Source organism: Urocitellus parryii, chromosome 5 (assembly GCF_045843805.1).
Source record: "Urocitellus parryii isolate mUroPar1 chromosome 5, mUroPar1.hap1, whole genome shotgun sequence".
NCBI lineage: Eukaryota > Metazoa > Chordata > Mammalia > Rodentia > Sciuridae > Urocitellus > Urocitellus parryii.
Window position 1 is genome coordinate 101,079,154 of NC_135535.1, and position 72,089 is coordinate 101,151,242.

At 35.7% G+C, this 72,089-nt stretch overlaps 1 protein-coding gene across 1 annotated transcript; it reads right to left on the reverse strand.

Annotated features, from left to right (window-relative positions):
• Nucleotides 1-11,695: 11,695 nt before the first annotated feature.
• Nucleotides 11,696-52,063, reverse strand: Rimklb (ribosomal modification protein rimK like family member B). Its single transcript, XM_026379316.2, has 6 exons — nt 51,886-52,063; nt 24,477-24,707; nt 22,782-22,868; nt 21,372-21,575; nt 15,621-16,092; nt 11,696-11,751 (listed from the first exon to the last, which is right to left on the reverse strand). The coding sequence occupies exons 1-5, from the start codon at nt 52,058-52,060 to the stop codon at nt 15,629-15,631; spliced, it is 1,161 nt and encodes a 386-aa protein (XP_026235101.1). The 5' UTR covers nt 52,061-52,063; the 3' UTR covers nt 11,696-11,751; nt 15,621-15,628.
• Between the last annotated feature and the right edge of the window lie 20,026 nt (nt 52,064-72,089).

Below are 72,089 nucleotides of genomic sequence, written 5' to 3' on the forward strand. Positions count from 1 at the left end.
CTTTGTTTTACACACTCAAAAGAGAGAATCTGAAATAGTTTTTATCCATGTGAATTAGATAATATCACATTAGCATAGTCCTCTCTGTTATCAGTTAACCACAGTCAACTGTGCTAAAAAAATATTAAGTGGAAAATTCCAGAAATCAACAATTGCACACCATTCTGTGGCAAAATTTTGTGCTGTCCTGCTGTCTTACTTGAAATGTGAAATATCCCATTCATTGTCTAGAGTATCTGTATTGTATATACTACCTGTTACTCTTAGTTACCAGATTGGTTGCTGTATCATTATGCTTATGTTTAAGTAACCTTTATTTTACTTAATATGGTCCCAAAGAACAAGAAAAATGATGCAAAGGAAGCACCCAGGCACAGAATATGGAAGGTCAGATTAGTTCTAGTATTAAAAAGCAAAGCTGGTGGGCTATAAAAAAAATGCCAGAATATATAGGGTTTAGTAGTCTATAGTTTCAGGCATGCGCTGGGGGTTCTTGAAACATAATGCCTCAGGTAAGGGGGAACCACTGTAATCAATGACATCATCCTGGGCAAGATGAGCACAAGGTAGCTAGCACAATAGAGGTCCTGCTGAAATATTAGTTCCAGAGGTAAGAGGTAAACACCACAAAAATTTGGGGATGTGCTATTTCTGTTTTAGAACAGTGGTCAGGATTATGTTGTAATATTATCTCAAAATAAAATGACATTACATATCACTTGCTACAAGGAAGCAAGCATTTTCCGGAAGGTCTCCAGATTCTGGAGGCCAAACATCCCACCTACAAACACTGTTCCAGTCCATAGACTGAATGATATGAAAAACTGCAAGGTTTGAGTAGGAACCTAGAGAAGATTCTAGCTATGATGCAAATAACCCTGCAAATTGAGCTGTTATAGCAAATATTGCTATTGAAGGCGAGAAAACATACAATGTAGAATTTATGACAGAGGTTCACTGAACTATGGAGGGGTTCAATGTGTGTGAAGTAGACCTGTGCAATATTAAGGGGTGAGATGTGGTTATCCCAAAGTGTGCCACCCAAGTTTCTCAAGAAAACTGGATATGCTGAGTGTGGTGGGGCATGTCTATAAATTCCCATCAATTCAGGATGCTGAGGCAGGAAATTTTCAAGTTTAAAGCTGGTCTTGTCAACTTAGCAAGGACTTAAACAATCCTTATCAAAGTAAAAAGGTCTGGGGATGTGGGGATGTAGCTAGATAGTCAAGCACCCCTGGGTTCAATCATCAGTACAAACAAATAAACAATCAAACTAGATACAACTAACATATTTGGCTGACAACCTCCAGTTGCCACTCCTGAACTACTGCAGCATTCACACAGAAGCTGGGCTGCTGTGGGCATATTGATCACACCACTTCTTCACAATGCAAGACTACTTTAGTGGGTAATTTACTCTAAGATACCTCATTGGAGTGGCAAAGACTGAGATCTGAAGGTCTATTCTAATTTTCATTTCTTCTGATTCTCCTCTATCAATTTGAAGGCATTCCCTGCCTTCTAGATATTCTCCCTTATTACCGTTTACAGGCATTTCCCTCAATACATTTCTAGCACATCTGACTGTATCTTTTCCCTGTATTTGGGAGTCTGAGTATCATAAAATTCCACTGTCATGTATGCTTAAATAATAACCTTGTTATTTAAAAAAAAAGGGGGGGGGCAAAGATTTTGCCAAATCATTTACACCTCTTGATTTTACCCAATTTTGAGGAAAACAAGTTTCACTGCCATAATCCACAGTTTCTCAAATCTAAACAATTTACATTCTAAATATCATAAATATCAGAACATCAATAGCTCAGTATTGTTGTAGCTCCTATGAAACCTGCTTCAAGAAGCCAGGCACTTAGGTCAAGAGCTTTGTAATGTTTTGAACAACTAATAATAAAAAAAAAAAGAGAAAAAAAAAAAGCCAGGCACATACATGGATTCTTCCTGTGTGAGTGGTAACTGAATATAGGGAAAATATAAAAACAAAACAAAAACACTAAACAATCTTCCAAAGGTCATCTGTTTATAATAATAAAGTCAACATTTAATAAGCTTTTAAACCTTAAGAATTCTGAAGGATTGGGTGCCTTAATACTTTTTGATCATACAAGTACTGCCTTAATGCAAAGAGTGACCATCTGCTCAAAATCCCACTTACGCAAATTTTCATAAGAATATCAATCAACTATATCTTCCACTTTCCTGCACTGCACTGAAGTATCATTCTTGGTCCACTGTATAGAATTTCAATACATTTTCCTACCTAAAAAGAACTGTCACCAAAGTCTCAATTTAGATGAGTATTAATTTATGAACCATTGTCAATTCACAATCAATCCACCCATTCTTCCAGAGTAAGTGTTAGTCTGGGGTACACATGTAGGCTCAGTGAGGCTCCGGGTAGTGGAGATGGCCCACCCAGTCCTGGTGAGCTATCCTTGGTGGTGATCTGTGGGACATGAAGCCCTGCTTTCAACCTAGCACCTCCTGGTGCCTGAAGCACAGGGCTTACAATTTGCGGTAAGGTCATGTTGACACGACATATGAAGTCACTTTTGACAATTTCACCTGGAGAGACCAGCCTATTTTATGTAACTTAGGAGCTATTTTTTTTTTTTTTTTTTTTTACATTTTAGAAGTGTTTAAAATTCCACAGACCATATGTAGGAAGCAATGGCTACAGTATTACTACTTGTCCTTTTAGAGGTAAATTGGCCAATCCCTATTTCAGCTTTGTTGTTTTGGTTTTTGCAGTGCTGGGGATCAAACCCAGAGCTCTGCACATGCGAGGCAAGTTCAAGCAGTTTCTTAAAAGCGCTAGTGATGAGATTTACAGCAGTAGTGATCAAGCATTAGTATGAATGTCACCTGCATCGTGCCAAAATGCAAATTTTGCCAGGTGTGATGGTACATTCCTTTAATCCCACAAACTCAGGCAGCTGAGGCAGGATCACAAGTTGGAGGCCAGTCTTAGCAACTTAACCAGATCCTCAGCAATTTGATAAGACTGTCTCAAAAAGGGCTGGGGATATAGCTCAGTGGTAAAGCACTCCTGCAAAAAAGCATATTTTTGGCATCCAAAGATTCATGTGAGGGTCCTAGAATCTCCATTCAATAACCCAAGTGATTATAAGATAGGTCAAGTATATTTTGAGGGCTGGGGATGTGGCTCAAGCGGTAGCGCGCTCGCCTGGCATGCGTGCAGCCCCGGTTCGATCCTCAGCACCACATACAAAGATGTTGTGTCTGCCGAAAACAAACTAAAAAATAAATATTAATTTTTTTTTTAAAAAAGTATATTTTGAGAAAAACTCTTCTGGACATTCTAAAATGTATTTGCTGGATCATCTTAAGACCATCAAAAGGGACTTCTTATTGAACTGCCTTTATTGGTCTGTTAATTTAGAGTTATGATATTGATCTGCTGTTTGTGAAATACTGCTTTTCCCAAACAACAAATTTGTTTCTATCTTAAGAATATCATGAATCTTCTCATTATCTTATTCTACTGTAACCAATTTTGTTCCACTGTACATTTACTTAAGAAATGTACACAACCTGAAGGTTTGCATTTTTCAAGATTTAACTCACCTTTATTTTCTATTTTTTTTTTAAAGAGAGAGTGAGAGAGGACAGAGAGAGAGAGAGAGAGAGAGAGAGAGAGAGAGAGAGACAGAGAGACAGAGAGACAGAGAGAGAGAATTTTTTAATATTTATTTTTTAGTTCTCGGCGGACACAACATCTTTGTTGGTATGTGGTGCTGAGGATCGAACCCGGGCCGTACGCATGCCAGGCGAGTGCGCTACCGCTTGAGCCACATCCCCAGCCCTATTTTCTATTTTTGTCTTCACCTAAATTTCCCCCATTTGTTAATATTATGTATCATATGCATATTCCTTAATCCAATAGGATTTAGTTTTCCCAACTAAGAGCAAGAAATATACATATGTTTATATATAAATATATATAATGTTTCTTTTTTCCTTACATAAAATTCCTAATCCAATGAAATGTGGAAATAAGAATTTGTCAGCCTAGATTAGGAAAAATGCCACGGCAACAACTCTCCCCACCCTCATGTTCCAGCCACTACGAGATCAGGTGAAAGAAGTTCAAGTAGAAAAACTAAAAAGTAAACCAAGAAAGAAAATCCAACTTTTAGTATTAAAAACAAAAAAAAGATTCAATAGCTTTGAATAAAGTATCAATAATCAAAATTTATAAAATGGACAGTATTTATTAAAGATTCAAGTACCTGCTAAGCACCATACATGTATTAGTTAATCCTTACACATTAAGCTAATAACAATTATTTCCTTCTTTTGTTGTTGTTGTTATGCTGGAGATTGAATCTAGGGCCTTATGCACATACCATGGAAGAACACAACCACTGAGCTACATCCCCAGTCCACCAATTATTTTCATTTTTAACAAATATATATCTAAGGTTTGAAGAGAGTAACTCGCCCAAAGGTCATTATAATCATTAAGTGATGAAACTGTAATCTGTACCAGTATCTGATTACAAAGTCCACTCTTGAAAAGTACTCTCTAGAGATTTAAAAATAAAACAATACAATAATAATTATTCTGCATGGACAGATAAAGTGATGAAAGGCACAGGGAGAAATCCATAATACATATTTTAGGGTTCGCCTATGTACAAAAGTAGTAATCATTCAGAATTACTAAAGTTCCATCAAAGACTAAGAACCAAAAAACTCAAGAGTTTCATTTTGCATAAGATGAGAAATTTTAAAAAAATTTTTAAATGACATACATGGAGCTAGATATCAAGTTTAGATATCCAGACAAAAGTGAACAGGATAAAATGTCAAAAGAACAAGTCACACTTTCTGTTATTCAATTTTCAGTTCATGGTGCTTTTATTTTAGAAAACACATTGAATTAAACAAGTTAGAGCTACTGCTTTCTTGTTCTGTGCATTTCTACTTTTCACTTGAAAAAAGGGTGAAATCTATCTTCATCCATTTTGCTAATGAGATAATCAAAGGATCACTGGTTACTTCAAGAGAACCTAGGGGGAAAAACAAATATAACTCAAATTACAGATTTAAATAAATTTTATGATCAGTTGGGAGGGGAGAAAGACATAACATCAACTAACATAACAATAAATTACTACAAATTGGATAGATAACAAAGACTACAATCTTTACATTGCCATTCTGTGTCCTGGTTTTCCCAGTAAGCAAAAGTATATTCTAATTCCAATTTGGAAGATTCTTAATGTTCTTATCATTAAAAATTAAAAGCTATACCTATTATTATTTTGTATGAGCAAATTTGAGTTTTCTCCAGGAGAAGCTATTCTAAATCTCTAGAATTTGTTCTCTCTAGTAGGTGAAGACTTACTAGTTAGTTCAATTTATAGGTCCATAATGATGTCTACTTCATTTAAGATGCTGTCAATACAACAGCTCACATTTTTCCCTTTCCTTTTCTTTATCCCAAGTATTTGGATTTATTTTAGACAGTTACTTATTTAAGTATACTTTCCCAGGGATTAAACTACCCCAGAGAAATAGCTTACTTACATTTTATAAAAATTAATCCAATGGAAGACAGACAATATTCATAATAATTTAAATACAGTCACAAAGATGCTATAATAGTATTATTCCTTAACAATACTATAATAGCATTGTATTCCACTTTAGTCAGAAAAACTATACCAAGAGGACAAAATTGAGAAAGATTAAAAATTCCTTATATGAAAAAAAAATTTATTAAAAAAATATATAGTACTAAAAGGCCCAAACAAAATTCTAGGCTAAGTCTTCAATAAATCATAGAATGGAATAATTTTAGATTCAATTCATGTTGGTCATCTTTTTTCAGCTCTAAAAAAGCATAACTTTATTTATTTTTTTTTAAAGGAGGCTGAGGTAAGAGGATCCCAAGTTCAAGGTCACCTTAGCAACTTATAGACACTGTCTGAAAATTTTTAAAGGTGAAAAGGGATGGTGATGTAGCTCAGTAGTAGAATACCACTGCCAATGGATTCAATCCCTAGTACAACACAAATCAATGATTTCATAAACTAATCAAAATTCTTGATTAACACAAAGCTGTTTAAGGCAGTATATTCATATTTTATGCTAATATGCATATTTTTAGCACTAAATATAATTTTTTAAATACAAGGTAGTTTCTTTTTACACAGTAATGAAAATTAAAATTTACTGCATAGACAATATATGTTATTCCAGTATCATGTTACATGTTACTTCCTTTCTAAGTAAATACTCATTTATTCACTTGCCCCCCTGCTGGCCTAAAAAATATGCAAGGAAAAAAAAAGATATTTCAGAATAAAAAAAGATTATTGTTTATTATAAACTGACTTCTTTTCCAGAATAGGAATGGATGGTAGGCAAGGTGAGAATTAATTAATGGTATATTAGATCTAAAAAAATCTACTCTTCTTCTTCTTTGAACACAAAGTATCTTAATTTATTAATTTGCAGTGCTGGAGATTGAATCCAGGGCCTTGCATATAATACTAGGCAGCCACTCTACTACTGAGCTATATCCTTAGCCCTTTTTGTAACTTCTTTTAACAATGAGTAACTTTTCAATATTAAATCCTGGAAATGATGCACTCATAATACCATTTAATGTACACAACACAAATAACTGTATGAGCAAGCAATTCTGTATGACATTATGTAAAATGGCAACCTACTGCTTTAACAGACTCCCCATACTGTATTAGATATTGATAAGCATAGAAAGTGACAGCTTTTTTGGTGGCATCACACCATGTTCAGTAATTAGATTTTGAAGAATATATGGTATATAGTGCAAAGAGTACTACACATTGATAATCAGGTAATTTGGATTTTAGTTCTGGTTCTCTAATCTTGGGCAAATAACTAACTTCTCTAAACTTTAATTTCCTTTTCTACAAATTCAAATAAAAAGGTTTACATTTTAAACTTCCTAAATTTCTATGGCAGACCTTTGTAAGTCAGCATCTCAATTATAGATATCAAAAGAACTCCCCCTTTCTCCTCCCTCCCCTGAGTACTGGGGTTGAACCCAGGCCTCACTTCACCTACTGAGCTTCATCCCTAGTAACCCTCCCAAACATACATACACTTTTCTGAGACAAGGTCTTGCCATGTTGCACAGATTAGCTTGAAATTACCTAGTCACTGGAATTACAGGCATGTGCCACCAAACCCAGCGAGAACTCACTTTTTAAAAAATAACCACTTGTCTGGATAATATATTTCTATCATCTATAAATCCTGAAAACAATTATTTGTGTGTTAGTTTAAGAGAATAGAAAAGCTTCTGAAATGCTCATGTATATAAGATTTAGATGGCTTCATTTTAACTTTTATTTGAAAGACTAAAAATTCATCTTCTCTAATACATGTATCTATAAAACAATGACCACTTTTCTCATGTTTTGAATATAATAGACTTTAAAAATCAGTCACCTAGAAGTTAAAAGCCTAAATAAGGCTGGAGAGTAGCTTAAGTGGTAGAACACTTGCTTAGCATGTATGAAGCCCTGGATTCACAGCCCAGCACTGCAAAACAAAACAAAACAAATCTAAATAAGATTAAGAATTAAATTGCCTCTCATTTCTGTTCAAATAAACAAACAGGTTGGTTGGTGGAAACAATAAAGAAACTATAATTAAAATGAACATATAATTGAATAACCAGGCCTATAGCTTATTATAAATTTAATGTAAATATAAACTTCAAATATGATTTGCTGGGCTGGGGTTGTGGCTCAGTGGTAGAGCACTTGCCTGGCACATGGAATAGATCCCTAGCGACACATAAAATAAATAAATTAGTAAAACAAAGGTATTGTGTCCATGTTCAACTAAAAATTAAAATGATCTGTTGTCTTCTATTTAGCCCAGACAAATTCTAATATGTAAGTAATCACAATGGTGCCACACGGATTCACTTACCTAAATGCAGGTACAGACGCCTAGGCAGTTACAGACAAAAAATGCCAATGGAAAGGAGGAAGACACACACACACACACACACACACACTTACTCACTAAATATTAAGAAAAAAAGAGGCAGGCAGAGATGCAAAATAATAATATTGGATAAGTAAAATCCAAAGGACTCTGAAAGAGAGAAGACCATCCAGACAAACTAAGGTAAGAGAAGTTAAAAAGGGATAGAAAGAGGCAGGAGAAAACTAAGAGTCAGTTAAGCAAGAAAGAAATATAAATACACAGAGTGGACTGATGTGCATGCAGGGTGACAAAGAAATGGGACTAGTTAAAAAAGAAACAGCCAATAGACCATATCTTATTACTACGATGATTTTTTTTTCCAAAATACATTCTCTAATTATCCCTTCAGCAGTCCTACTAAAAATGAGGCAGTCTTAATTTTATAAAATGGTTAACAATGTATACTCTTCTTGGAAGATTTTTAAAACATCAGATGTACTTGCAGCTTAACTTTTTTCCATTTTTAATTATGTAACACAGCACTGGTATCAGATTAAAAAAATACCGTTGATTACAAATTACTTACCATTTAGAGTCAAAATCCAGTAATCTGTTTGTTTCCATTTTTGCCCCCCTTGCTTCACTTGGTATGTCATACTCTATATCTCCTCTCCTATGCAGATTTTATGTCAGTAGCCATCAATCTGAAGAACTCCTTCCTCTGCTGCCACCTACCAGTTTATTTCTCTGCTGCAGCAGAAGGGTATATAGAAAAAGTTCTTGCTTACTATTCAAGACTAAAGAGAAAAACCTTTAACATGTCACATTTTCACATGTGTAAACTTTTGCATGTCTCACCCAGATATTCCCCCCAAAAAATCATAAACAAAAATCCCAATCACAAAAATCAAATAATGTATGATCAATGTTCATGCTAGTGGGGAAAATTAAAAAAAGAAAGTGGAAAGATTCAGACACCCAACAACTGCCATCTCATTTTCTGTTCTGTCATAGTTTCCTTCTTTACCTTCTTTACAATTTACAGGGTAAATTAACATTTACCCTATAAATGTTAATTATGTAAATGATAACTCACAAATTTAACTAGGTAGTCTATAACTCCTACAAATTTAAAGTTCTGAGACCACTCAAAGAATTATGGAAGATACGTCAATAGAAAATCGTGCTTTTTTTTTTTTTTTTTAAAGTTATTCTAGAAACTAAGGGTGTTTAGGTGCTTTACCTGCTTGAGCTTTCAATGTTCTGGACTGCTTATTGCCCAATGGCTCTGAATACATTAAAACACGAACATATACTCCACCTACATTTAAAATAGGGTAGCATTTGTATGCCCATATAAGCACTGAGGTACATATATAGATCTTTTTTTTTTTCAAAAGAGTAATAAATTTAAGTCTTTTAAATGACCACGAATGCATATTTCCTCAAATTGTATATACATACATAGACAATTAGGGGGAAAAGGCAGACAGAATGACAAATGTAATAGCAGTCATAGGAGAATTGGGAATTAACACAGCATAAATATTTTCTGCTTGTTAAAACCTAAGATTCATTTCTATTCCTGTTCTGTTTGTCATTGGGAGTCTACATTTCAAATTTATTCTATATCAATTATTAAGGAATAATATCTAATAATGAACGGATGGTAACAGTAATGGCTTGTTTTTGTTCCACCCTCCCACTACCTTCACCATAAAATAAATATGCACAATTTTGCCAACTTAAAAAAAAAGTCAAAATAAAACAAACACTGACATAAGCACCAAAAGCTAGTCAACAGTGGCACTGCAATGACATTGTATCTGCTTTCTCATTCCTTCCCCCATCTCAATCCCCACCCTTTTGACCTCTGTATATGGGATGAGCCTGAGCAGGAGAAGTTGGTGATGTCAGGACTGCGCCGTTCCCACGGATGCTCCTAGAGGCCTGCTGTGCTTCTGGGAACTGGGGCACAGGGATGTCTGTCTGACTGAAACCTAAAACAACAACAGTTCACCCCACCCCTCATGTTCCCAAACCCCACAATTGCAGCCAGGTATATATGCTATATAAGGTCCACCTAATAAGTTTGAATATGGTAAAATCTAAAAGCAAGATCATCCTTTACAAGTCAGTGGTTTGCAGTGGGGGCAGCAGAATGGAGGTTGTTAAACTCTCCATACCCTATGTAATCACATACTACATACATCTTAATGGTGGCCATTCTTAGCAGCAAAAGAACAAGGGTCTCCTGAATGAACCTTTTTATTAGTACACATCATAAATTCCTGCAAGACTGAAGTTGGGACTCCTTTATTAATAAATTTCACCTCAACAAATTATTTTTGTCTTAAAATGCTATGGGAGTGACTTCTGCTATCTTTTTATATGAGGTAAATGAACATGTGACTTATTACATGCCCTCCCTTTAGCTTTAGAAAGAGAACTAGAGTCAGGATTTCTTTTTAACTAACTAGTAGTTTTTTAAAACTTATAGCCTTTTTGGATAAGAAATTTAAAGCTACAGTATAAAATTATGCAGAAGCATATACAGAAAAGATACTGGCTACTTTTGCTGCCATTCTAACATACTGGAAATGAGGATTATTTACCAAAATGCAAAAATATGGTAGTTTAAGCTCTCATATTAAAACTAAAACTTGCAGAAGGACAGAAGAAAGGAGGAAAAGGTGGGTGGATGGGGACAGAGAGAGAAGGGGATAAGTCTACTAATAGGAAGGCTACTGAAATGGACAAGTTGCACTCCTACTCTTGTCACTGGCTTTATGATCATCATGAATCTGCTTAACTATGTTGTGCTTCAGTAATGCTTTTCTAACTGTTCAAACTATTCTAACTGTAATTTTTGATTGCTTAAAACCTTGACTTTGTGATAATCTTAAACTGTTCACATTTATTTCTCTAAGAGCTAGCTTCTCATAAATGCTAATTACATCTGATATCACAGTGCTTCCATAACTAAAATGTTTTTTTATTATCTATATTTTATCATTTCTTTCCCTTTTATAATTATGTTATTGAAAGAGAAGCACTAAGGTAATTGAATGCTATGGTGAGTTTTTACCATATATATAACCTACAACCTAATTTTACCTTTTCAAAACTCTAGTTTTCCATACCTGTCAACTCCTAATTGATGTCTTTATACTGTGAGCTCACTGTGTATTCGGAACACCAACCCCTGAAAAAGCTTAAGCCAGAGTAGCACAATGGAAGAAACAAACAAACCCAAAACAAAAACAAAGCCAAAAGTCACACTCTGAAATACTTAATTATAGACATATATGCAAGGAATGGAATTATCTAAATGGCTAAACAAAATTCCCAAAGAAAAGTTCTGAGTTCATCTCAAATCAATTCAAATGTTACCCACAAAACATCTCCTTTAATCAAATTTGCTAGATATATTTATGCATTATTTTTTTAAATGACAGTTATGACAAACCCACATTGCCTTTAAAGTGCATAAATAAAGGAAACTTTTAAAAAGAAAAGCAAAGTTAGCCTTGTGATGGAAAGAAAGGAGAGTCAAATTACCTGCAAGCAGGCTGGGGCTGTGCCTGAATCCAAACCGCTGCATTTAGCATTCATTATACAGCTGCATTATTGGGGGAAGGGGAGTTTAGAAGGGCACTGACCCCGAAAGTTCTCAATACTTCTCACTCATCATCAGGAAGGGGGAAGAAGGAAAGTTTTTTCTCTGGGTATTTTTTTGTTTGTTTGTATTTGTTTTTTTGGCTCCTGAAAAGGCTGGCAAAGAACAGTAACAGTGCAAGCAATTAGAATATTTCTTTAAAAACAATTTTAAAAATCCAAAACATTAAGGAAATTTAAAAGCCAAACTTTCGTTAATATAGAAAAATTTTCACTAGAGTTAGCCACCAAAACAGCATGGCAAAAGGGCACTGGTATAAAGGAAATAAAATACCACACAAAAATCGAAAATAAAACTAAAAACATTTCAAATTAAACCTGGAAGACTAGAGCAACAGCAGATTTCTGTCCACTACCGAAATATTCCAATATCCAAGCTTCAAATGCACCTACACTGTATTTTAAATGAAATTTTGTTTTGTTTTGTTTAAGAAAAAAAAAGAAAGAGCAGTGAACCTGGTTATAAATCCTGCAATATATTACATATTTTTAAAATCCTAGTACAACAAAAACAAATTTTAAATAAAATTAAACAAACAAACAAATAAAAACAGTAGCAGCAGAGGTTACCTGTCTGAGCACCTACATTTTCTTAGGAGGGGATCGTGTCTCACCAGCCAAATAGCCCATAAACCTTCTCAAAAAAAGCGAGCCAGGAGAAAAATATAACACAAGGGTTGATTTCACAATGTCTCTAAGCCCCCCAAGCCCCAAAGTGGGGGCTCACTGAACGAAGAGAATTTGTTTTCCCATTGCTTTCTTCTTGAGAAAAAAGGAGATGATTTTGAAAGTCAGTGACTTTTTTCAATGCCTTCGGTACCTTTTCTCAAAGTCTGACAAAGTGCTCCATGAAAGCAAGTCTCTTGTTGGATTTTTCTAATGTTCCAGGGTAGTTTTCTTATTGATAGCATATACAGAAAGATTTTTTTCAAAGTTCATTGGAGAAAAGCCAGCAGAAATGACCAATTATAGGCACCAAAAAAGAAAAACGACTATTAAAAATTTTTAAATGGAAATAGTTCATATGTATAGATAATATAGTAAAAGTCCAGTTTTCATCATGGGTGACATAAAAACAATATCAGAAAGAATTATTTTAAAAATACAATTTAGAATTACAATTTTAACAATATACAAAAATTTAACAATAATTCAGAATTTGGCATGATAATGATTACATATATTTGATAAATACATTTTATCTCTCATAATAGTGAAGATCATACAAAAGTTATTGAACAATTAATTATGAAAATAAATTCAACTACCACTTAAATATCTAATGCTGATATTCACTTTGAGTTCCTCCAGCATGATTTTTTTTCTTGTTCTTTACCTTAATTTTTGAGGAAATTCAAGATACCCATGTTTTTGAAATCTAATATGATCATTCCTAACCTTCTCATTCTAATGTGTGAGTGTGAACTCCAGAAATAGACTGGTCATGTTTTAATATAGTATGAATGCACAGAAAATGGACAAACAGGGAATAAAAGTATAGGTGAAGATTTCAGATATTTCTTGAAAATGGTTGCTTAATTTGGTTGTTAAAAAATGGCTAACTACATTTTTCCTCATCCCTTACCCACAACACAAAATTAGTTTTTCATCAAATAAGGAGGTTGTTCGTTTTGTGTTTTTAAATACATATTAACCTATATACATATGATATATAACTGTTCAAAGTATATGTATCATAATATGTATGGCAACCAGATGGTCTCTACATGAACATATGAATGATAGTTTGATTAAGCAGTTCTTCATTTATTTCTCTATACCAAATAGTATGCACCTTTCAAAATATGGTCATTCGGCAAAAGTACCAAGTATTTATTTTTGTTAATGAGGCAGAGGTACTTATGTGAGTCTGAGTCCCCCAATAACCCTGTGCAAGTCAAATTCTTTTAGATGCAATTAGAATATACTAAAGATAAATTAGAAACTCCTCTTCAGTTATATTTTTTCTCAGATGAAATGAGACAGTGCACAGATTAGAGGTACTATTCTATTTGTCAACAATCAACCTTTCACTCAATTTTAATAGTATTTAATTCTATGGAAAAAACAAGTTTTATTACATTCCTTTTTAAAACGGGGAAAAACTGTACAAGTAAGCATGATCAAACCTCTGTTAGAGCTGGTTAATACTGATCTTTTATTATTGCCTCGAAGTCTCTCTAGTAGTGTCCAAGAAATTATGTTAAGGTCCATCTGAAGGAAAAATAGCACTGGAGAGGCAAGGAAGGGCTTGGGTAAAAGCTTCAGAGGATTTGTAGGGAGATGGAACTTGCTGTTTAAAAAATTATGTTGAGCTCTGTAGCACCTCCATTTCTTAACATACCTTCCAAACCCATCATTAAGATAATTTAATCAATGTTATAAAGGCTCATATTAAATGCAGTTCTGGGGCTTTTGTGATTCAGAAAATAAAGGAATAAAAAGAGTGGTCAGTACTGAAGGCTTAGGAGTAGGGCTATATGAGACGCAATACTGCTAATTTAATCCCCAAATAAAAACATCCAGTCTACCCAACCCCAAATCCTATGTGTAAAAAGAGAAAATGCATAGCCATGAGCATTGACAAAAAGCATGTAGCTTTGAATAAATCATACACCGAACAGTCTAGAAACAAAGGAAAAAACCAAACAACATACATATAATACACATGAAGGCCTAAGAAGCACCTATTCTTATGTCTTTAGGTGACTACCTCTACCCCAGTGGAGTCTAAGTCATGAAAACAATGCATCTGTTTTTTAAAGTAAAAAACTGTGTTTCCCATCATGCTCCATTCTCTACAATCTATCCTTTTTGTTTGGTTGGTATAAATAAAAAGCAAAACACAAACACATGCATGCGTGCACACACATACATATATACTACCTTGTAAAATGTGAAAAATGCAAATATGTAACGCTGGCGTTAGAAAACACTTTAGCTTTATACTTAAGAAATTATAGGTCCCTGATGTGCCCCCCAAAAATATTTTTCCTTGTCCTTATTCTTTAAATGTCCAACCACAAAGAGAAAACCAGAAAAAAAAATAAAAGGTTTTAAATGTACATGTTTCAAGTCAATGTCTTGTTAACAAAAAGGTAGCATTTTTTTTTCCACTTTGGCCATTATTAAAAGATGCAGGCATAGAGCAGGGAATGTTAGACTAGCATGTATTAAAAAAAAAGTAACATTAACAGAGCATATATCTTTCAAAAAAGACTAAAACACTAACAAATACAAGTCAATGCACATATTTTAAACTAGCGTAACTTTATCTACATTGAGTAAATGTTATTTTGTATACCAGACATTGCAATACTGTTCATTTCTCTGTCATCATGCAAACATGCCAATTTTGTCATTAAAAAAAGTCTTTATTGGGTTATATTTACTTTGCCCTCCCACCCAAATTAAGGGAAAAAACCAAAACATAAAAATGAAAAATACCAATAAAAGAGCCCCTTAAGATTTCATAAACAACTATGAATTAAAGCTGCTATTTAACAGCAAAATGGTAGAATTTTCAGATTTACAGATTAAAAATTCCTGTAATTTAGGCAGATGTTTTCCTCGCTCTTTACAAATTTTCAAACACAATGTAAGATTATGTTATCGGATATTTGAACCAAATCAACGTTTTGTATAAAAACAAAAGGAACCATGAACAAAATTTCATGTGCCTCATGGCCTGAAAGCATACAGTTTTTGGTAATTTAAAAAGTAACTAAGAGAGCCTCCTGACATCGTTCTATCCCACCTCTTCTGCCTCTTTGTAGAATCTGTAAATTAGTAATATCTTATTAGCAAAGGTCTCATCTATTTCCCTCTTCTCTCAACTAATCCTACTAATTTTCCCCTCATCCTCCTGAGCATCCTCCATGAACAGCATTGCAAGTTGGCTTAAAAAAGAAAAGGGAAAAAAGAAAAAGAAAGTTTTACAAGGGTTTTGTTGGTTAATTATTTACCAGTGGAGTCACTCCACTAGGAGTTTGATTTCATTGGCTAGCAGCTGGTTCATGTTGAATAGGCCCCCTGGGAGCTTGGTGAGTAGCTCTCGCTCCGTGCTTTCAGGGTCACTGTCGACAGAGCTGGAACTTGCGCTCATGTTGTCGACAGCAGTGCTGGCAGGGGGACCCAGCTCCGGCTCACTAGTCTCACTGGCCGTGGACACCACGGAGAGCAGGGACATACGCCGGGTGAGCCGGCCAGAGGGCAGAAGGGAGGCGGCATAGTCTGCTATGATACCAGCTACATCTAGATTACAAGCCTTATCAAAGGCGATGAAACCTACATTTGCATTGGCCTCGCAGACACAGAAGGAGCCGTCATCTTTCATCAACAGGTCAATGCCACACACATCCATCCCCAGGATATTAGACACCTGGATAGCTAGCTGCTTTCCTTGTTCACTCAATGAACACATCATTCCCACACCACCTGGCAAAGGAGAAACAAGAAAAAAGTTACCAAAATAACAAAGTTTTGAAGTAAAACTGATGTTAGTCTCATAAGGCTAATCCTCTCTTCTAAATCTGTAATGAAAACAAAGGTGCTATTCTAGTATATAACTGGAATTTTGGACTCTAGATTTACTGCATTAGAGATTCTGTCCTTATCTAGTCTCTTAAAGAATTGATTTTAGCATTTTTTCAATGTTACTTTTTCTGAGAAAGTCATTAAACTTTCTCTAAAGCACATCTTACCTGCAATAATATGAACCTAATACACATGCTCATTGATAACCAACAGGAAGTGGTTCCACAACCATCCAAATACAAAATCTACACATGCTGAAGTCTCATACAAAATGATGTAGTACAAAATTTAAAATAAGCTCTAGATTATTTACAATACTGAATACAATGTAAACACTGTATACAAAGTTCTTATACTGTACTGTTTAGGAGTAATGATCCCAAAATACCTCCAACATGTTCAATACAACATCATCACTGCAGGCCTAACTGCACATTACAAAAAGAAGACTCAAGATGAACAATGCTCAAACAACAAGTGTGGGGAGAGACCAAGGATCTATCATATGGCAGGAGACTACCATAGCAGGGTATGCCCATACATCGCTTGATTTGCAGATTAGCACATGGCAAACTCAAGGTTTGTTTTTGGAATTTGATGGAATAAAAATATATATTTTCAATGTGTAGTTTGTTAAATCTTTGGAAGCAGAACCTGTAGATATAGAGTGCTAATTATATAATGAACTTTTGCACAAAAAAAGTTAGGCCACTTTATGTTACATAAGAAAAAACTTTTATAAATTTTTAATTTGAAAAAGACAGCTGAGATGAAAAATAAAGACCTAGGAAAGAATGGCTGAACATGGCTCTGTTCCTCTATACAACCAACAATCTAATTTATCTTGCCATTCCTAAAATAAAAAAGCTTCTGGGTTGTTAACTAGTTGAACACGGTGATATATGGGCTTTGCTGTTATCTGAGAGAAATGAAGCAGAATTAGGTTCTCTCTTGGAGACTAGCTTCAGGATTCTGAAGAGAGAAAGAAGGAAAAGACCTTTGAGAAAAGTTTGAGTGAAATAGCTCCTTGCATTCACAGAAGTACCTCTAACAATATTACATGAGCACGCTTTTCTCCTTGAATTCAAAGAGGCCAAAGAGTAGCTAGATTGGTGTGCTGAGTCCTCCCTACCACCAAAGCTGGTAGGGGAGGTTCAAGAAACAAAGCTTCCCAGTGTCTGCAGAGGACATACATAATATGATGCAAATAGCCAGAGCTGAGTGAGCCCTGATGCAACAACAAGATAAAAATCAATCTACCACTTGAATGAAAGAAATAAGAAGTTAATGAGATTCAAGTTCAATTTAAAAAGACTTTCTAAAGCAAAAACAAAACATGATTTCCCAACTTAAAAAATTCAGTAGAGAACATCCAAGAACAGCGGTGCATACCTGTAATCCCAACTACTCAGGAGACTGAAATAGGAGGATCTCAAGTTTGAGGTCAGCTTGGGCAACTTAATGAGACTGTCCCAAAATTTTAAAAAAAGGCTGGGGATACAGCTCAGTGGTACAGCACCAAGTACAGAATGAAAAAATTCAGTAGAGGAACTTAAGGAAAGTCAGTATGTTTGTACACAGCTATTAATTCCAGCAACTCAGGAGGCTGAGGTAGAAGGATTGCAAATTCAAGGCCAGCTTCAACAATTTAATGAGGACCTCAGCCATTTAGCAAGTTCATGTTTCAAAATTTAAAAAGGGCTTGGGATGTAGCTCAGAGTAAAGCACCCTTGGTTCAATCCCCAGTATCACTGGTGGTAGTGGTGATAATGATGACCATGATAATAGTGGGAACTAAAGGAGAGTACAGTCATTTTTGAGAAATCACTTAGAAAATCAAGGGTAAGAGAGAGAAGACTCAATTTAATAAGATTAAAGATGAAAAAGGAGATATCGCCATAGAATCTTCAAATCCAAAGGATTATCAGAACCTATTTTGAAAGCTTCTACTTCAATATACTAGAAAATCTAAAAGATACTGACAAATTTCTAGACACACATAACCTGCCCGAATTGAATCAGGAAGAAGATATACATTATAATCAAGTGAATGAAACTGAAACAGCAATTAAAGCCTTAGAAAAAAAAGAAAAGCCCAGAACCAGATGGAATCTCAGCTGAGCTCTACCAGACTGTACAGAAAGATTAATACCAATTTTTCTCAAACTATTCTATGAAATTAAAGGGAGAGAACACTCCCTAAATACATTCTATAAAGCTAGTACAACTCTGATACCAAAACTAGACAAAGACACATCAAGGAAAGAAAACTACGGATCAATACTCCTGATGAATATAGATGCAAAAATCCTTAACAAAATATTAGCTAACCACATTAAAAAACACAGAAAAAAGATAGTTTTCATGTAAGTTTCATTCCAGAGATACAAGGTTGGTTCAACATACACAAATCAATAAATGTAATTTACCACTTAAAAAAAAGTAAGGGCAAGAATCACATAATCATCTTAAAGATGCAGAAAAAGCCTTTGATAAAATTCAGTATCCATTCACATTAAAAATGCTGGAGAAGCTAGGGATTGAAGGAACTTAGCTCAACCTCATAAACGCCATAAATTTATGACAAACCCAAAGCCAACATCATACTGAATGGAGAAAAACTAAAAGTATTTCCTCTAAAATCAGGAAGAAGGTTGTCCACTCTCACCACTCAATATACTCCTTCTAACACTAGGCAGGGATCAGGTAAGAAAAGGAAATCAAAGGGATACAAATAAGAAAAGAAGTCAAACTATCTGTTTGCAATGACATGATCCTGTATCTAGAAGACCCCAAAAAAACTTCACCAAAAGATTTCTAGTGCTTATATGAGTTCATCAAAGTAGCAGGATACAAGATCAACACCCATAAACCCACAGCTTTCCTGTACTCCAACAGTGATTCAGTCAAAGAAGAAATCAGGAAAATCATTCCATTCACAACAACCTTAACAAACAAACAAACAAAAAAACTTTGGAATTAATATAACTAAGGAGATAATTTTACAATGAAAATTATATAACTAATTCCTTTCAAATTCTCTGTGTGCTCCTACTCTATATCCTATATTTTCAGAAATAAGTCTTTATGATGAATTTCAAGCTTATCAATACACTGCTTTTTCTTTATAGTTTTATAATGTTTGCATTCTTAACTATGCACTGTTAAGTTTTGCTGTATATTTAAATTCTACATAATAAGGAATCAGACTACATATATTCTCCTCTGACTTGCATTTTTATTCAACATGATGTTTTTGAGATTCATCCATGTGGTTGTAGATCTCAGAAAAGTAACTAGGAATAAAATTATGTAGGGTCTAGTAGCCACTACATAAACTTGTTTTTCTCTAAATTAAATGGGGAGCTACTAAAGGACTGTGAGCAAGATCTGATTTGTCTTGCAATATACAGTAATCCTCCCTCATCTGTGGGAAATATGTTGTAAGACACCCCTCTCCTTACCATAGATGCCGGTAATTGTGCATACCAAAGCATTTACTATGGTTTTTTTCCTACAATACCTAGCTATGTTAAAGTTTATTTATTAATTAGTCAGTTAGATATTAACAACAATAATAAAAATTGACAATCATACTATAATAAAACTGCCCCAACACCACTATTCTTGTACTTTGGAATCATTGTTCAGTGGTTAGTCAATCTGATAACCAAGTTAAAGGTGGGTATTTCGTACAATGTAGATATGCTATACAAAGGCATGATTCATGTCCTAGGTGAGATGGAGGATATCACCAGAGGGTGTAAGACTTCATATACTTAGAATGGTGCATAATTTAGAAGTTACGTATAATTCACTTATAAAATTTGCTAGTTTTTTCATACTATAAATGAAATAATGAAAAGTGAAACATAAATAGCGAAGAGAATTACTGCTGTACAAGGATCTGTTGTATCATTACTTTGTTAGGAAAAGATGAGAAGAACACAATCCAGAAGACCAATTAAGGGGCTATTAAGGTAATCCAAATAAAAGAAAAATACACTGCTTTTTCTTTATAGTTTTACAATGTTTCCATTCTGAAATGCAATGGTGAGAAATGGGCAGATTTGAATATATTTGGAGAGACTATAAAGATTTCAAGGAGTTCTTAACACTTTGCAGTTAAAGAAAACAGGGGGATTAGGATGACTTGATTTTTGTCTAATCTGAAGAACAGAGTATTCATTGAATGATGAGAATATTGTGGGTAGAACATGAAGTAGGATGGACAGATCAGGTGTTTAAGTATGAACTTGGTAAGTAGTTAGTTACTTGTATGAGCAAAGAGTTCGGGGATAAAGGCTAAATCAAAGATACAAATTTGAAAATAATAAGCATATGATGGTATTTAAAGTCCGGAGCTAGATTACTAAGTAAGTGATATAAACAGGGAAGAGGAAAATTGAAAGACTAACCTCTCATGCATTTCAGTTAGAGATCAAGGAAAACACATTTTTTTTTTTTAAAGAGAGAGAGAGAGAGAGAGAGAGAGAGAGAGAGAGAGAGAGAGAATTTTTAATATTTATTTTTTAGTTTTCGGCGGACACAACATCTTTGTTTGTATGTGGTGCTGAGGATCGAACCCTGGCCGCACGCATGCCAGGCGAGCGCGCTACCGCTTGAGCCACATCCCCAGCCCAAAAACACACATTTTTAAAAACTATTTATTTTTTAATTGAAGTTGGGCACAATATATTTTATTTATTTCTATGTGGTGCTGTGGATTGAATCCAGGGCCTCGCACATGCTAGGCAAGCGCTCTATTGCTGAGCCACAACCCCAGCCCTGGAAAACACATATTTAGGTAAATCAGAATCAGCAATCTTGTTTGGACTGCTAAGTAAAGTAGGTCATAACATAACATTCAGGCCACAGCCTGAATAAATTCCACTTATATATAAGATAAATATATCTCCAAAGACAAAAACTCTTAAATTTGGTTGGATATCTCATACATGTATTAACTCAGGTTATAAATTCAACCTGGCTGACAGTAAATTTTCATGATCAGAGAATTCTAACTCCATTAAAAAAAAAAAGTATATTGAATTTACAGCATGTTTAAAAATTGTTAAAAAAAACTTATTAAGTAAAAAGGCCTATAGCTGTATACAAATACAGGACAAAAGCTATAACATTTACTTTATATATCAGAAAGACTCCTGCATTACTTTTACCTAGTGAGCAGTTGCTTTGCATTCTCCCATCTGTTGAACAACGTAACATGGTACCAACAACACGGCCTCCGACAACAATGACTCGCACATCCCGTCCATGAGACTCTTTAACATACTTCTGGAACAGGTATGGAGCTTCATGACGAATAAGATGGCTTAGATCAGCCAAATGATGTTTATCTCGGGCCAAGAAAACAGCTTTACCTGTGATTTAAAAAGAATAATATATACACATAAGTCAAACTGTGGGCAGTTAATATCTACTACCTGCACATTCTTGAGTAACAATCTATTCTTTCAAAACTAATTACAGCTGGGCATGATGGTGCTTGTCTATAATCTTAGGGACCTGGGAGGCTAAGGCAGGAGGACCACAAGTCCGAGGCCAGCATCAGCAACTTAGTGAGATCCTGTCACAAAATAAAATAAAGAGCTGGGGATATAGCTCAGTGGCAAAGTGTCCCTGGGTTCAATTCTTGGTATAAAGAAAAAAAGGAAATAAAAAATTACACTTTTTAAAAGTTTTCCTTGTTAGAATGTAATTTAATTATAATTAATGAGATAATACAAGAATGTTTAAAGACAAAGCTAATAATCTTCTTCTACTATTCCCTCAACCTCCATACTTTATGATAAACTAGAACTCATTTTGGCAAATGCTGAAAGGTAAAAATCCAGAGATTAGCCAATAATGCTAGCATCATTTATTAACAAAACTTTTCCCTCTGAGTTAAAAGTATAAGTGTCATATACTATTGTATAATATTAATACTGTATTAGTATGGAGTAACATAGCATGTTATTATACATGTCGACTTATTTCTAAATTCATTAGTCTGTTCTACTCCTATTTTTGTGCCAATCAAAGTAGCTCTTTTTAAATGTAATTATAAATTCCTTTCTTGGGGGACAAAACCCATGTCCCTTCTGATTCAGTCAACAGTTCCAGCTAAACTGATCCAGCCATCCCAGTCAAAGCACTAAATTTGTACTGTCCTCATGTTTATAAATCATTTTATGCCTTAAACATTCTTCCCTTAACTTGAAGTCATTACATATTTTCACAGACTCTTATAAAAAGACTTATAGTTTGCCTTAAATATCCAAGAATTTAAACTTATAAATTGGGAGGGAGATGATTTAAGTTAGAGATCTAAGGTGTTCAAATTTTTAAGGAAGATAAAAGTAATTAATTTGAGGCTTACTATGAATGTGCATGTAAAACATCTAGAACTCTAAAACAGAAACAGCTTCTAGTTAAACTTATATTGCAATAACCACCTAGAAGTGTGACATGTCATGTACCTATCAATTTCTCTTTATTCTTCAGCATTCTGTTACAAAATCACCCTTATTAGTTTTCAAAAATAATTTAAAAATTCTGTATCATGTCAAGAACTTATACAATACCTCTATGACCCCGTGTATTCTTCACTACCATTGGGAACTCCAGTACTTCTGCTTCATCAATCATTTTAGCAAAATTTTCATGGCCACCTGGTTTAGGCAAAAAAAAAAAAAAAAAAAAAAAAGAAAGAAAGAAAGAAATCTAAGAACAACAGAAGTATTTTGTGAACAATTTTATGGAGGCCAAAAATAAACAGTTCAGGAAGGTAGAAAGTAAGAGTCTGTATGTAGCTAATGTTTTCTTGGAGAACACAAGTAAGTTGAAAGTATTACTCAGTTATCAGTTTTAAAAAACTACTCCTTGTAAAACAGGTAATAGCTTTCTTAAACTGTACATATTCTGATATCCAACCTATAGAAAAAGTGTCTTTCAGTTAAAAATAATATCATTTTTCATATTTTTAATACTGTAAACCCTCCACAACACAAATAACCAAAGCCACAAGATTTAATATATACATTCCTTCCTCAGATTAAGAAACTAAACAACGAAGGCTGGATAAGGTGTAGCTCAGTGGTAGAATACTAACTAGGCCCTGTACTCAATCACCAATACTGGGGCGGGGCGGGGGGGGGGGACGTGAGGGGGGGGACGTGAGGGGGGGGAGGTGAAGGGGGGGAGGTGAGCGGGTGGATGGGTTGTCTTGTTTCTTACTTGTCTTTATTGCCCAGGAACAAATGATACAACAGCAAGATTAGAGCATAAATAGAATGTAGCTAGTAAAAACTCAGCATGATTATAGAGGGAAATCAAGCCATGAAAAAGTTAATTTGCAGTTTAGAGAAATTAAAATAATTCAGCCAACAAATTTTAATCCATCAATATTAGAGTTGATGGATTTGATTAACCTTTTTCTTCTTTCTATTCTCATAAAAACCAGAATTCCAGAACCCATAATATAAGCTAATATACCAAAAGTATCAGGAAGACAGAATTCTCACTGATCCACTTTTTTTTTTTTTAAATAAAGGCTGGAAGTATAGATTACAGTTAGAGAACTTGCCTAGCATCCATCAGGCTCTGGGTTTGATTCCTAACCCTGAATTAAAGAAAGTGGCGGGGGCTGGGGATGTGGCTCAAGCGGTAGCGCGCTCGCCTGGCATGCGTGCAGCCCGGGTTCGATCCTCAGCACCACATACCAACAAAGATGTTGTGTCTGCCGAGAACTAAAAAAATAAATATTAAAAATTTTCTCTCTCTCTCTCTCTCTCTCTCTCTCTCTCTCTCTCTCTCCTCCTCTCTCACTCTCTCTTTAAAAAAAAAAAAAAAAGAAAGAAAGTGGCGGGAGGGTGGGGGGGAGAACCTCCAAGTATTCAACTGGAGATTTATTTAGAGAAATGTCTGTGGAAAATACTGTACTGATCTTTTCCAAACTAGAAAAACTGGAAGGGCATGAAATACTTTAGCATAATTAATTAGAACAGAGCCAAACTCACTTAAGCATTGTCTCTAGCAGTTTCTGCACAACAGTATTATTGAAGGTCACCACAAAGAACTTTACCAAAAAATTTTGCTAACCTCATTCTACCTCATACTGTGAAACTAATCTGAAGACATAACTCAAAATTCTTAATACTGAAAGTCACTCTCTTAAGAAGCTTCTTCATGTTTACAAATCTACAATATAAATTAATATGGATCTCAAAATTATCAGTGCTTTGAACACTTAGGACATATACTCTTACTAATGGCCTCACCATAAGAGAAAGTATCTGGGAGAGGAACACCGTGGCCAGCTAATTCTTGAAATGTCCAGAACTTATTAACACAGTTAAGGATGGCTTGGGGTCGGTTCATCAATCGGCATCCCATCTTCTCTAGATGGCGCAAAACAGTGATGTCACTATCACTTTGTACCCAAGGGGTTGGAACTCTCACAACCACCACTTGGGGGTAGGCAGAGATTAGTTCTCCATTGATCCGTAGACCTAAAATACAGGAATGAAACCAAAATCTTTAGAAAGGAATAGATAATAAAACAGAGGAATAGTTATACACAAAAACTTAGATCACAAAATTAAATGTACTATGTTGTTAAAATTGGGTTGGGAGAGAGACACATTCCTTTGTAAGAAAAAAGAAAATTCCTATACAGGTTAACTAAATCATATATATGCCAACAATGATTACTACACAGCCATTAAAAAGAATGTCATGTCATGAATATCACACATACATACACCCAGAGACATACACCTACCCCTCAATGTTTCTGTCCTAACTTTACTATAAGTGTTACCTCAATTACATGTCTAAAAGCTAATTAAAGCCAAAGAACTAAAGTCAGCATACTATAATGATACATACATACCCACGTTTACAGCAGCACTACGGAACCGGCCTAGGTGCCCATCAACAGATGAATGAATAAAGAAAATGTGGTATATGTACACAATGGAGTTTTATTCAACCATAAAAAAATGAAATTATATCATTTGTGGGAAAAATGGATGGAACCTGAGAATATTTCATGAACACAAGTGAAACCCAGAAAGTCAGGGGTCATGTTTTCTCTCACATGTGGAAATCAGAAGAAGGGGAAAAAAAGGGTAGAGGGTAATCTCATAAAAAGTGAAGAGAGATTGGTAGAGGAGAGGAGAGAAGAGAAAAGGGAAATAATGGAGAATGATACTGGCCAAATTATATTGTTCTACTGTGTGCATGTACGAATATACAATAACAAACCCCCAAATAATGTACAACTGTAATGCACCAATGAAAATATGGAAAAGCAAATAATAAAAATTAATTATTTATATATCTGTTTCTCCTCACAAAATCTTGAGAACAAGGACCTTATTTGTCTCATTTATTAATCCATCCCGAGCATTTAGAAAAGAATATCAATACATAGTAACTGCTTAATGTTTATTCAATGAACTGTCCTTCAGTAAGGGATCGATCATAGGTTACTTCTATAAAATGTAATTCAATTCAGCCCACCTAAAAAATGAATGCTATATATGCATTGACATAGAAAGAGGTCTCTGATAGACTTCTAAAGTAATTTGTATAAAAATATAAAACCTGAATGTTTTAAAAAGTATATGTTTTCTATATACTTAAGACTACAGTGGAGAAAATACATCAGTAACACTAAATACTTACAGAATTGGATGGGAGGTGAATACATTTGAAATTTTTGTATGAGTGCTTTAAAAATAAATATACATAAAATTTTAAAGTCAAAGTAGGTTTTAAGGAGTAACTTATGAATACCTTGTTCCTGTATTATTTGGAGCCTCCCTAAATAGAAGTATTAGATAAAAGCTCAAGGATCTTCTCAATTTATATGTCTCAACTATAATTTTATTGATGTAAGATACTGCTATTAGGGTAAGTTGATAAGTAAGCAAGATCACATATTATGAGCTAACGAGTTTTTAATTAAAAGAGTGTGCTGGACATTTCCTGTTTACAGAACACACCATCCCTATCTTTCACCCCTCCCATCTATGGCAGGATCTTAGAAGCACTTCCCATATACCAAATGACAGCAGAATTCTATTATGAGAATCCACCAATGACATGACCCTCATATAACATTTTGATGGTGAAGGAAAATTAGAAATTATTCTCCCCTAGAGTCTATGTTGTCATCAGCAAATATAAAGTTTGCCAGAGGCTTCCCAACATTCCCCTCAAGCATCCACTCTGCTATTATACGTACCTTGAGATCATGGACAGCAGACTTCTAGAATCCTATACTTACTCATTTCTTAAGGTTTACCAAGGGCTTTACTAAGATAGGCAAATCTAAAGAGTATTTTTTAAAAAAACTGGGGAAAAGAACACATACTACCATTGAGAATTAAAGTTTGGAGACAAAGATAGAAAAAGGGAAAGTTGAGGGCTAAGGGATATAGTTAGCTCAGTGGTAGAACACTTGCCTAGCATGTATGAAGTCCTAGGTTCAATAACCAGTACTACATAAAAAGAAAGGAAAGGAAAAACTCAGCTTGATTAAAGCACATCTATAATCATGACAACTTGGGAGGCTACAGCAGGAGGATTGCAATTTAGCAAGACCCTTTCCCAAATTAAAACAAAGAGCTGGGGATGTAGTTCAGAGCCCTGGGGTTCAATTTGTAACACTCCCCATGCCCCCACCCCAAAAGGGATATGACTTGAGAGTAGAATGATTCCTGTCACTAGAATAAACTGTCCATCTGCTACCACCAGAAAATGGGGGTGATTCTACCAAAATCAGAATCAGATTTATATCGTACACCAAGTCTATAGATATTATTGAGAATATGAAGAAACTCAATGCCTCCTTTAACATAACTGAACACTGCTATTTTAGGTAAGCAAAAGGTGGTCCAAGACTGGAGACAGTGTGAATCAAAAAGGCAAAGTGACATCTTCTAGTATCATGTGCTACAGATCTCTTAGTTTTTTCTAGCAAAGACTACTCTTTGATGTACAGCTCACAAAATGAAATAAAAAGAATGGCTGACATTTCTTAGATCCATGTTATTCAGAATATAAATGTGTACAAATGTGTAAACAACTTTACCTACCATTTCATTACACTCGCTCTAAAAACACATATTCCAAATGATACTACTCAATTTTGTTTTCAACACCACTCCCACTCATTCATTCATTCATTCATTTATTCATTTATCATAATACTGGGAGTTGAACCATGCATGCCAAGCAAATGCTCTACCACTGAACTAGTCCCCAACCCCTTATATTGTCTTTAAATTAAGATCTTAAACATTAATTTGTCAAACTGTTCATCTAGTTTGTAAACTTAAAACCGAGAGCAAGATTTCAACATGAATATTTTGGATATAAATATTAGATTAAGTGTATGAGCAAGCATTAACAGCCAATGAAGAGTTAACCTTAGAACAGCACTGGGATAACAGAAAGTATTTGTTCCTTTTAATTTTTTAAGATAAAAAAATGTATTACTTATTAAAAGGTCACTGCTGTTGTCAAGGTAGAGTGAGGGTATTATGAGCCAATCTCTAATTTGAAAGATTCCTTAGGCTATTAACAATCTTCTTCCCCATAATTAAGTGGGGAGTTCCTCAAAGTCTCCCCTGAACTTCTGCTCTTTGAAAATAGAGTTTGACTATACTATTAATAGTAAACCCTAGTGCTTATTTCTCAGGAAAGACAGACAACTCATAGGCTTCTTGCTGAATGGCATTTATATTCTTCCATCCTCTAGAGTTCTGAAGGATTTTTCAGGATTTCTGGAATCTTTCAAATGTTTATGGAATTCTAAGAATGTTAATAGAAATGTCAAGTGAAGGTACTGTTTTATATACCACTAAAAACACTCATAATCTTTGTTGCAAGGACACAGAAGACAGCATTGAGGTGCTCTGACCAGCTAAATTTGAGATGCTCTGACCATGGGGGGGGGGGGGGATACACCAGGCACAGTGATACATACCTGTAATCCCAGTAGTTCTGTTGGTTGAGGCAGGAGGATCCCAAGTTCAAGACTAGCCTCAGCAACTTAGCAAGGCACTGAGCAATTTAGTGAGACCCTTACTCAAAATAAAAAAAACAAAAAACAGGCTGGGGATGGATGTGGTGTTTAAGGGCCACTGGGTTCAATCCTTGGTACCAAAATAAGTAGATAGACAGAAAGATTAATTTAAAGCCAAAACTGGTAACAGTAAATTTTTTTAAAAAGTTCATAAATCTATAATTATATGAAGAAAGAGCAATCTGTGTGCGGTGGTGCACACCTATAATCGCAGCAGCTCAGGAAGTTGAGGCAGGAGGAGTTCAAAGCCAGCCTCAGCAACTTAGCAAGGCTGTAAGCAACTCAGTGAGACCCTGTCTCTAAATAAATACAAAAAAAGGGCTGGGGATGTGGCTCAGTGGTTAAGGGCCCCTGAGTTAAATCATAGGTACCAAAAAAAAAAAGTGGGGGAGGGGGCTTAAAAAAAGAATTTCACTTGTTATCACTATTATATAACTATGAACTGGTAATGTGAGAAAACTACAATTATCCTACCATTTCTGAAGAATATTATCAATATGGAAATTACCTTTAAATACAAATGCCAACTAATAAATCAATAATAGTGGCACAAACTTTCATTTTGTATTTCTTGGGTCTTATATATAAGAAGTACACACCATTACCTATGAAGTAAATTTTGCCCAAAATGTGCAACTTAGATTTAATCATAAAAATATATAGAAAATGTCATGAGGCAGATATCAAAAAGAAATGATCAGATAAATCTAGAATGTGATAAAACTCTTCTGATCACCTTTAAACAATGTGATTCCAGAAATAAAAATGGCGAGGTTGTTCTACATTTAAGGCTATGTAGACATTACATTCAAATGAATTTATTAATGTTACCAGAGCCAATCTGAAAAGACTAACTTAAAAAGATATGTTGAGTTCAACTAAGAAATCTGACTCTAGAGCCTACATATATTAGACTACTATATACATTATATAATATATATATTAAACAGTCAATTTTCTTAGGTATGCTAATAATATATAGGATTATGTGTTGATGCCCTTATTTTCTGGATACATTAAAGTATTTAGGGGTAAAATGAAAATGAGATGCTATTTAATCTGAAATGTTAGCTCCTTTAAAAACTGTATTATGCATATGAATGTAAACCTATTATGAGAGAGAGAGAGAGAGAGAGAGAGGAGATATGGAAGAAGGTTTTTTTAATAAAAAGCTGGGTTGAAGGAAAAGAAATCAAGGCATCATATCAAATTCCTGAGTATTCTACAAAGAAAACTGATGCTGGATCATTCTCATTTCAAAATTTCTGGTATTTGATACAGTTTTTCTACTTTTTTTAAAAATGGTTTCTTTTCTTCTATCTCACCAACACCAAAAGCTCTATCTATTTCTCCCCACGGCTCCATTTCTCTTGCCATTTACATATCAAGTGTCATGACAAAAAAAGTATTTACCACACTAAATTAAAAAAGAAAAAAGAGCCTTAGGAAGGTGGCTCATGCCTGTAATCCCAGCAGCTTGGGAGGTGGAGGCAAGAGGATCTTGAAAGTTCAAAGCTAGGCTCAGCAACTTAGTGAAGCCCAAAGCAACTCAGTGAGACCCTGTCTGAATAAAATATAAAAAGGGCTGGGGATGTGGCTCAGTGATTGAGTGCCCCCTGAGTTCAATCCCTGGTACCCACACCCACCCTCCAAAAATAGTTATAAAAAGAAAAAAGATCAGATAATTCTAAACATTTTAAGATATTCAGGGCATTATGAATCTCTTTTCTAATTAATCTGTTTGAGTATTAACTAATAAAAGATTTCAGCAAATGAATACAGGTCATATAGTAATACAGAACTAATACATAAACGTTAATTTATCTTCATGTACATCTAACATATCAGAGATGTCCTCTTGTGCTTTTTAATTTTTTTTTAAAGAGAGAGTGAGAGAGGGAGAGAGAGAGAGAGAGAGAGAATTTTTAATATTTATTTTTTAGTTCTCGGCAGACACAACAACTTTGTTGGTATGTGGTGCTGAGGATCGAACCCGGGCCGCACGCATGCCAGACGAGCGAGCTACCGCCTGAGCCACATTCCCAGCCCCCTTGTGCTTTTTAAAAAAATTTTATTTGTTCTTTTTATTTATATCTAACAGGAGAATGTATTTTGACATCTTTATGCTTTTTATTAAATCACTGGTTTGTGCCCCTACTTCAATCCAATCAGGTTCCAAATTAATTTAAAAAGAAAACATAATTATCTAAATTTTAAAAAGAACAGATCAACTGGTAATATGAAAATGGTACCAAGAATTAGGTAACTCAATAGTGACACAAAGCATTAACTCATATTAATTTTCAAGCATCAAAAACAAGTATAAGAATATGCTTATAATGTAAGAATGTGACTTTCATATCTGCTTAGCGGCTTCCTAACAAGATATGTTTGTTTCCTAAAATAATTTCCCTCTTTAACACCTTAGCAATACTTCTTCTCCCTTCCAATATCTTAATATGCCCCAGGCAGGAACAAAATTTTTATCTTTGAAGGTATGGTCTCCTGGAAATGATGTGAAACCAACAAAATTCCTTACCCAGATCCCTTGTCAAGGGAACAAAAACAAAAAGACTATTCACTCCTCATTATCACTGAGCACTGCTGCATTGTAGCCAAGAGTGATGGTTTAAAGTGAGAAGAGATAAGAGAAAGGGGAAAACAAAAAGCGGGCAAAGAAGCAATCAGATTAAGGATGCTCTATTTTTTTCAAAGTACCCTTTAAAATAGATGGGCTCAGTGGTGCACTTCTGAAGTCACTTAAGCTGACTCAAAATAAAGCAGCTACCCTCCCCACCATCCCCAGTACAAAATAATAATAGTAATAATAATAAGGGCTGGGGATGTGGCTCAAGTGGTAGCATGCTTGCCTGGCATGCGTGCGGCCCGGGTTCGATCCTCAGCACCACATACAAACAAAGATGTTGTGTCCGCCGAAAACTGAAAAATAAATATTTTTTTTAAAGAGAGAGAGAGAGAATTTTAATATTTATTTTTTAGTTTTCGGCGGACACAACATCTTTGTTTGTATGTGGTGCTGAGGATCGAACCCGGGCCGCACGCATGCCAGGCAAGCATGCTACCACTTGAGCCACATCCCCAGCCCCAAAAATAAATATTTTAAAAAAATACTAATAATAAAGAAAAAGGGTCTGTGGTCAACATAACCAACTGTATCCTAATAGTTGGCAAAGGGGGTAAGACACATCAAATAGAATTGTAATGCTAAAATAATGTGATTCAATCTATTGTTAAATTTTGTGAATGCTTACATTCAAGCTCTGCAATTCAATTTTCTCTTCAGCTTTTCTACACCTAGACAGTGAAATAAAAATCACTCAGGAAACGGAAAATGTAATGAAACTGATAAACCAAAAAGATAAACCTTAGGGATTCAATCAGTCTTTTATTCACTCAAATAGATTTGCTGAGTACCTGCTTTATTCGGGTACTGAATCTTGGGGTTAAGGTCCTACCTCTACCTAGGAAGTTTTAAGGGTGACAGCAGAGGGAAAATACATATAGAGTACTTAATACATGATTAGCACATAGTAAGTTCTTTATAATAGTTATTAAGTACTCTTAGCTCACATAGTGGGTTGATATATGTTGATGGCCTGTTAGCTATCACTACTACTATAACTAGAAAACTTGTTTCTTTATGGCTTTTGCCCTCTAGCCTTAAACTTATCTGGCTTATTTCATTTTTAATGCATAAAAGATACAATAGTAGAAACGAGACTTCTACTTCACTTAGAATGAAATCTTCCTAATATGGTTTGGATTTTAAGTTAAAAATACTATATCCAGGGATAGGGATGGAGCTAAATGACAGAGCTTCTGCCTAGCACACATGAGGCCCTGGATTCAATCTCCAGAAGTAGAGAAGGTTGGGAGGGACCAGATCTTTTAAAATACTCTATCCAATACTCTAGAGAGGGAGTGTGGCCAAAGTCACAAATTCCTTAGAGGTCAGCCTGGGCAATTTAGACTATAAAGTCTCAAAAAAGCAAGGAGTTGTGGATAGAGCTCACTGGTAGTAGGTCCCTGGGTACCACTCCACTCCAAATACAGTACCAAATGTGCCTCACTCTTCACTCTCTACCCTCCAAGAGTACTGGGTATATCATCAGAGACAGGGTGTACTCACTGAACTCACTGGGAGAAAGTGCACCTAAAGCCAATGTGCATTCCCAAAACCCACCCCTACTCCAAACAGAGAAGAAAACTAGCTCCGTTTTTGTTTATTTCTGGTCCTCAACACCACCCCAGAGACCCAGCTTGACTTTCCAGAGCTCCATCACTCTTCCCAGGTTGGGGCCCCAATAAAGGATTTGTCTTTTCATTCATTTAAAAGTAAACAAGAAAACTATATCTAAACTAATAATTGCATTTTATTGTATTTTCTTCTCTCATAAAATAACATTCTATGTAGAAACAATAAAGAAAAGCTATATAGAAGATAAGTAAACAAGTGTTTAAGTCACTGATAATAAAACCAGCCATAAAAATTTACTTCATTCTTCTAGCAACAAACTACTCTAGGAGAGAAAGGATACGAAGCTTTTTAATTTCTTTTTTTAAAAGAGAGGAGGGGGGGGGAGAATTTTTTAAAATATTTATTTCTTTTAGTTATTGGCGGACACAACATCTTTATTTGTATGTGGTGCTGAGGATCAAACCCCGGCCGCACGCATGCCAGGTGAGTGCACTACCGCTTGAGCCACATCCCCAGCCCGAAGCTTTTTAATGCAATGAAGAAAAGTCTGCCTCTGCCCAATTTTGAAAAGAAATAAATTCTTTTTAAAAGTGGCTCCTAGTTAAAATCAAATGTTTTCATTAATCTATTTTTTTCAATCAAGAATAGTTTAAACTTCATTATCTAAAGCTTTCAAATACAGCCATAAACAGAAACATATGGACTAATGAACAATAAAGAAGGGGAAATATAAAACTTTGAATCTTGAACTTTTTGAAGAAAACTGTTTAGAAAATTTAATATTAAGGTTACCCTCCCACATTGCATTTAAACCTCAAATACTCAGGAATAATAATGAGGGAAAAGCAAAGGCAAAAAACAAGAAATAGGTGGATAATATTGCAATATATTCTCTGGCATGTAAACAATGGCTCCACCATTCAACTCCAATCTCTGCCCTTATTAACAGGTTAATAAATAGTTAGGACAATCAGACCTAACTACATAATTGTAAAGCCCAAGCTCTTTTTACAATGTCGTACAATTTCACCCTAAAATCCCTAGCTGTGCTAATTATCTAAGCAGCATATAATAGCTGGGAGACTCCTTTTAGCAGGAATATTTTCTAAAGACGGTACCTGCAGTCAAGAATTTAAAGATCTGAACTCCTCATTCATGCTCTACTTTCTCTCTAATGTTATTTAGAAGCCCATTCTAGCCTCTTAACTCCAAATTCTTCACAATCTTACAAAGTATTCTTTGTCAATAGCTACCAAGTTCCCCTGATCCTTGCCCTCAACAAGTCCAAGTGAATAAAGATAATTTTCCAATTATCAGTTTCACTTCAAGTAACATGAGTTTTTAAATTCTCATACTGAAATAAGAAAAGTGATCCTTATTGCTTTTTGCCCTACCTATACCAGGTAAACAATATTCTAATGGTCTACTGTCTGTGATCTGTTCTCTAACACGGGAGGCTGAGACAGGATGATTTCAGGTTCAAGGCCAGCCTCAGCAACTTAGCAATATCCTGTCTCAAAAGAAAATATAAAAAGGCCGGAGATCTAGACCAGCAGTAAAGTGTCTTTGGGTTAAATCCCTAGTACTCCCCACCCCACCCCCACACCCCCCAAAAAGGAAAACCAGGCTTAGAAAAAAAGACAATTTTTGGAATCTAGGAAACAACCTAGAGTCTCATCAAGGTATTGTACCAAAATGATTAAATTCCATTTTCCTCCTGTTCTTGAGTCAAACTGCTCATATTCAAAGGGTAAGAGACATAATGACAAACTCTGATGGCTCAGTTTGGTTATAAAAGCAGAGGACCTTGAATAACTACACAATCAACACTGTACAATAATGGAAATAGGAATTTCTCAAAAGAAAGTGCATTTGCTATTAGTAAAGCAAAAAAATGGGAAAAGAGGGGTTGATCAAAGAGGCACTGGTCATTGGAGGAATGACGAAGAAATATTATATCAGAGGCCCAAAACTGAACAAATAATTTTATGCATATGAGTGTACTAGTTCTCATATCTATAACATTTTATGGAATTATTCTTATAACAATGCCTTCAATGGACAGGGACAAGAGATACTACATGCCTTGTTACATTTCATCACTATCTCATCCCACATCATTACTAAGGGAACTATTTTGACATGATGCATAAGGACCTGCTTATTTTACAAGAATATAACATTTACTTCAATTTGTATAGTAACTTTTATTCATACAGCTAGACCCAATGTTTAATATTCAATACTACATAAAAAAAAAAAAAGAAAACACAACTACCACCATTTCCAAGAGCCATCTGATCCCTAAAATCTGAAAGAAATTAAACATCAGGGTCACAAAATACCAAATACCAACATTTTCCTGAACTACTTTGGAAAAGGACAGACAATCACTCTGATACAGGCATGGTCACTTAGTCCTGGTAGAGAAGATAAGGTTTCATTCTAGTACCTCACCCAAGAACTAATAACTAAAAGGCAGACTGATTTAGTATGCAGACTATAATCAAATCTCCCTGGTACTCTGTTAACAGAAGGAGCTTAAAAAAAAAAGACCTAAGTACCTAAAAAAGAAAACATTCCTTCCTGATAATTTAAGATATAAAAGCTTTCTCCTTTAAATGTTTTTGGCATTTCAGAAAAGAGAAAATGTATATGTCTAACACCATACCTTGTATATAATAGGTAATCTCAAACCATTTCTTCTCAATTAACTCAGAGAAAACTTCCAAGTAGATTTTAATGATAACTGAGTTCTCAATAACAATAATCTCAAATAGCTAATAAATAACTGAATCAATACCACATAGAAAATCTAATGACTTTAAATTAGGGAAGAAACCATAGTATATTCCTGTTAAAAATACATAATTTGAAATGAAAACTAAAACATTAAAATAAGAGAATATATATAAAAGCAAAATGGAATCTTCTCGCAAAACAATTTAAAAAAAAAAAAAGAGAGAGAGAGAGAGAGAGAGACTCTCGTTTCCAGACTCAATGGCACTGCAGTTTTAAAATGAGAAAAGGAGATTGTAAACTGTTATAGATATGACAAGAATTTTGGAAAGTATAAATCTGAGTTGTTCTCTTTCCTCAAAGAAGATCGACAGTCCATAAAAAGGTTGATGGCTCAAGTATAAAATCACAGTCACACTGGGCATGGTGGCACACACCTGTAATTTCAACAGTTTGGAAGGCTGAGGCAGGAGAATAATGAGTTCAAAGACAGCCTCAGCAACTTAGCAAGGACCTAAGCAACTTAGGGAGACCCCCCCCCAAAAAAAACAAAACAAAACAAAAAGCTGGGGACATGACTTAGTGATTAAGCACCCCTGGGTTGTTCAATCCCTAGTACAAACAAACAAACAAACAAAACCACAATAACAGGCTAACTTGTAAATTGATATAATCACTTTTACGTATGATAAATTACATACACAGGTGTTAACATATGCATAAAATTTTAAGACTTAAATAATTAAACAAGTCTATTATAATCAAGTATAATGTCTTCCTTTTCCATGATCTTTTGCAAATTTCTGAAAGCAATGTGGATTTTGCAGGCTACAGAGTAATAAGAAAATTTTACTTTAAATCAAATCAGGAAACTACATGAGAAATAACAAATAATCAGTTCAAGCTTTCTATTTATTTTCTCTATTATGGAATACTTCAAACAAAATATTGCAAACAGTGTGATAAATCCAAGTTATTATTACCACTTTCAACTATTATCAGAACACAACCAACCTTGTTTTCACCCATATGCCTAAAACTTCCCCAAACCACAAATAATCTGGGTCTACAAAACAAGACATAATTTAGTTCATTCTTCTCTCAACATTTTTTCTCCTTTTCCCAAAAGGTCATGAATCTTTTCTTCAATTATAGTTTAAACTTGCATTATTTATTTCTGCAAAAATTATATTTATACACTGTCCTTCCTCCCTAGATAATGGTATCATCGTATCCCTTTTCCCAATTTACTAATTTCTCTTAGGAATATCCCATTTTTCTGGGCACAGTGGCACATACATCTGTAATTCCAGTGACTCCGGAGGCTAAGGCAGGAGATTGTAAGTTTAAGGCAGCCTCTAGCAACTTTGTGAGGCCCTAATCAACTTAGTGAGACCCTGTCTCAAAGTGAAAAATAAAAAGGGCTGGGAATTTAGCTCAGTGGTAAATTGCCCCTGGGTTCAATTCCCAGAACCAAAACAAACACACAAAGTGATAAATATCTGATGTGACAGATATGCCAGTGACCCCGATTCGATTATAAACATTATATGCATGTATTTAAATGTCACACTGTATCCCATAAATATGTAAAATTTAGTAAAATATAGTAATGTCAATTAATATAAAAATACATGAAAAAACAAAAAAGGAGTATCATGTTTTAAGCAGTAGATATTTTGGTATGTATCTCAAGAGAAGGACTCTTAAGGAATGTAAACTTTCCTTAAATACAACACAAAACCACAAACTAAAAAGAAAGAATGTGTATATATGAGACTGCAAATTATAAGCGTCTATATACCAAAGGCATTATTAACAGTGAAAATGTAAGCTATACAGCGAAGAATATATTTACAAAAGGATATCCATTGTGACTTGTATCTAGAATATATAATATAAAAACAAAAAGTTAAAAGATCAATAAATTTTAAAATGAGCATAAGCCTAAAGAACATGAGTCCTTACTGATTTAAATAAAAAGGTTACAATAATTCCATTTAATTAATGTAGGAGAAAAAGAGAAAAAATAGCATTAAAATACTGCAGCAGGAACTATGATGCCACACACCTGTGATGCCAGCTACTTGGGATGCTAAAAGCAGGAGGACTGCAAGTTGAAGGCCAGCATGAGCAATATAGAGAAAATCACTTAAAAAAAAATACAGCACTAACTTCAAGCAATACCAACTGGTAAATGCTAACATTAGTGGACAAAAGTTTAAAGAGAAACAGGATAACTGCACAGTCTGAAGATATCTTCCCCCTTATCATTTATTAATTATATAGGGAAAAATAGTTAAGCTGACAGACACAAGCTCAACTAAGTGATCAAGATTAACACCAACTGTAATAGGACATAGCAGCATCATGGATGCCCTGATGGGATGTACTGAGAAAGATGTGTGACTCCTGTCGTGTATGTCACTATAATTTGGGACATAGCAAAGCTATTTTTCAAGAGGCTGAAGTAAACATTTTAGGCTCTGCGGGCCATATAGTCTTGACTACAATTTTTCAACATTACCAGCATAGCACAAAAGCAACCACAATCAACAGAGAAAAAAGGGTACTGTTATGACTAATAAAATTTTTATAAAAACAGGTGGCCAGTCTGTTGTCAGTCCCTGTAAGAATACTAACTTTAATCTAACTATGAGAAGCACCAAAAACTGTGGGACAGTCTACAAAATATACCTGCCCAGGTATATATATAAATGCATCATGGTCTTACAAGACAATGAAGGTGAGCAGCCTCAACACAGTAGTGGCATAGGAAGCCTCAGATCTCATTCCCCCATAGAGACCACAACTTAACAATATGTTGAGGTCCAAAAGGCCTTTCTAAAAACTCCAGAAACTAGTTAAGAAGTCACACTACTACATTTGCAGTATCCCAGTTCTTGACAAATGCAATGCTAAGAACAGCCGCATTAAAATAGCAAAGAAAATCCTCTGCATTTTATCCACCAAAAGCCTTCTCCAAAGCCAGCACCCAATGTAATCAGGAAAAACTGTTCAGTTTTCTCTGCAAAGAACTGTCTACTTTTTTGTCATGACTGACTTTAAGAGCTGATGGGGAACCAGCATACTTCGGATGGTGGTCAACTGCAGAACCAGAAGCCTGTAGTACCAAATACAAACACCAGAGAGAGCAAGAGATTAATAACCTCTCTAACCAGTAAATTACAAAAATAAGACATGAGAAGACACATCTCCTGAAAACATTAGAGATGAACAATATATCTCACTGGGTTGACTGGTGAAGGCATTTCCCTGTACAAAATCACTTTTTAAAGACTAGGAGAGTTAAGGAGTATGGATGTAGCTCATATGTCCTGGGTTTAATCCCCAGAACCACACCCCCCAATACACACACACAAACTAGGCATTAGCCACTTTGTTTTTGAGTTAGAAACTTTTCAAAATACCCAAATTCTGGCAGAAAATTATCCAATAAAGAATTCAATGAGGGGCTGGGGATGTGGCTCAAGCGGTAGCGCGCTCGCCTGGCATGCGTGCGGCCCGGGTTTGATCCTCAGCACCATACAAACAAAGATGTTGTGTCCGCCGAGAACTAAAAAATAAATATTAAAAAATTCTCTCTCTCTCCCTCTCTCTTAAAAAAAAAAGAATTCAATGAACTAAGAATACACAGATAACTAAACAATTAGGAAAATGATGAAAAGTGAGAATTATCAATAAAGAGAAATTATGAAAATGACTAAATAGATTCAGAAAGCTTAGCAATACAAAGAGTTCACTAGAACAGTTCAGCAAAAAACTTAAGCAAAAGATTCAATGAATATAAAGGTGGGTCATGTGAAATTATTCAATAAGATAATTTAGGGGGGGGGGGAATGAAGGATATGAAGAAAGTCTGAGAAACTTACAAGATATCATCAAGCAGACCAACTAAGGGATCATGAAAATTTCAGAAGTGAAGTCAATGGGACAAAGGTGAGTTGCTCACTGCCTTGCTGTTGCTGAGACTGGCTTTGAACTCACAATCCTGTCTCAGTCTCTTAAACTGCTGGGATTACAGGCGTGTGCCACCATGCCCAGCTGTTGATGGATTTTTAAAAGAATGCAGTGAGTACATATAATGGAATACTATTCAGTCTTTAAAAGGGAAATCCTGCCATTTGCAACAATATAGATAAACCTGAAAAACACTATGCTTAACAAAATAAGTCAAGCACAAAAAATGATGCATATGTATAATGTCTAACTTACGAAAATAGAATAGAATGGTGATTGCCAGGGGTTGGTACATGGTGACACTGGTCTAAGAGGCGCCCAGGGTACAGAACTTCAGTTTTCAAAGATAAGTTCTGAGTATGGCAGTGACTTTTTAGATACAATGTGAAAGACAAGAAATTATGAAATAATGAATAACTTGAACTTCATTAAAATTAAAAACTCTGTTCTCTTAAGATAATATTAAAAGAATGGAAGAAAAATCATACACTGGGAAGAAATATCCTCCAAAGACACAACCTGACTAATCCTGAGAACATATCAGACATGCCCAAACTGAAACACATTGTGCAGAAAAGCTCACCTACACTCTGCAAGAGTCAATATCAAAAGATAAAGAAAGATAAAGAAACAATTCAAGATTAAAGAAAACTAATGATACACGATAAATGCAATGAGTGATCCTGAAGAGACCCAGAAGCAGGATGTGGTGGTGCATACCTGTAGTTCCACCTATCTGGGAGAATGAAGCAGAAAAATGGCTTGAAGTCAAGCATGGCAGAGCACACACCTATAATCCCAGCCGCTCAGGAGGATCATGAGTTAAGCCTGCCTCAGCAATTTAGAGAGGGCCTAAGCAACTCAGTGAGACCCTGTCCCTAAATAAAAAATAAAAATAAATAAAAAGGGCTGGAGACATGGCTCAGTGGTTAAGCGCCCCTGGGGGGTTCAATCCCTGGTCCCCCAAACCCCAACAACAATCACAAAAAAGATGGCTTAAGTCCAGCCGTTTGAGAACAGCCTGGGCATCATAGTGAATCTTTGTCTCAAAAAAAAAAAAATAAAATAAAATTCCTGAATATTGTTAAGCTTTATACTTATTCTTAGGAAATACACACTTATGAAATTTTTGTACCTCATACTAAATAGTACAGAAAAAAAGTACATGGGGGGAAACAAATGTAGCAAAATGTTAACAATTGGTGAAAACTGAGTAAACAGTAAACAGGAGTTCTTTGTATTATTTTTGCAACATTTCTATAAATTTGAAACTATTTTAAATAAAAAAGTTTTAAAAGAAGTACAAGGCTAGTAGACCAATTTTAGCTTATTGAAAGGAGAAGTTATTCAAGACTAAATAGCACCTTAAAAGAAAAAAATAACTTATCAAGCAAACCCAAATCTTGTGGCATCTTAAAATTAGGGTTACCCTTAAACATAAAATAAAACCAATGGTTTTTCAACTGTAAAGACAGGAAAACACTGCCATCTGAGGAAATTTTTTCACTGTAACAAAATGGGCTCACCAGCTTCACAGAAGACATTAATAAAATAGATAATAAAATTCTGAAATAAGGACTCCTCCCCCAAACCACTCTTTAATCAAAAGCAAGCAAAAAGGTTTTTTTTAAAAAATGTGTTTACAGTACTGGAGACTGAACCCAAGGTCTCATATATATTGGGCAAGTGTTCTACCATTGAGCTACATTCTCAGCTCAATAAAATAAATTTTAAATTTTTAACCAAAGGTTAATTGTATATCTCATCTACTCAGCAGTATTCCACATTTAATTAAATAGTAATCCCTTGCTATTTACACTTTTGAAATTTTCAGCCTCAAAGAAATGTTAAATGTTTGAAGTGATAGATGTCAATTATTCTGAGCTGGTCCAATACATACTATATGTGCACTGAATATTACTGTACTCATAAAGATATCAATTAAGTCAATTTAAAAATTTTTTCAATTTCAGCCTACTTTACAGAAGCAGATCTAATAGGCCATAAACTCCAAAATTTATCATTATCAGATATTCTGAAGCTCTATGACCAAGGAAAACCATTTTTTAAAATTTGATCTACAAATTTCCTACACCAAAATAATTAGGATAATTTTTTCTTACTGTCGTTGAATATAGTTTAAGGAATACAGTCCAGAATACGACAATGCAGCAAAACTACCTCATCCTGTTTGTCCCCTGAAGTGAATTTCTGGTCCTTAATGTATTCTGTGCTTAGCTGAGATGAAGCCTCCTGAAAGAACTCCAAAGAACTCCAAAGGCTAATTGAAACAGAAAAGGTGGAACTCAGTTTCCCTCCTCATATTTATTACCTTCCCCATTGGAAAATAAAATGCTTTTATTTTACATAAGTAAATAGATCTATTTATTAAAATCTACAATTTAATAAATTTAACTCCTTCTTAGTATTAACGTTGTTTAACTAGTTAATACAACAAACTTTGAGAAGCTAAATGATACCAAGGGCAAGTAAAATATGACAACACCTAAACCAAATGGCCACCTATAAAACTGATTTCTTGGAGGGGTTGGGGGTACTAAGGATTGAACTCAGGGGCACTCGACTACTGAGCCACATCCTCAGCCCTATTTTGTATTTAAAGAGAGGGTCTCACTGAATTGCTTAATGCTTCACCATTGCTGAGGTTGGCTTTGAACTCATCCTGCATCAGCCTCCCGAGCCGTTGGAATAAAAGGCGTGCGCTACCACACCCAGCTCTACAAAATTGATTAATTTTAAAGCCACAATTAATACTATTAAAAAGAATTCAAAGTGTTGGGCATAGTGGTGCACACCTGTAATCCCAGCAACTCAAAGAGTTAGAGGCGAGAAGAGCCCAAGTTTTGAGGCCAGCCTCAGCAACTTAGCAAGGCCCTAAATAACTTAGCAAGACTCTGTCTCAAAATAAAAAATAAAAAGGGCTTGGGGATGTGGCTTAGTGAGTAGGCACCCCTGGGTTCAATCCCCAATACTAAAAAATAAATCAATACATAATAAATATATATATATATATGCATATATACATAAAATAAAAGTAACTTGATTCATTCCAAATACAGCTGGATTCATTTTGAGATCAATAATATATAATTTAATGAAACAGTATGTCTTATGAAATAGATATATGTACATTTCTATAAAATTTAATTGAGGTGAGGGTAATAGCCCTTATTTCTTGTTCATAAGAAAATAAACTACAATTGGGGATACAGCATAGTGGTAGAGTGCTTGCTTAGCACATGCAAGGCCCTGGGCTCAATTCCAAATACAGCCAAAAAAAAAAAAAAGAAAAAAGAAAAAAACTTATACAATCTTTCCAATAATCAATTTGCAAAACACCCCTCAACCCACCCACCCCCCAAAAAAACAAATATACACTGATTCAATGATTCATAAATCTGCATTATAGAAACACAAATGACCAGTAAAAAGATATAAATAAAAATTCCATCATATTACTAACAGTTTCTTTTTAAACTGTAAACAACTTAAATACCTGATGAATAAAGTATGAGAAAAACAACACTGAGATTTAGTATATGCCAGGCACTATTTTAAGACTTGACATTTATCACCTTATTTGAACCTCATAACTATCCTATAACATGGCTTCTATTATACACATGAAGAAAAGCATGCAAAAGTCCAATCTCTTGTCCATGATATACATTTAGTAAGATTTAATCCCCAGCAGTATGGTTCTAGAGCAAATTCATTTAACCACTAATCCTATACTGCTATATTATGTCAATATAACACTTTAAAATTATTAAAATTTGTGTTATGAATCAATATCCTCCAAGAAAAATGGCCCCAAGATAGAGCTAGATTGTAAAGGTAGGCTATAAATAAAAATGCAAAATATTTTTACAATCACATTTAAAACTACAGTTTGTAATTGCATAAAGATATGTTATGCATAAAAAGACTTGAAGGATACATATAACCTAAGTTTAATAGTGACTTTCTCAAGATGTGAAAATTATTTTTTTATATTGGCCAAATTATAGTTATATTGTGTGCACATACAAATATGTAACAACAAATTCCACATTCATGTACAACTATAATGCACTAATAAAAAATATGAAAAAGAAAATTATGTTCTCAGTGCTGGAGATTGGACCCTAAATATAGTGCATGCTAGGCTCTACAACTGAGCTATACCCTAGCACAAAATTATGGAAAACTGCTAAACTTCATTGTTCTTGTCTATATTTTTCCAATTTTCTAAAACAAATCACTTATTACGTTTGTTAGAAAATTTGCTAGGGCAGTACCAGGATTGCCTAGCCCACCTTTTTGAAAATATTTTGAAGCAGGATTCTCTCTAGGTTACCTAGGGTCTTGATAAATTGATAAGGCTGGTTTTGAATTTGCAATCCTCCTGCTTCAGCCTCCAGAATCACTGGGATTACAAATGTGGACCACCATACCCAGGTGGGAAACAATTTTTTAAAAAAATCTGCTTCTCACTAATGAGTCTATATACTGGTATATTTATGAAATCCTGTCATAATTTGTACATAAAAGCTGGATCAGCTCCAAAAGTCTGAGTTCCACAAACAGATTATCAACAACTAGGAAGAAAGGGTTGGGAAAACAATTTTAAATGTCTACTCTAAGAAATTTAATATATGACTTTGTTATTTGTATACATATTACCATCCTGGTTAAGAAACTGATATGATGAAAGGTTAAATAATTTGTCCTAAATCTTACAACTAGTAAAGCTAGAATTTAAATATACTTTGTTTGCTTCAACAAAGTCTCAGTTGTAGGACACCAGAAGGAAAAAAGCTGAAAATTAATTTACTAAGAAAAAATAAATAAACTAATTAAGAATGAATAGTTCATCATAAATTGGTTAATGGCATAGAATAGGAAAACTGGAAAATTCATTGAACTAGGACTTGTTTAAATGGGATTTTATTCCACAAAATTGGGCAAGTAACAATCTTTCATACTGTTTTGTTCTCTTTAAATTAGAGGATCTGAGCTAGGTGACTTGTCATGTGCCTATAATCCCAGCACCTCAGAAGAATGAAGAAGGAAGACCAGAAGTCCAAAGCCAGCCTCAGCAATTTAGCGAGGCAAATTAGAAAGACCCTATCTCAAAATTAAAAACTAAAATAAAAAGGGTTTGGGATGTGGCTCCATGGTTAAGTGACCCTAGATTCAATCCTTGGTACCTAAATAAATAAATAAAATTAGAGAAGCATGACTCAGTGGTAGAGTGCCTGCCCAGCATGTGTGAGTACCTGCTCAGCATGTTCCCCAGCATAAAAATAATAATTAAAAATAATTAAATTTAAAAAAAATAATTAAATTTAAGGATGAGAGCCATACATGGTGGCCTATAACACCAGTGACTCAAAAGGCTGAGGCAGGAGGATCTCAAGTTCAAGGACAGTACTGGCAACTTAGAAAGATCCCATCTTATTTAAAACATAAAAGTAAAAAAAGGGGGGATTGGAGATGGATCTCAGTGGTGGAGTGCCCTGGATTCAATCCCCAGAACAAAATACATAAATCAATAATAATTAATATAATTACTATAATTTTGACAATTAATTATAACATAACTATATATTAAATGTGATACTAGAGGATGAATAGCTTTTCCTAATTCCTATAGTTCCCTTTTGGCTTAATTTTAGGAACTTTTGTACTAAAAATATGATCTCTCACTCCCCTCTACATATACACCCTTTAATAAACACACATCCCCACTCAAATTAAGTCAGATAAAACATGTACTCTTATTTTAATATTCTTCATTTTTAAAAGAATCTGAGAGCATACAACCCAAACAAACTACACACAAATTAATGTAGAAAAGTGCTTTTCCCGAAAAACCTTAACTTTTGACAGTAATAAGATTAAATATCTAAATGCTTGCTAAAACCTTCAGCCTGGTTGGAAGTGTAGCTCAGTGGCAGAGCACTCGCCTAGTAAGCACAAAAACCTGACTTTGATCTTCAGCACCAAAACAAAAATCCTGCTATATATAACTATAGCTATAAACTATAGCTAGAAAACCTGACTTATTTTCTGACTCCAAAAGATTTTCTAATCTGCTCCATCTCCAAAAGAAAATATATTCCTGGGCTGGGGATGTGGCTCAAGCGGTAGCGCGCTCACCTGGCATGCGTGCGGCCCGGGTTCGGTCCTCAGCACCACATACAGACAAAGATGCTGTGTCCGCCAAATACTGAAAAATAAATATTAAAGTTCTCTCTCTCTCTCCCTCTTTCTCACTCTCTCTCTTAAGAAAATATATTCCTTCTCCTATCCATAACAATAATTAACTTTATTCTAAATGTTCCAGAAAAGATCTTGGTCTCCCTTCAATTCCTTCTTTCATCAACAAGTCACCAAGATGAATGAATTCACCAAATGCTGGTGAGAATTAGAGCCAAAAGAATTCTCATTTTACTAACTGGAATGTGAAATGATACAACACTTTTTAAGGCAGTATGGCAGTTTCTTAGTAAGCTAAACATATCCTTACCTTATGATCTAGCAATCATGCATCTTGGCACTTATTTACCTGAAGGAGTCAAAAATTTATGTCCATACAAAACATATTCAAAGATAATTTAAACCAGCTTTATTCGTAACTGCCAGAACTTAGAAGCACCCAAGATATCCTCCAATAGGTATATGAGTAAATAAATTGTGGTACATCCAGACAAATGTAACATTATTCAGCACTGAAAAGAAATAAAAAACTATCAAGCCACGAAAATACATGCTAGAGTCTTAAATGGGTATTACTAATTAAAAGAAGCCAACATGAAAAAGGCTAGAGTTTATTACTGCAGTTATGGAATTCTAGGCAAGGAAAACTATGAAAGTCCAAGGTTGTCAAGAGGGAAGAAAAGGACAGAGGATGAATAAGTGGAAGAAGAAGAAAATGCTAAATAAGCAGAGCACATACGGATTTTTTAGGGCACTGAATTATTCTGTATAAAACTACAACAATAGATACATGTCATACATTTGTCCAAGCCCACAGAATGTCCAACACAAGAGTGGACCACAAGGTAAACTAAGGACTTTGGGTAATAATGATGTCAACGTAAGTTTACCAATTTTAAACACATGTACCCCTCTAGTAAGGGCTGTAAATGATAGGAGGAAGCTATGCATGTGTGTAGGGAAGGGATATACAAGAAATCTACTTTCTATGCAATTTGAATGTAAACTTAAAATTGTTCTAAAAATTGATTTTTTTTAATACAAATTCTTTTATTTTTTAGGTATAAATGGACACAACACAATGCCTTTATTTTTATGTGGTGCTGAAGATCTAACCCGGGTCCCACCCACGCTAGGCATGCTAGGCGAGTGCTCTACCACTGAGCCACAATCCCAGCCCAAGTTGTTGTTGTTGTTTTTAAAGGCTTAGACTTCCAACTATGCCATTATGAGAAAGTGAACAAATTCTCATCTCAAAACATTCAACTACAAAATTACCTATGTGTGTGTCTAAATTCTACTTCTGGGGCTCAGGAAATTAGCCAAAGACAAATTAATTGAGACACATTTAATAATAACCCCCCCCCCAAAAAAAGGTAGAACTGTGGGTATGAACAATGAAGTCTATGGCTTTTTTGCCTAAGGCTGCTCCCATTTCCTATCTTTACCTTCACAGCTTGGTTGGCAAGGGTAGTTTGACCTGGATGAAGTAGCTGGGAAAAACAGCACACTTGCTGCCACAGAGGGTGGTTCTGAGAATGAGGCACAGAGGCTAAAAAACCAAGGCCTCACTGACAATAAAAGAGATGAACAGGGCAAATATATTCTGGTAGCCCAAGGACACAGTTCTACCACAGACCAGTTTGGTCTAACCAACTCTGATTAGCATTATTTTTTTTCCCCAAATAGGCATATACTGGGGAGAATGTTCCAAAAATTTTTAACTGATGAAGCTGGATTCAAAGAAAACCTATTGGAGACCATTGTTTTAGGTACTATGTAGAAAAAGAGAATTCTGTGAAAAAGTTTTCTCATCTATAAAATGGTAATATAATATTCCCTAAAATGACATAATACTTAAATAATGTAAAATAATAGTTTTGAAAAACACCTAGTTATGTAGTTATGTCTGGATACACAAGAGGTATATACCATGCTATAGGGAATAATAATTTCCTGAAGACTTCTTAATGGATGTTAAGATAATCAGAATAGGTGTGGCAGCGCTCGCTTGTAATCCAAGTAGCTTGGGAGGCTGAGGCAGGAGAGGACTGCAGGTTCCAAGCCAGCCAGAGCAATATAGTGAGGCTGTAAGCAACCTAGTGAGACCCTGTCTCAAAATAAATAATAAAAAGGGGTGGGGATGTAGCTAAGTGACTAAGTGCCCCTGGGGGTTCAGTCCCTTGTACAAAAAAAAAAAAAAAAAAGATAATCAGAGCAATGTTTAATGAAGATTCGAAAAATAAAGAGGAAAGTGGGGAGGAAGTCACTGGCTGTTTTGAGCTTCTTCCATTCCTGGTGTTGTATCAGATTGTCCCTGATCTATCCCAGTGCCGGGTTTCCACACAAAATGATTTTGTTCCTTCATTGCTCTTCATTCATAACATTGCCTGTCCTACACGAGTCATCTGCTTCCCTTTTTGTTAACTCCTTACATCCAGTCTCCAGCTAAGTCCTCTATCATTCTACCTCAGTAGTATTTCACATCTCTCCTCACCTAGGTAATTTCAGTAGTTTTTAGCTCCACATTATCTCCTTACTCCAGCTTATTTTATACACAATATTAGATTCATCTTACCAAAGCCTAGCTCTGACCATGTATCCCACCCACTTGTGTGTTCTATCTCCCCCACTAGACTGTAAGCTCCTTACGGGCAGGACCTGTGTCTAGAGTCATCTTTGTTATCCCCCGTAGCACCTACCAATAAATATTTCTTGAATGAAAAAAAAAAAAAAAAAAAAAAAAGAAAAATAAAGAGGAAAGAACAGGGGCTGGGGATGTGGCTCAAGCGGTAGCGCGCTCGCCTGGCACGCGTGCGGCCCGGGTTCGATCCTCAGCACCACATACCAACAAAGATGTTGTGTCCGCCGAGAACTAAAAAATAAATATTAAAAAAAAATTTCTCTCTCTCTCTCTCTCTCTCTCTCTCTCTCTCTCTCTCCCTCTCTCTCTCTCCTCTCTCTAAAAAAAAAAAAAAAAAAAGAGGAAAGAACAATGTGAAAAGAGAAAGAGCTAAAGGGCTGTTGTAGTCATTAAAATTTGAGGCCACGAGTGTCTGACTCAGAATAAGAAGATAGAATGGTTAAAATTTAGAATGAAAATAAACAAGAAAATTGTGTTAAGACAGGCTCTAAAAGAGTTAAATTTTTAAATGTCATCACAAGTCCAGGTGTATGTGAGAAAAGTGATGTTATAAAGAAGAACGTTGTAGGGGAAAAAGTGAGTTCAGCTTTGACAAACTGGCATAGAAATGCTAGCTGACATAGAAGTGAAAATATATAGCAAGCAAATTGAGAAAAAAATGCAGGAATAATAGATCTTAGATCTTTTTCAACTATTCAAACTAATTTCTACCTGCCAAATCTTGCCTGTCTACTTGGCAGACACTAGATTTCTTTCTTTTTTTTTTTTTTTTTTGAAGCTCTGGGATCAAACCGAGAGGCACTTAACCATTGAGCCACATGCCTGGCCCTTTTGTTGTTGCTTATTTATTTATTTATTTATTTTTTAGGTACCAAGCATCGAACTCAGGGGCACTTGAACACTGAGCCACATCCCCAGCCCTATTTTGTATTTTGTAATAGGGTCTCACCAAGTTGCTTAGCACCTTGCTTTTGCTGAGGCTGACTTTTAACTCCATGATCCTCCTGCCTCGGCCTCCTGAGCTGCTGGGATTACAGGCATGTGCCACCACACCCTGCCCTTTTTTATTTTGAAACAGGGCTTTGCTAAGTTGCTTACATTGACCTCAAATTTAGAATCCTCCTGCCCAGCCTCCCAAGTAGCTGGCATTACAAGCTCTGCCACCAGGCCCAGTTGAGTCACCAGATTTCTTAAAGAACCCTGGCTCTGGCCATTGTTTTTCTAATCTGTAAAACACAGAAGTACACACCAAAAGCCTGTGGGAGTGGTATTATGTGAACTAATGTTTCATACTGGCATATCTCTTCTCAAGCACACTTCAAGAGCATAGCTCCCAACAAAAAGTATCTGAGGTTCTGACTTCAGTTTCAACAATAACTACACATACACTTATACTATAAGTTATAAGCAAGCTATAAAAATTTTACATGTATTTGAATAATTATTAAAGACGACCTCTAGAAAACAGGAACTATGTTTTATTTTGCATACCATACCCTTCAGTAAACTAGTATCTAGGAAGTACTCCAATAATATGCAATGAAAGAATGAAAGAGAGTTTGCTCAATGTTTTCTGAATCTGAAAATCTAGGCATATATATTGAAAAAAGAATTGGACTGAAAAATAAAACAATGAGCATAATCCTTATAAAGTTAGTAACTAGCCAGTGCAGCAGTACACACTTTTAATCCTAGTAATTCAGGAGGCTGAGGAAGGAGGATTACAAACTCAGGGCCAGGTCTCAAAAATAAAAAGGACTGGAGGTAAAGGTTAGTGGTACAACACCCCTGGGTTCAATCCCCAGTATTAAAAAATAAATAAATAAAAAGAAAGAAAAAGTAGTAATTGTTGGGTGCAGAGCAGGCTGAACTGTGTTGTCTGCAGGGCAGGCTGAACAGATGTTGGCTGCAGGGCAGGCTGAACAGATGTTGGCTGCAAGATAGCCCATGCACTCAAACCCCCCTCTATCTGGTCCTTTATCACCTGTTTGTGTCAAGTCCCGCTCAAGGCTGAGCACTCAACCCCCCTTGGGCCAACAAGGCAGCTTGCAGACCCAGAGGCCCCATTAGATTTGGGCTATAAAAACTCCCTCCTGCCAGGCCCCCCTCTCTCTTGCTTTCTTTCTCTTGCTCTTTCTCTCTTGCTCTTTATCTTTCTTGCGTGCACTCTCTGTCTCTCTCTTGCTCTTGCTCTCTCCCTGTTCATCTCTTCTTTCTCTCTTTCTCTCTCTCTCTTTCCTTCCTTCTTTTCTCTTTGTTGCACTGCTGCAATAAAGATCTTTTGGTCACTCCGAGTGTTGTGGTCACTTTCCTTTCAGTAATTATATCCAAGAGAAAAAGAATACTCACTTAAATGAAATAGCATGGAAACATAACAACAACTGCTCAAAGAATGAAATAAATGTTAAAAGAAGGCTGAGAATAAAGACTGGTCTAAGATGGCCTACTTATTAATTGAATCTGTGGAATTAGACAAGATTCTGCATCTTTTAATCACCCTGTGAATGAAATTATTTTCTAATAGCAAATAAAAGTAAGAATTTAATATACTCTGCATATCTTTAATTCACACAATAATTGTCTCTCCCCCACTGTATTAATGAGGAAATTAAAACCATGGAGCTTCACTATGATTCTAGTCACAAAGCAAGTAAATAATCTACTTTTGTTTGTTTCCTAAGTGATCTAGAATGTGCATATGCTAAATTACAAGTTATAGGCAGGCATAGTGGCACACGCCTGTAATCCCAATGGCTCAGGAGGCTGAGATAGAAGAATTGTGAGTCCAAAGCCAGCTTCAGTAACACTGAGGTGCCAAGCAACTCAGTGAGACTCTGTCTCTAAATGAAATACAAAATAGGGCTGGGGATGTGGCTCAGTGTTCAAGTGCCCAAGTTCAATCCTCGGTACCAAAAAAGGAAGAATACTAAATTACAAGTTATGTTCTAAAGCCAATAAAAATTCCACTTTTCTGATACCATATGAAATTCCCAGACAGAAATACCACTTATGTTAACAAACTGTAACTTTCCAAAGCAAAAATTTAGATTTCTGAAATTTAGACCTCAAGAATTGCTATGCTCTTCCAGGGTATCTTTCCCTTTTAATTCTAAAACAAATGTGAAATATTACAAATACCAGAAATATTTTTATCATTAACACACATCATTAGTCACATCATTAACGCACACTTACCCTTAATAAAACTGTTTTAGTAGTTTAAGCCACACATTATTTTGTAAAGAAAATGAAAATAAGAGTCACTGTACACGGGTTAACAAGACCTCTGAAAGATACAAATTCCCTTAGGAGTTCCTTATAAACAAGTATTTAAAACTAGAAGATAGAAATAGAAAGGAATGATGGCACACACCCTGTAGTCCCATCTAATCCAAAGCTCAGACAGGAAGATGGCAAGTTCTAGGTCTACCTGGATGACTTAAAAAGAACCTGTCTCAAATAAAATTTTTAAAAAGTAGGATTGGAAATGTAGTTCAGAGGTAGAGCATTTGCCTAGTATGTGCAAGCCCCTGAGTTCAATCTCCAGCACTGTAAATTAGAAGACAATAAAAATAGAAGAAAACTAGAAAGTCATTTTAAATTTCCTTCCTGTGTTTCCTAAATCCAATTAGGAAACTAGTACTATTTCCATAAAATTTACTAGATTTTATGATCAAATGATGCTTAAAAATGCTAAGGCTATTAATGATTCATTTGTCCTAAAGCAGAAAGATTCACCCTATTCCAAGCAAAAATTCAGAAGATCAGTCAGCATAGACTTACCCAGGTTTCCTTGCTCAATTGTCAGCACCACCTCATCCATCACCACAGCCCTGAAGTCCAGTTCCTCTTCACCACATTTGGACTTCAAAGCTCGTAAGATCTCTTTTTGGGGATAGTCTTCCCTGATACGACGATCTGTCAAAAACCACAACTTTGCAGCCACAGAGCTACACATCTTGATCTGCTTGTTCTTTCTCTTCTGGATTATTTCTTCTTGAATGTAAACTCTACATGGAAAAAAAATATACATACAAATCAAGAAATCAAGTGCAAATCAAGGAATATACTTAATGTTTGGATTTTATACATGCAAATGCTGAGTATACAAAACTATGCAATAACTATAATATAGTTATTATATAATAGCTAGGAATAAGGTAAAGATACTATGCCTTTTTTATTTTCATTCAAACTAAAAATTATATACTAGTAAAAATATAGAAACTGGCAACTTTTCCAGAAATAAGATTTATCTTTTGTCCTTTAAGGAAACTCTCACTGCAGCTTAACATTAATAATTTCAGTTGGTCACTTCAAAGAAAAATGGGACATAAAGAAAGAACATAGACCAGTATATTGTCTAGCAATATACTTCAACTTGATCACCTCCTTTTCAGTTTTATTTCTTCACTAAAAATCAATCTCCTTCTTGACATGAAATAGACGAAATCCCAATCATCAAAAGATACCCCATATTTCCCATCAGTAGTCTCATTATGTATATTTTGTATATGTAATTAGCTTAACATTCAATTTCCTTCCCATGCTTTGTAATAGTACAAAATGAGATAACAGCACTGATATTACTAGGTAAATATATGCTGACATCACTTACGTAGTAATTTTAATCAAAATAAATACAGAAGAAGAAAAAGGACTTTGAATAATCAAAGTAAATGCCCAGGTCCTCACACTATGCTCTTACTCAGTGTTTGTATTCTTTCTTTAAATAGAAATTTGGAAACTCAGTTTACTAGAATACAAAAAAAAAAAGGACTTTTTTCACAGTGATAAAAAGTCACTAGATTTTGAGTAAGACAACAGTTTAAAGTTGTCTTCCTGGAAGGCAAAAAATAAACAAAATGAGTTTGAGAATAAGAAGGAAGTTTAAAAAAATTTTTTAATTAAAAAAATTTCAGGGGTTCGGGGGTTGTGGATCAGTGGTAGAGTACTTGCCTGGTATGTGTAAGGCCCTGGGTTCAATCCTCAGCACCACAAATAAATGAATTAATTAATTAATAAAGGTCCATTGACAACTAAAAATATATATGTTTTTAAAATGTTTCAAGTACAGTTGTCCCTTGCTCTAGGTATCCAAGAGGTGGTAAAATTTGATTCCCAGAACTCCACCCCTGCCTACACACCACATCCTACTCCCAGGTACAACAAAATCCAGAGTTAAGTCCCTTACATAAAATGGTATATTTTCATACAACTATACACATCATTGGGGATTAGATGCAGGGACACTCTACAACTGAGCTATATTCCCAGCCCTTTTTAATTTTTTTATTTTGAGATAGGGTCTCTAAGATACCAAGGCTGGCTCCAAACTTAGAATCTTTCTTTTTTTTTAAATTTTTAATATTTATTTTTAGCGGACACAACATCTTTGTTTGTATGTGGTGCTGAGGATTGAACCTGGGCCACACGCATGCCAGGCGAGCATGCTACCGCTTGAGCCACATCCCCAGCCCCCAAACTTAGAATCTTTCTGCCTCAGCCTCCCAAGTTGCTGCAAATACAAGCTTGCACCACTGGCCACACCCCGCCCTCCTGTAAACTTTAAATCATCTTTAGATTACTTATAAGACTTAATTCAGTATAAATACTATGTACGTAGTTGTTTTACTGTTTTGTTTAAAAATACCAAGAGTCTGTATATTTTCAATACAATATTGACTGAATCTATGGATGCAGAACCAGGGCATAGAGGGCTGACTACTATTCAAGTATTATCCCAGATAAGGTGGTAAAACTAACTCAAAAACAAAGGGTAAAGATTAGAGGATAGCAAAATCTAAAGGGATCAGCAGCTTCATGAAGAGCAGCAGCTATACTGGTCCTTCATGCATATCTCCACTCTCTCAGATATACAATTGGAAGGACCTGATCCTCGGAAATATGGTAAAACCAAAGTCAACAGTGCACGTTGACCTACACCATGCCTGTCAAACTCACTCACCTATGCTATTCTCAATCTACCTATCCCTCCCTCAACCCACTTCCTCAAAGGTGTAAATAAGTCACTGATATTAAATAAGAAGGATATCTATTCTAAATATGATAATAACTTACACTAGGAAGGAACCATGCTCACAATAACATATTATACTCAATTCTGGTCAATCTGTAAATTAAAAATTATACTCTTTGTGCTATAGTTTGTGATGTTTAAACCTCATTAGAAGATGACTGCCAAGCTGGACATGGCAGCACAAACCCATTATTTCAGCTACTCGGGAGGTTGAGGCAAAAGGATGGCAAGTCTTACATCAGCATGGGCAACCTAGTGAGACCCTGGGTGATAAGAGTACCCTGATGCTGCTGTTGATGATGATTATGATGAAGAAGAAAAGGAAAAGGAAAGAGGGAGGAGGAGGTAGCAGGAGGAGATAATAATAATCACCAGATGTAATGAAATAAAATATGCATTATGGGCCAAGTTCAAGACCAGCCTTGGCCACTTTCTGAGATTACCCCATCTCAGCCGAGTACAGCGGCACAGGCCTGCAATCCCAGCAGTTCGGGAGGCTAAAACAGGAAGATCGAGATTTCAAAGCAAGGCTCAGCAAAAAGTGAGGCACTAAGCAAATCAGTGAGACCATCTTTATATAAAATACAAAATAAAACAGAGTTCAATCCCTGGTACCTGCCCCCTCAAAAGATTACCCCATCTCAAAATAAAAATGGCTGGGGATGTAGTTCAGTGGTAAAGATTCCCCAGGTTCAATCCCAAGTACCAAAAGTAAAAAAAAAAAAAAAAAAAACCAAACTTAAAAATATTTGTATATACAGTTATTAAAACTGCCATTAACCTCCAATACTCAAGCCATGTCAGTCCCTTCTCCCCTGACAATTGATTCTTGAGCCTCATCTCTTCACTGATGATTTAATTTGATTATGTGGTGGGCTTCCAACTAAGTGTGGCAGTTCTTACCCCAATAGCAATCAGAATTAAACCTTATAACCATTGGCAACTAGGAAACAAAAATGTTTTGCTGATACTAATGTCAGCTGTTGAAAACTCCATGGATCCCAAATATTTCTAGTAATTCTGTAATCAGACAATACAAATATCTACCCCCCCCCTTGAATAGTACAACTTTCAGTCAACCTGTTTTTTCACATGAAACCTCTAGTTGTCAGATAACTGTTGTAAGATGTCTGAATCATAACTATTGGGATTCCAATTCAAAATCTATCACCCAGGTCAAGTTCAAAGACTTGGGCCTGGCATCAGGTCTAGAAGCAAGTCTATACTCTGCTCTCTGATTTGCAATGGGTTAGAAGGAGCAGTTGTATAGGTTATAGCTTTCTTGCAGGTGCCACACATAATCCCCAATTGCCATAAAGCTGAAAGAGGCCAATGGTACATTCTCAAGGAACTGCATTCCCTCAGCTCATTCTCAGGTCCTATGCAGGGCAAGGGGTACATTGTCTGCATACATGTGTGCCTAACATTCAAAGAGATGCTGTCAACACGACAGCTCTCGTGGATCTTCTTAATTTCCCTCTTTACTAGAAAAGGACTTCCTGACTTTAGATTGCAGAATGTCAAGTGATTTTATTTCTGGCATTTATATTCCATTTTCTTCACTCTAACACTTGCCTGAATGCTAAATAAGATACACTTTTGTGATGTGGTTTTTTATAAATCCAGTCAGAGCAGGTAGGGTACAGAGATGATCACTTCATACTACCTGACCAACAAGCTGAAAAGACTATAATGCATAGCTGCAAACTCAATCACTGCAGCAACTCCTGGCAGATTATGTATCTAGGAATATCATCTTGTTTAGTTTAATAGCTATACCCGACATCCTTGAGGACAACTCTATGTCTCTACACTGCAACCAACAACTATAGATTCAGATTTGGCTTCCTATCACATTTCATTTTCTGTTTTGTTTTTGTGATACTGGAAATTAAACCAAGGAACACTTTACTACTGAGTTAAATCCTGCCCCTCTGCCTTTGTATAATTTTATTTTGAAACAGGGTCTCACTCAGTTTCCCAGGCTGGCCTTGAATTTGGGATCCTCCTGACTTGGCCTGCCAAATAGCAGGGATTACTGGCATGTGCCACTGTGCCCAGCTTCATTTTCTGTTTTCTTTCCTTCCCCGCCCCTGGACACTTAACCACTGAGCCATATGCTCAGACCTTTTTTATTTTGAGACAGATCTCACTAAGAAGTAGTTTAGGGCCTCCCTAAATTGCTAATGATGGCCTAGAACTTGCAATCCCCTTGCTATTTAGCTTCTGGAGCTGCTGGGATTACTGGAGTGAGCCACCACATGTGTTTACCTTAGGGCTATACTATCAGGATTCACATCTGAGACCCAGAAAGGTCCTTGAGCCAAACACAGTGACTAGAGCTCTTTCCTCCACCAGAGTCTTCCCAATCTCAGGCAGCTAACATCAAATGGACACCTCACTCCACTGGCCACAGTATATCCATCCTTAATGAAATTTTAAAACATCTACTTTTCTACCTTTTCAACATTTTGATGTTGTCTGTATGTACTAACAATAAGGAAAAATGGCTTGGATTATAGCTTGGTAGTTGAGTGCTTGCTTTCCTAGCATGGGTAAGGCACTGGGTTTGATCCTCAGCACCACATAAAAAAAATAAAGAAAGAAAGAAAAAACTAGTAAGGAAAAAGGAAAAATAAATGCTGATAAGTCAGAAAGCATGCCGAGCACAGTGGTGCACACCAGCACCAGGAGGTTGAGACAGAAGGATTGCAAGTTCAAGGCCAGGCTGGGCAACTCAGTGAGACTCTATCTTAAAATAAAAAGGACTGGGAATGTAGCTCAGTGGTAGAACAACCCTGGGTTCAATCCCTAGTACCATTAAAAACAAACACAAAAATCTTGACAGCACAGTAAACCTATATAATACAGAAGGCAAAAGTTCACCAATAAAATGACAATCTTACTGATGATCCAGAATCGTAAAGTTTAAATGACATTCACAATTTTAAAAAATAGGAGCCAGATATGGAGACACGTGTCTATAATCCCAAAACCTCAGGAGATTTAGGCAGGAGGATCACAAGTTCAAGGCTAGCCTCAGCAATTTAGCAAAGCTGTCTCAAAATGAAAATAAAAAGAACTGGCAATGTGGCTCAGTGGTAAAGTGCTCATGTTGAATTCCTAGTACCAAAAAATAAATAAATAAAAGATGCAAAAGAGTCCCCTGTACTTTTCCTGGCACTTAAAGGAGTAAACTTGGGGGCTGGGGGTGAGGCTCAGTGACAGAGCACTTGCCTAGAATGTGTGAGGCACTAGGTTCAATTCTTAGCACCACATATGAATAAACAAATAAATAAAAGGAGGAAACTTGATCATGTAATAAAGGTATCTGTAAGAAAATATTCTTCAGCAGTGTAAGATAAACGCAGCATTTACAAATGTCCACATACATACAATTTTCTCAGAATACGAATTGATATCACTAACTCCTATTCTCTATTTTGTTATTTCTCCCAGAATATCAAGAAAAATAATAATACATAAATACTAAGGTGTCAAGTAAATACTATGGGGGGAAAATATCTTCTTTGAAATAAAAAAAAAAAACTCTACAAATAGAATTCACTTTTTTTGGGGGGGAGGGACTGTTTACAGGGGGTATTGAACCAAGGAGTGAGCTACACATCCCTACCCCTGTTTAGTAAGACACAGGGTCTTACTAAGTTTCCCAAGCTAGTCTAAAACTTGAGATCCTCCTGCCTCTGCCTCCTAAACTGTTGAGATTACAGGTATGAGGCGCCAAACTCAGTGAGAATTTATACTTGTATAAAGTGGCATAGCCTTTAATCTTAGTAGCTCAGGAGCTGAGGCAGAAGGATTACAAGTTTAAAGCCTGCCTCAGCAATTTAGTGAGGCCCTAAGCAATTAGGCAAGATCCTGTCTAAATAGTTAAAAAAGGTCTGGGGATGTGGCTCAGTGGTTAAGCATCCCTGGGTTCAATCCCTGGCACCAAAGCAAAAACAAAAACAAAAAAACAGTCATCAAGAATACAAATAACAAAAATTCTAGAGAGGATGTAGAGAAAAATGAATACTTTTACATGTTGGTGGGATTATATTTTTTAAAAAATGAAAAAGAGGAGTGGGGGTTGTGGCTCAGTGGTAGAGTGCTCGCCTACAACAGGCGAGGCCCTGGGTTCGATCCCCAACACCACATGAAAATAAAGATATTTTTAAAAATGAAAAAGAGTGTTTAGGTGCTTTAAAAGATATTTTAGAGAGTATTGCTCTAAATTATTTACTCTGATTTTTAATTCCCATTTAGACCAAACCTTTTTTCTACCTTACAAATTGTTTCAATAAGCATTCCAGTATCTAAAGCTTATCACTTTCCCATCGGTTCAACTGTCCTTAATAAACAAAGGGGAAAGTTCAATGTTTGGAGTCAAAACCTTGTAATACTTTATGAGCATTTAGAATTTTATGAAAAGATTCATCTCTTCGCCTACAGAATAACAAATGAGACAGCATAGTATTTGCAACAAATATAGAGTAAAAGAAAAAGTCAAGGGCTCGGGATGTGGCTCAAGCGGTAGCGCGCTTGCCTAGCATGCGTGCGGCCCGGGTTCGATCCTCAGCACCACATACAAACAAAGATGTTGTGTCCGCTGAAAACTGAAAAATGGATATTAAAAAATTCTCTCTCACTCTCTTTAAAAAAATAAATAAATAAACAAAAGATATTGTGTCCACCTACAACTAAATTTAAAAAAAAAGAAAAGAAAAAAGCAAAAAAGTACCTATAAGTGTACATCTGAAGATACTAAGATATTTTTTACTATCAGAAAAACCTTTAACTCCAGATAAGACCATAATGTATTAAGTCAGAACTCAACTGAAGAAAATAAATGTTGGGGCTGGGGTTGTGGCTCAGTGGTAGAGCGCTTGCCTCGCACATGTAAGGCACTGGGTTCAATCCTAAGCACCACATAAAAATAAAATAAAGATATTGTGTCCATCTACAACAAAGAAAGAGAGAGAAAGGAAGAAAGGAAGGAAGAAAGGAAATACATATATAGTTATCCTTCAGGAGCCAAGGGGGACTGAATCTAGGACCTCCCTTTCCTGTGAGATACCAAAATCCCCAAACGATCAAGTCCCACGTATAAAATGGCATAGTACAGGCATATAACCTAAGCATATTTCCCCATATATTTTAAATCGTATCTAGATTACCTATAATATCTAATACAATGTCAATGTTATATACATGTGTTATACTGTGTCATTTAAAGAATAATGACAAGGGGAAAAGTCTGTATATGATCAAGTATTCTTTTTTTCTCAAATATTTTTAATCTAGGTTGGTGGAATCTATAGAAGTAGAACCAGGGATAGAGAGGGCTAACTGTATATAATATACTATATAATTTATATACAATTCTATTATGATGTACACTAGAATAAAACCCCATTTGTGGGCTGGGGATGTGGCTCAAGCGGTAGCGCGCTTGCCTGGCATGCGTGCGGCCCGGGTTCGATCCTCAGCACCACATACAAACAACCATGTTGTATCCGCCAAAAACTGAAAAATAAATATTAAATAATTCTCAAAAAAAACCCATTTGTAAATTGCTACAGACTTGATTTCAACGAAAACATTCAATTTTCCCATCCACTGGCTTTCAATTAATTTCCTTTCTTCTGACAGCTCTCCTGTACATAATCCTCAGAGCTGTGTTCCTAAATCCTGTTTTCTTCTCTGGAAAATCACCCTCATCCAGGTTTCAATTACTATTGAAACATGGATCCAATATTTCTTCCCAACCAGGAGCCTAAGACTGAATTTCAGATCTATTTAATCAGCCTACCAAGCACCCTAACTTAATGCCACCCACTATTGGCTCATTGGACTTACACAAAATACACATAATTTTTTTTTTTCAATTCACATACCTGCTTCAGTGCCTGTATTCCCTGTTGCAGTCATGAAATTTTATGTCAACTTGGTTAAGCTATGATGCCCACCTTTTGATCAAACACTGATCTACATGTTGCTGAATATATTTTGTAGATGTGATTAAGCCTATAATCAGTTGACTTTAAATAAAGGAGATTAACCTCCAAATGTCGAAGGGCCTCATCCAATCAGCTGAAGATTTTGCTATTGGGCAAAAACTAAAAAGAAGGACTTCTGCCTCAAGAGTCAGGACTCACAGACACCCTACCTGATTTCCAGTCTATTGGTCTGCCCAGCCAACTGACTCAAGACCCAATGTCAACCTGTTTTAGTTCACAGGTGGTCAGCTTTCTCTACAGATTGTGGACTTACCAGATAATCTATTAATCCTATCTCCTAATTACTTCAATTTCACTTTCTTTGGTGTCTAGTACATTCATCACATACCTAGAATACTATAAAAGCCTATGAACTAATCTTCTACTGCCTCTCACTTCCAATTTTCTAGACATACTGTATCCTCTTGTTTCCTATTGCTTTGAATACACACTCACACACACACACACAGTGTGTGTGTGTGTATATATATATATATACACACACACACACATATATATATATATACTCAAGACCAATCTACTTCAAAACTCTGAATTGAAATGTTTAATACATTTGTTAAGTTTCCCCTGACTCCTACAATCATCCTTCTTCTATGTTTGTATATTATCATTTACATATATGTGTGTGAATTTATATAAACGTATATTCCTTCTAGCACCATCATACTATAATACAGATTTTTTTTTTTAAACCGGGATCTGCCAGTGCTATAAGATGAATTCTTAATTCATTATGTTTTCAAGCAAGCTATCATCTTTTTAAAATGATTCTACTTACCATAAAGACAATTTCTCTTTTACAAAATAAGTCACACTTGAAAGCATGTTCAAAAAATAAGCCTAAATTCTCAATCTAGGACCATAAGACATTCAGGGGGCTATGAACATTTTTCCTAATTTTTAAAAATAAAAATTTTTAGACCTTTATTTTATTTATTTGTATGTGGTGCTAAGAATTGAACCCAGTGCCTCATGTATGCTAGGCAAGCACGTTGCCACTGAGCCACAACCCTAGCCCCTTTCCTATAATTTTTATTACACAAAATTGGAAAAGTTTTGGCCCTATTTCCCCAATACTGTTAAATCTTATTATAAACATGAATTACACTTTCTTGTCTATCCTCAGAAATAGCACTAAGATATATAATACAAGCACAATGTTTGAAAATGTTGAATGACTGCATGCCTTATTAAAATTAAGATACTGGGCTAATTTACTGAGCACTTTCATAAATGCTATTTCAACTCAACCTTAGGCACTGTAATAACCATTTTATAGATTAAGAAACTGCACAGTGTTAAGAAATTTATAAAATACTAATAACAGCACTAAGTAACACAGTCTGGATTTCAGGAGAGTTTCAATTCTAGATCCCAAGAGTCTCCCTTCAAATCATATATTAACTGGCTTAGTAAAATTTTACCTTTTAATGCCAACTTTACAACATTTCGGGTCTTGGCTAAAGAGCCGTTTATCAAGGTTTGTTTCCTCATCATTGAGTTCTAATACAATTATTTTCAACACACAAAACAAAATTTCATGTGTATAAAATGTTAGTGGTTCCTTTACTCTAACAAAAGTCTATCAGAAGTAGTCTGTGGATGTAGCTCAGTGGTAGAGTACTTCCCTAACAAAAGACCCTGAATTGAATTCCCTTGTACCAGGAAAGAAAAACAACAAAAGTATATATGAATTATTGTTAGAAATTAGAGAGAAAGGGGATAGGGACAAAAGTATTAACAAGAAAGATAAGTTAAAGGAAAACACCCATCTTGATTGAGGGAAGGAGAGAAAAACTTCTTTGCAGCTCTTTTAAGTAAGGTGCAAAAATTACAGCAGCACAATTCACAATAGCCACTTTATGGAACCAGCCCAGGTGTCTGTCAACAGATGAACTGATCAAGAAAATGGTATACAGACACAATGAAATCTTACTCAGACAAAAAAAAAAAAAAAAAAAAGGAATGAAATCACCAGGCATTGTGGCCCACACCTGTAATACCAGCCACTTGGGAGGCTAAGGCAGGAGAACCACAAGTTCAAGACCAGCCCTAGGAACTTAGCAAAACTCTCCCATAAATATTTTTTTTTTAAAAAAAAAGGTTGCATAGCTCAGTGGTAAAATGGCCCTCCCTGAGTTCAATCCCCAGTACCCCTCACAAAAAAAAAAAAAATTAAATTAAATTAAGTCATTTGCTGGTAAATGAATGGAAACTGAAGAATAATATTCTTTTTTTTTTTTAAAGAGAGAGTGAGAGAGGAGAGAGAGAGAGAGAGAGAGAGAATTTTTAATATTTATTTTTTAGTTCTCGGCGGACACAACATGTTTGTTGGTATGTGGTGCTGAGGATCGAACCCGGGTCTCATGCATACAAGGCGAGCGCGCTACCGCTTGAGCCACATCCCCAGCCCCAAGAATAATATTCTTATTATTTATATATATTAGTTGTAGTTGGACACAACACCCTTACTTTTTTATTTATTTATTTTTATGTGGTGCTAAGGATTGAACCCAGCGCCTCACACATGCTAGGTGAGTGTTCTAAAGCTGAGCCACAACCCCAGCCCTGAAGAACAATATTCTAAGTGAAATAAGCCAGACTCAAAAGTCAATGATCAGGGGCTGGGGATGTGGCTCAAGCGGTAGCGCGCTCGCCTGGCATGCGTGCGGCCCGGGTTCGATCCTCAGCACCACAAACAAACAAAGATGTTGTGTCCGCCGAGAACTAAAAATAAATAAATATTAAAAAAAAAAAAAAAAAAAAAAGTCAATGATCAGGGCTGGGGATGTGGCTCAAGCGGTAGTGCGCTCGTCTGGCATGCGTGCGGCCCGGGTTCGATCCTCAGCACCACATACCAACAAAGATGTTGTGTCCACCGAAAACAAAAATAAATAAATATTTAAAAATAAATAAATAAATATTTTTTTTAAAAAAAGTCAATGATCAAATTTTTCTCTTAAATGAGAAAAGTTGGGGGGGGGAGAAGGAATAAAAAAGTGTGTGGGGGTGTGTGTGTCACAAAAATGGAAGGAAGACCAATAGATAAAAGGAACTGATAACAGAGAAGGAGGAATGGAATATCCATATAGAAATGTATCACAATGAATCCCACATATAATATACTAATTGAGATAAATAGTAATAGAAAGGAAAATCAGTAGAACGAAGCAATCAGAGGAGGATGGGTGGGAAAGGGAGGTCCTAGGGAATGAGACTGATCAAATTATGCTAATTTAGCATACTGAAACCCACTATTACATAACACACCAATAAAAAACTGAAAATAAAAAAATATAATGAAAGATGCAGAAAATGAATAATACATTGAAATCTCAGGGGTAGAGTCTCAGAAATAATCAAGTGATGGCTCAGTTATCTCATGTCCACTAAAAATGTTCACCAATATATGACCACACAAAAGAAAAGTCCCTTTGAAACTTAGAAAATTATTATGTAATCTTATTGTCATTTAAAATAATATCACTTGATTTAGATGTTTTTAAGTCTATAAAATGCCATTTTCCTTACCACATTATTTTATTTTTTTTGTAATAGAGATTGAACTCAGGGGTGTCAACCACTGAGCCATACTCCTAGACCATTTTGTTTTTTGAGATAGGATCTCACTAAATTGCAGAGGCTAACTTTGAATTTGCAATCTTCCTGCCTCAGCCTCCCAAGTTTCTGGGAATACAGGCAAGCATCACTATGCCCAATATCACATTAATTTAAAGGTAGATAGGATGCTGAAAAATAAGGAGCATGACACTAGATATTAATCAAAGTTAACTTAAACAGCAATAGAAAAGAAATGTATGACCACTAATATCCCCTTACACTCAAGAGTATACCTCAAAAAGAGAGCAAACATATAATTTCTAAAAGTTTCATTCTACATCCATTTATTTTCTCCTTTCAGATAGTTCTTATACTTTTTTCCCTAAAGGCAGCTGTACACATGATTATATACATAACCATTTTTCTATCCAAACTCAATGTGGTTCCTTTATCAAAAGACTGGTAAAATATGAAATGTTTAGGGCTGAGCCTGGGGCTCAGTTGTAGAGCGCTCGCCTGGCATGCATGAGGCAACTGCGTTTGAGCTTTAGCACCATTTAAAAATAAAATAAAGATATTGTGTCCATCAGCAACTTAAAAAAAAAAAAAAACACAAATGTTTACACAAAAGCAGAAAAGGTAATTAAGGAAAGGCAACACTTAGATAAAGTTGGACTCAATGGCTCACATCTATAATCCCAACAACTTGGAAGGCTGAGGCAAGAGGAGATTACAAATTCGAGGACAGCCTTAGCAATTTATCAAGACCCTGTCTCAAAATAAAAAGGGGGGCTGGGGTTCTAACTCAGTGGTAAAGCACTTGCCTCACATGTGCGAGGCACTGGGTTGGATCCTCAGCACTACATGAAAATAAATAAAATAAAGGCACTGTGTTCATCTACAACTAAAAATATTTAATTAAAAAAAAGGGTTAGTTTTAGCCGGGCATGGTGGTACATGCCAGTAATCCCATGGGCTTGGGAGGCTGAGGCTGGAAGATCAAGAGTTCAGAGCCAGACTTAGAAAAAGCTAAGCAACTCAGTGAGATCCTATCTCTAAATAAAATACAAAAAGGGCTGAGGATATGGCTCAGTAGTTTAATGCCCCTGAGTTCAATCGCTGGTACCCTCTCCCAAAAAAATGGTTAGCTTTAAAAAAAAATGAATTAAAAAAAAAAAAGACGGTTCAATGGTAAAGTACCCCTGTGTTAAAAAAAAAAAGATGTGACCCAGTTATCCCACTCCTTAGTATATATCCAAAGGACTTAAAATCAGCATACTATTGTGATACAGGAACATCAGTGTTTGTAGCAGCTCAATTCACAATAGCTAAACTATGGAACCAACCTACAACCTGCTCCTTAAAGGATGAATGGATAAAGAAAATGACATACATACACATGGAATATTACTCAGCCATAAAAAAAACAATGAAATTAGGGCATTTGCCAGTAAATGGATGGAACTGGAGACTTATAATGCTAAGTGAAATAAGCCAGTCCCAAAAAGCCAGAAGCTGAATATTCTCTCGGATATGTAGATGCTAACACACAACAAAGGAGGGTAGGGAAGGGAAGAATAGACATTCAATGGATTAGACAAAAGGAATGAAGGGAAGGGAGGAAGGATGGAATTGGAAAGACAGTAGAACCAACTGGACAAAAACTCTCCTATGCTTATATGAATACATGACCAGTATAACTCCACATCATACACCACAAGAATGGGATCCTAATTAGAATAAGTTATACTCCATGTATGTATATGTCACAATACACTCTACTAGGGTGGTGTTGTGGCTTAGAGGTAGAGCACATGCCTAGCATGTGGGGGGCATAGTTCCACATAAAAATACTGTGTCCACTTATAACTAAAATATAAATATTTTTATATACTCTACTGTCATGTATATCTAAAAAGAACAAATTTTAAAAAAAAAGAAAACCGTGAATAAGTACCTATAGTTTCCACTTTTTCAAAGAAACTCATGTAGGAGAAATGCAAAACAATGCACACAAGTGAGAAGTTAAAAATATTTTCATTTGCCAGGCTCAGTGGCGCACGCCTGTAATTCCAGCTAAGGCAGGAGGATTGAAAGTTCAAGACCAACCTCAACAGTTTAGCAAGGCCCTAAGAACTTAGTAAGATCCTGTCTCAAAAATAAAAAACATTTAAAAAGGTGGGGGGAAATAGAGGATGTGACTCAGTGGTTAAGTGATCCTGTGGTTCAATCCCTGGTACTATTTAAAAAAAATTTTTTTGTTTACATTTCATAAAAATACTTTCACCATACATTTTATATTTTTCTCATTTAATCAGTACATAATACAATAATTATATGAGGAACTCAGGCCACATGTTACCACCATTCTAAAGAAAGACCAGCCCAAGATTCAACAGTTGATTTTGTTGTACTCTTTTCTACTATACATAAAGACATCAAAGGGAATTTGGATAAAGAAAATAAACTTATATTTTAGTGAATATGTATTTCAAATACAATGTTTATTTGTATTATTTGATCCTCATAGACGGCTCTTTGAAATATTACAATCTTCATTTGCAGTGAAGCTATTCTAGCACAGGTTAGATAATATGTCTAAGGTTACAACTGGAAAGTGGTAGAGCTAGGGTGACTTTAAATTCCACACCTTCTATGACAAAGATTGCCAAATGTCCTGTCTCCCAATATCTATTTTCTACTACTACTTCCTTAGTAATAATTTAGAGGGAGGGAGGTTACTGGAGATTGAACCCAGGAGTGCCTAACCACTGAGTCACGTCTCCCTCCAGCCCCTTTTATTTTTAATTTTGAGACAGGATCTTGCTGAGTTGCTTAGGCTAGCCTCAAACTTGCAATCTTCCCACCTTTGCCTGGGGTTACAGGCACGCGCCCCTGTACCCAGTGATACCTAATATTTAGTTGGCCATAATGCCATGTAACAGACTATGTTCTTCATGCTTCCTTATAATTAGATGTGGTCATATAATTAAATTTTGAGCAAAGCAATCTGGGCAAAAGTATTGTGTTGCAATTTCCAGAAAACATACTCAAAAGGTATACTCTCCTTTGGTCCTTCTTTCATCCTGTATCTGGAATATGAATGTTATAGCTACACCTCTGGCAATCATCTGTACTCTGAGAACAGAGGTCAACCTTAGAGTTGGAAAGAACTTGAACCCTGACAACTGCACAAAATCAGGGCCTTGTATTCCCTCTCTTTGCAGGAGAAAGAAATATATTTCTATCTTGTTTATAGTATTTGGGGATTCTTTGTTATAGGCCATTGAATCTTATTTTTCTGGTACTAGAGATTGAACCCAGAGGTGCTTTACCACCTGAGATACAACCCCTATTCTATTTATTTATTGGGTAATACTTAATTAAGAAATTTTATCTGAGAGAATTCTTTATAAAGCACCATAATAAAGCTTTGATCATAGATAATAACATGTTTTTTCCACCAGAGCCAATTGAGAGCACTGCCATCAGTAGCCAGGATAACAAATTGTTAGAAACAAAAGCTACTATGATCATCCTCCATGTTTTCTCTCCCTGTTCTCTGCCCTATGTAATGTTACACCAACCAGGATGTTCATCTTCCATGACACGTAAGCAATGGTGGGGTGGACATATCAAGAGGAGTTATATTCCACAGCCTGTTAATTTAAAAGAGCACAGGCCCAAATCATTATCACAACGGATGAGGCCCTGACTTCCTTAACAAGACTCCTAAAGCACAAGAAATAATCAAGAATTAATAAATGGGATGGACTCAAACTGGAACACTTCTCAGCAAAAGAAACAATCAGTGAGGTGAAGAGAGAGCCTACATTATGGGAGCAAATTTTTGCCACACACAAGTTAGATACAGCACTAATCTCCAGGTATATAAAGAATTCAAAAAACTTAACACCAAAAAACAAATAACCCAATCAATAAATTGGCTAAGGAACTGAACAGACTCTTCTCAGAAGAAGATATACATTTGATCAACAAATACATGAAAATATTCAACACCTCTAGTAATCAGAGAAATGCAAATCAAAACTACTTTTATCTCACACCAGTCAGAATGGCAATTATCAAGAATCAGACAAGAATAAGTACTGGCAAGGATGTGGGGGAAAAGGTACATTCATACATTGCTGGTGGGACTGCAGGTTGGTGCAACCAATTTGGAAAGCAGTATGGAGATTCCTTAGAAAACTTGGAATGGAACGACCATTTGACCCAGCTATCCCACTCCTCCATCTATACCAAAAGGACTAAAAATCAGCATACTATAGGCAATGCAGCCACATCAATGTTCATAGCAGTTCAATTCACAATAGCTAAACTATGGAACCAACCTAGATACCCTACAATAGATGAATGGATAAAGAAACTGTGGTATATATACACAATGGAATATTACTCAGCATTAAAAGAGAATAAAATTATGGCATTTGCAAGTAAATGGATGGAGTTGGGAGAATATCACGCTAAGCTAAATAAGCCAATCCCAAAAACCAAAAGACTGAATGTTCTCTCTGATAAGTGCATGCTGATCCAAAATGGGGAGACGGGGAGTATGGAAAGATGGAGAAACTTTGGGCAAAGTGAAGGAGGGGTGGGAAGGGGGCATGGAGGCAGGAAAGATGGTGGAATGAGATGCACATCATTACACTAGATATATGTATGACTGCACATATGGTGTGACATTGTGTACAACCAGAGAAATTAAAATTTGTGCTGCAATTGTGAACAATAAATCAAAATGCATCCTGCTGTCATATATACCTAATTAAAATTAATTAATTTTTTAAAAAAGAACAGGGGCAGAAGGAGTGGTATAATGACTCTTGCTGTAACTCTCTGTTCAATCCAGAGACAGGACAGTCAAGCAGATGCTGCTGTCTTTTTTATTTTTTGAAATAGAGGCTAAATTGCTGAGTCTGGCCTCAAACTTGCAATCCTCTTGCCTCAGCTTTGAGTCACTGGGATTACAGGTGTGTATCACCACATCTGGCTTAGGTCACTGCAATGCATTTAACCATAGCATTTATACCCTATCATACCTGTTCAAAAGTCATTGGAAGGCAGGACCAGGGGCACATACCTGTAACCCCAGTGACTCAAGAGGCTGAAGCAGGAGGATTGCAAATTTGCAAATTGCAAATTTAGGCCAACCTCACCAACTTAAGCAAGGCCCTAAGCAATTTATTGAGACTGTCTCAAAATAAAAAAGAAAAAGGGCTGAGGATGTAACTCAGTGTAAATCCCTGGTAAAAATTGACCCTGAGTTAAATCCCCGGTGATAATTAAAAAAAAGAGAGAGCCATAGGAAATCATTCCCTTGACATCATTAAGTGTTGTATATCAGCGGCAAAAAGTGGTACCAGTGCAGGTCACACACACACCTGAGACATATTTCTATACTCAGGAAATAAAAAAATATATGTAGACATATTTCTATACAAACTGTTCTAAGTAAAAAATTAGTCACAATCCCACATAAGCTAAGAATATAAACTACTAAGCATACAAGACTAAGTAATCTGTTCAATTAATATTAAAACTGTCTCCTAAGTACTTTAAAGACACCATGGCAAACAAAATAGTGTCAACATGCATAAAGCTAAAAATGCCTGATGCTAAATGTCATGAGTAAGACATTTAACATCATTTATCACTGGAAAAATGCAAAGAGACACTACTGCACCTACCCCTGAAAGGCCATAATGAGATACTACCACCTTATACCCATCAGAATAGTTACTATTAAAAAAATATATACATCAAGTGTTGGTAAGGATACAGATACAAGTAAGGATATAGGTAAAGAAGAACCCTTGTGTACCACTAATGAGAATATAAAATGGTTCAGGCACTGCAGAAATATTATGATTGGGGCTGGGGATGTGGCTCAAGCGGTAGCGCGCTCACCTGGCATGCGTGCGGCCCTGGTTCGATCCTCAGCACCACATACCAACAAAGATGTTGTGTCTGCCGAGAACTAAAAAATAAATATTAAAAATTCTCTCTCTCTCACTCTGTCTCCTCTCTCTTAAAAAAAAAAGAAATATTGGGGCTGGGGATGTGGCTCAAGCGGTAGCGCGCTCGCCTGGCATGCGTGCGGCCCGGGTTCGATCCTCAGCACCACATACCAACAAAGATGTTGTGTCCGCAGAAAACTAAAAAATAAATATTAAAAAAAAAAAAATTAAAAAAAAAAGAAATATCATGATTGTTCCTCAAAAAATTAAAAACAGATCCATCAGTATATACAACTGTAATGCACTAAAAAAATGTGGAAATAATTAATAGAATTACCATATGATATAGCAGCAATTCCTCTTTGGATATATACCCAAAAGAATTGAAAGCAGGGTCTCTCCGTATCTGTACACCTGGGTTCACAACAGCATTATGCACAATCACTACAAAGTAGAAGCAACCCTGGGCTGGGGATGTGGCTCAAGCGGTAGCGCGCTTGCCTGGCATGCGTGAGGCCCGGGTTCGATCCTCAGCACCACATACCAACAAACATGTTGTGTCTGCCAAGAACTAAAAAAAAAAAAAAAAGTAGAAGCAACCCAAAAAAAAGTCCACTGACACATGAATAAGCAAGCTGGGATCATGTATATGAAATGGAATATTATTCAGACTTAAAAAGGAACACAATTCTGATACATACTATAATCTGGATGAAATTTGCAGACATTATGCTAAATGAAATAATCCAATTATAGAAAGATAAATACTGCATGATTTCCACTTATCAAGAGTAGTCACAGGCTGGGTTTGTGGCTCACTAGTACAGTGCTTGCCTAGCATGTGTGAAGCACTAGGTTCAATTCTCAGCACCACATATAAATAAATAAAATAAAAGTCCACTGACAACTAAAAAAAAAAAAGAAAAAAAAATTTTAAATATTAAAAAAAAAAAAGTAGACATGCTGGGCACAATGGCACACGCCTGTAATCCCAGCCACTCAGGAAGCTAAGGCAGGAAGATCATGAGTTCAAAGCCAGCTTCAGCAGTTTAGCAAGGTCCTAAAGCAACTCAGCAAGACCCTGGCTCAATGGTCATCTGATCTTATATTGCAATGGTTAAGCACCCTTGGGTTCAATCCCTGGTACAAAAAAAAAAAAAAAGTCACACATGGAAAACAGAAAGGTAGTGACCAGAGGCTGGGGATTAAGGGAAATGGGGAATTTTTTCATGGGTAGAATTTCAGTTATACAAGATAAGAGTTCTGGAATAGATGGGGATGGTTGTACAACAATATAAATGTGTTTAATGTCACTGAACTTTATACCTAAAAATGGTTAAAATGGTAAATTTTATGAGTACTTTATCACAATAAAGAAAACTGTAAAAGAAAACAAAAAACCATGTAAGTTAACTGCTAAATTTTGCACATTTTCTGCTATAGTCAGAAAAATGTTAACTTTTACTTAATTATCTATAGCTTAGTTACTGAATTCCCCAGATTATCTATAATATTCAAAACATTCTAAACTTAAAGATTGGGGGGGGGTCTTGAGTCAAAATAAAATTTCTAATTTCACTCAAGAGGAAAAATACATAAAAGTAGCCAGGTGTGGTAGCGCACACCTGTAATCCCAGCAGCTTGGGAGGCTGAGGCAAAGGGATCTCAAATTCAAAGCCAGCCTCAGCAATGGCAAGGTGCTAAGCAACTCTTGACACCCTATCTCTAAATAAAATACAAAATAGGGCTGGGGATGAAGCCCAGTCATCAGGTGCTCCTAAATTCAATCCATGGTACCCCCCCCACCCCCTGCAAGAAAAATACATAAAAGTATATCTGAAACATGGCATAAAATTTGAAAAATGTTACAAGATAAAATGCACAGTACAGATCAAAGTTCCTCACATTTAACATGATGTATTAGACCTTCAAACTTTCTTTCCAGTCATTACTATATTTCTAAAAAAGAAGTTAGCAATCTACTCATTTTCACAAGCCCAAGGCATGGCTAACTAAATCACATGTTAAAGGAGTTGGCTAACAACTGATCATTCCAAAGCATCAAGGTAAGAACTTCAAGGTTGCTACTTGGGCAAATCTACAGCAATTTTCATGATGCAGCTTTCTGATAAAGTACCAAAACTCTAATGTCACACCAAATGAAAGCAGAGTAGTAAGAAAGAAGTCATCTGATCTTATACTGCAATTCCATGTTGTATTTGAAACCTTATTTTTAAGAACATGAAGCTAACTGGGTGAGGTGATGCATGCCTATAACCCCAGCGTGGGAGTTTGAGGCAAGAGGATTTCCTCAAAGCCAGCCTCAGGAATTTAGCAAGACCCTGTCTCAAAACAAAAAATAAAAATGGCTCAGAATGCAGCTAATGG

Bases quoted from the DNA above. Each gene is read 5' to 3' on its own strand.
- Rimklb (XM_026379316.2), bottom strand. From the start codon at position 52,060: ATGTGTAGCTCTGTGGCTGCAAAGTTGTGGTTTTTGACAGATCGTCGT. The intron at 24,708-51,885 runs GTAAGTCTATGC...CCTGTATTTTAG, and splicing joins AATTGAGCAAGGAAACCTGG to GTCTACGGATCAATGGAGAA. The intron at 16,093-21,371 runs GTAAAAGTAATG...CTCCTTTGCCAG, and splicing joins GCAAAGCAACTGCTCACTAG to GTGGTGTGGGAATGATGTGT.